The sequence below is a fragment of the Elaeis guineensis genome, chromosome 3 (genome assembly GCF_000442705.2).
Source record: "Elaeis guineensis isolate ETL-2024a chromosome 3, EG11, whole genome shotgun sequence".
In the NCBI taxonomy this organism is placed as follows: domain Eukaryota; kingdom Viridiplantae; phylum Streptophyta; class Magnoliopsida; order Arecales; family Arecaceae; genus Elaeis; species Elaeis guineensis.
The window spans coordinates 83,361,058-83,433,146 of record NC_025995.2 but is presented as its reverse complement, the minus strand read 5'-3'; the positions used below and the strand labels follow the sequence as shown (position 1 = coordinate 83,433,146).

At 35.6% G+C, this 72,089-nt stretch overlaps 1 protein-coding gene across 1 annotated transcript; it reads right to left on the bottom strand.

Moving 5' to 3' along the window:
* Window positions 1-30,809: 30,809 nt before the first annotated feature.
* Window positions 30,810-67,958, bottom strand: LOC105041911 (uncharacterized). Its single transcript, XM_010918978.4, is given in 12 exon segments — window positions 30,810-31,165; window positions 35,977-36,198; window positions 39,387-39,480; window positions 39,483-39,611; window positions 48,537-48,894; window positions 53,872-53,982; window positions 54,954-55,305; window positions 57,666-57,849; window positions 57,997-58,621; window positions 61,151-61,486; window positions 61,749-62,172; window positions 67,294-67,958. Coding segments are annotated over 12 exon segments (3,531 nt in total). The 5' UTR covers window positions 67,836-67,958; the 3' UTR covers window positions 30,810-31,011.
* Between the last annotated feature and the right edge of the window lie 4,131 nt (window positions 67,959-72,089).

The window sequence follows — 72,089 nt, the reverse complement described above, 5'->3', positions numbered from 1 at the left end:
GAACCATCTTTTGACATGCAAGTAAGACTCCATAAGATATTCTCTGTCAGTGAGTCAATTTAGTGAACTCATTTCCTTATGAGTATCCACATTCTTGTATTAGTGTCCCACATAAGTGGCATGTAAAATCAGCCACCCTTTCCATCGAGCATACATAGAATGTGCCGGTCTAATAAGAACTTTGATCTCTGACTCAATGTTCCTACAATTAAGAATATTTTTAGATTAAAATTTTATGGCTTTAGGTTTCACAAGCATGAACTCTTCATGGCCCTAAATCTATTATCCTAATCTATGGAATTCATCATAATCTTAAACACAAGAAGATGGAGCTATAATGATGAATCAATGCCTCCTTTATTTCATAAATAAATAATATCATTACATGAGTTGAAAGATTATAAAAAAAATTCCATCGCATCACTCATGCAATTGGTTTATAGGAAACTATTCTTTAGATTTTTTAAAATCACTAACCAAAACCATACACCAATTATTTTTCGAGTTCACAATCAATCCAATTGATTTTTTGAGATCACCAACCAAAATCATGCATTGATTATTTTTCAGGCTCACAATCAATCAGTTGATTTTACGAACTCACCAATTAAAACCTTCAAAATCTAATTTTGGGCTTGGATGGGCCTATACCCTAAGTTTCTTTCTCCAAAGAAACTTAAAAAGAAAATAAGAATACAAGATATAGAAATTCAGCATAAAACAAAAAATTGAAAAAATAAACTCTTTGAAGTTTGAAGAAGTTATTGATGTGTTGCTCAAATGAAGATTGAATTTCTCTTCTTGATGCTTGAGAGGATGTGGAAGATGATAAGGATGATCATGTTGGAAAATGTGTCCCAAAGCCAATTGTTAGACGATTGTGCTCATCTTAAAAATTATATATGAATTTTTATTAATAAAAATTATTTGATATTTTTATTATAAATTGATCATCTTTGAACTCTTGTGTCGTAATGAAGTCTTTAAAACTATATATATTAATCGATAAAAGGGAATTTATTGTTAAGTCCTTAAACTTGTTCACGACCAAATGATACGCTATTACTAGGACGATAGTGATATTAAATATAAGTCATTGTGTGCCATATGAGCTGGTTGTCCTCTTAACCAAGGAGTGTGGAGATACTGTTATGGATTGCAGATGAAATATAGAAGTACATTCGCATCGAATTTGATCATGTGCCGAGCACTCTTCTATCAAGAGTAGCTTGTGAAGGATATGGGTATAAGTATCCCTCTGACCTGAGACCACTATGATGACTTGTAAGAAACCATTATACTTTAGTATCGGACTATCTGAGTTTCTAACTTAATGATGGAAGGATACTAGGTGCAGTCAAGTACTTATCAAGTCAGTATGTGAGTCAAGATGAAATTGACCCCTCTAAATTGGTAGGAGATATGCATCAGTGTATTTCAATTTAGCAAAACCTTGACCAAGATAATCCATGAGATAAATTTGAAAGGTTAAAATATAATGTGGTCAACTTAATTAGGGTTGACAATTAAATCTTAAGTCATCTTGAGTATTTGAATCAAAAAAATAAATTATACGGTAACCATAGGCCAGTAGGTTCTAAAATGTTGCTTTACAACACTTCGATCCATCCGATCGTCGGATCATCATTGCTAGATGGTTACATCGATTGGTATAGAAAGTTTTCCTATACTACCAGGTTAGGTTCAAACCTATAGAGTCACATGCATTAGAAGATTTGATCGGATCTGATGGCTGAAGAGTCCAATTGGATTGTGACTCTGGTGAAGAGTCCTACTTGGATTAGGACTCTATGGAAGAGTCCCACTGGGACTGAAACTCTATTATTTATGAAGAATTAATTAGTAATTAGATTACTAATTGACTCAATTTTATTGAATAAAGAGCTTTGGAATAATTCTAATTGAATTAGATTCAGTTCGACTCAGATTGGAATTGATATGATCAAATCTGATTATAACGAAAATTTGATCCTGATTCAATCAGGATTTGGACTCAGCTAATTCCTAATTGAGTTAGAAATTTGATGAGATATTTAGATTTATAATTAGATTAGATTCATTTCTATTAATAGTTTCAATCCAAATTTGATTTGAATTAGAATTGAATTAGAAATGAAGAGTCTAAGTCAGACTAGGACTCTATCCTTATCTTTTACGCCACATCTGGATCCATACCAATTTCTCCACACCTAATTAGATTTGGATTGTAATTTTTGACATCATAAGAGAAGATCTAATAAGGATGGTTGGCTATAGCTGATGAGTCATAATATTATCTCTTTCCTAATTCAAATATGATCCGAATTAGAGATAAGATGCAGACTAAAAAAAAGATTTTTCATATATGGTATATTTTTAGAGTCATATTATTTTTTTTCTTATTTTTTCTAAAGAATTATTTTGTATGTAAGACTTTAGATTTCTTCTCCATGTCATAATAATTTTTTTAAAATTTTTGGGGATGCCAAATAGGGGTTTTGGTATTGATTCATGGCATCCTTTCTTGAAAAGTCCTAATTTCTAGTCTATAAAAAGGGACCCCTCTCTCGGACATCCCATGATCAATTTTTTTATAGATTTTTTATTTTTAGAGCCTCTTCTTCTCCTCCTATCTTTTCCTTTAGATCTTCTATCACTTTGGAGTATCCAAATTGCATGTAGAAGAAGAAAGAGGTCAGCTGTCGAAGTTATTCACAAACTTACATCTCCGAGCCCCTGATCTGCACCAGTCTTCACATAGATTTTTCTATAGAGGTCAGATGACTTTGTGTGGCTATGAGTGATCTGAGAAACACCCTCTCTAACTGTTGGATCAGAGAAGATCAAGATCAAAATTTGTTTGATAACGATCTCTAACTTATTTTGATTCCAATGGTAGATCTAATAGTTAGATCTAGAATTTCAGCATCGATGAGATCGATGTAATTTTTATTTTCAGATCTAAAGCATATTTTTTAATATCAAATATTTTGATATGGTAGTCTAAGATTAGATCTTATACATATAATTAAGATTAAATTATTTAATCTATTATTTTTGCTGCATAAAATTTTTTAATTATATGTACTGCACTACCATAAATTTTTTTCAAACTGGTATCAGAGTCAAATTATTTTGATATGAATTAATATGACTTTAGATCTGATTTTTTATTATTAGATCTGATTATTTATGATTTAGATTAGATCTAAATTAATTTATTTTTAGATCTGATTATTATTTATTTAGATTAGATATTTTGAATAGCAAAGTACTCGGATTGGATAATCACCAGGTCATTCGGCCATAGGAGCAAGTAGAGTTTCATGATCCTCTCCTCACATTCAATGGGGTGCTCTTCATGGCGTGTAGGGGTGCCACTGTGAGGTCTTATGAAGAAGAAAGTGAAAAAAGAAAACTAACTTTCTTGCAAAACCCTAGATCTTGAAATTCTAGATATTGTATATGTGATGCAAGTTGTGAAGATATTTAGTTACATCTAATCTTATTTAATCAAAATTATTTTGATCTAAAATCATAAAAAAAATAGATTTGATCTAAAATATTTTATGACTTGATGTAAAAAGTTTACATAAAAAATTATTTTTGAAATCTGAACCATGTTGATGCAAAATTTAATTGAGAATTAAGTATCAAGTTGATTGGATCTAGAATTATGATTTAGATCTAATGACATTGCATAAAACATGAGGCATAGGTTAGCTCAAATCAGGTCCTCTTCTTTAATTGGGTTAGACCTAAAGTTAGAATCAAAGAATTGATAGACCATGTAGAGAAATTAATTAAGTATAACCAAATATTGAATTAAATTAATTAGGATTTCTTTAGTACAATAGTTATAGATGGTCAAGTCTATATCTTTGATTAGACCAAATGGACCTTGATTGTGGCTCAGTGGTTGAACCCAAACTAATAGATTGGTCAAATCGAAACTAGTTAATCAATTGGTGTCTAAGGCAAGTTTGACATTTTGACTGATGGTTTTTAATTGAGAGCGGCTTACCTGGCCATTTCAATAGTGTCTAAGGCAAGCTTAGCAGACCCTCCCATCGATTTCACTTACCTAGCCAATTTGGTGAACTAGATTTTGATTAGATCGCTAAGTGATTCGAGTTAGCCCATACCATTAAGGTTGATCAGTGTGACTAATCTAGGAGCTAGTTCAATCAGCATAACCTAACTCGATTCAGTGACTTGGTGAAGTCAGTGGGAGGATTATGATCTACTGATTGATCTTCTCTTCTCTTCTCTCTTCTCTAAATCGATTAAATTCTCTAAATTATTAGGTTCTTAAAATGAGCTGGTTATGGTGATAACTAGATCATAGCCTCCCATTAAGATGAGTGATAATGAATCCATTATTTCTGATTGACATTATAGGCACCATCCGTCTGATGTTCTCTCTGAATGATGGAATTATCATTCATCATATGATGACTCTGATGAACTATCTGATGATGGTTGGGTTGATCGAGCCATCCTCAGACTTGATCACTCATTTGATAGAATCACTGAATAGGTTCATATTAATGGTTTGACCTAACCAAACTTTCAATGGAGGCCCATCACCTACTGAAATAAAATCTGGATTAAATTAAATACTAGAAGTTGTTTGGAGAAATAATTATTTGAGGACCTACCCATAAGTGCATATGGGTTGACCGAGCCATCCTCGGGCCTATATGTAGTCTATGTGGATTCTAGTATCCGCTAAGAAATTAAAGTAATTCTTCGAATTGGAGGTAAAGGCTACCAATTCGTATAAAATAATGGGAGGACCTTTAGACTAAAGTCAAGTCTTTAAGATTAATAAATTCACATACTAATTAAGCTTTGTTCTTTCTTTATGTGTGCAGATATGGCCTCAAACTTGTCACTCCGATCACTATTGGATAGTGAGAAGCTTATCAGATCAAATTTGATAATTGGTATTGAAAATTAAAGATTGTCTTGGAGCACGAGCAGATCCTTTATATGATAACGGATCCGACACCTGAGGAGCCTTCTCCTAACACCCGAGGAGTGGTCTGAGACACTTATTTGAAGTAGTTCAACAATCGCACCACAGTTTGTTGCATCATGCGGGCCTCCATGAACGACGAGTTCAGTCAAAAGTTTGAACAAGCTCAGTCAGAGAAAATGCTTCAAGTGTTGAGGGATCCTTTTGGTACTCTTGATGATGTTGAGTGACAAAAAATTAGTTACACCATTTTCAATACCTGGATGAGAGAGGGTGCATCTGTTATCGATCATGTATTGTACATAATCGAGCAAGTTGAAAAATTGAGCAAACTCGATTTTTCTTTGCGTGAACAGCTAGGAAAAGATGCGATCCTGAACTCTCTTCCCAAGTCCTACCTGCAGTTTCTCAGTCATTTCAGAATGACGAAGCCCGTAGTCAACTACCATAGTCTGTTGGGGTTGCTACAGATATTTGAGAAAAATCACCAGCTCCACAAGGAGATAATGAATCTAGTGGGAGGATCTTCTTCGGGTAGTCGTCATCTCTTTAAGAAAGAAAAAAAGAAGAAGAATAAGAAGGTACCTGGTGCTGGGAGTCAGTCTCAAAAATCTAAGTTCAAAGCTGATCAAAGTCAGGTAGAGTACTTTTTTTGCAAGAATCAGGATCACTGGAAGAGAAATTATCCTCAGTATATCGCTTCCCTTGACCCGAACAGGCCAAAGAAGAAAAAGTAATTAGTTGCTGGATAAGGTACTTATGTGATAACACCTTGTAACTTTTCTCTTATAGATACAATGATCTGGATATTGGATACTGGAAGCCCTATTCATTTTTCCAATTCATTGCAGGATCTTCAGGTCACTAGGAGATTTGGAGAAGGCGAGAGATTCTTGAATGTTGGAGATGGAAGATTAGTTCCAATTTTAGCTTTAAGAATCATCAAGTTTGTATTCGAGTCTCAGTATACTATTCTTAATGAGTGTTATTACTGTCCTAGTTTTTTTTTTAAATATTATTTCTGTAGGTCTTTTGGCCAATTTCAATTATAAAATATCAATAAAGAAAAACTTTTGTGATATCATTTTGAACAGTGTTACAATTTTACGTGGACAGTTGAACAATGATATTTATATTGTATCTAGACCTAATATAATGTATATTTCAAATAAATATCCTAAAATAGATGATGTCACAGATGCCTACCTTTGACATTGTAGGCTAGGTCATATCAATAAGAACAGGATAAGCATGTTGGCTCAAGAAGAAATTCTTGATAAACATGATTATGAATCGTTACCTACCTGTAAGTCTTATTTGCTTAAAAAAATGATCAAGTTAATTTTTACTGAAAAAGATGAACGAACCAGTGATGTGCTGGGTCTGATACATACCAATGTATGTGGACCCATGAGCACATATGCCAGAGGAGGGTGTAGCTACTTCATCACGTTCATAAATGATCAATCTAGGTATGGGTACGTCTACTTGATGAAACATAAGTTTGAATCGTTTGAAATATTCAAATGGTTCCGTAATGAAGTAAAAAAATAAATTTAAAAAAAATATTAAAACTCTTCGATCTGATCGAGGAGGTGAATATCTTTTTAGTAAATTTTTGATATATCTAGGAGAGAATGGGGTTCTCTTCCAATGGACCCCTCCAGAGACACTACAGTATAATGACATCTCAAAAAGGAGGAATCGAACCTTGTTGGATATGGTTCGGTTCATGATGGGGTTTGCAACTTTGCCGATCTCTTTTTGGAGATATGCACTTGAAACAGCTTATCTTGTGCTCAATGATGTTTTGAGCAAGTCAGTTTGTAAGATACCATATGAGATATGGTCAGGACATAGGCCAAATCTCTTTTACTTTAGGGTCCAGGGGTGTCCAGCTTATGTTAAATGATTACAAACTGACAAGCTCAGTCCTAAGTCCAATAAGTGTAATTTCATAGGGTACCTTAAGAAAATAATGGGATATTACTTTTACCTGCCTGCTGAATAAAAAGTATTTATCAGTGATAAGATATACTTTTTGAAAAAAAAATTTCTTAGTGAAGGAATAAATACCACTAAAATCGAGCTTGATGAAGTTCGACAGGTAGAAGAACCGATACAAATGATTGAATCTGAACTGGATTTGATGAGATCAAAACTGGAGCCCAATGAAAAAATATTCTTAAGGCGATCTGATAGAGTACCGCGTCAGTCGGACAGATACTTAGGTTTTTTAATTCGGGATGGAGATCCTGTCGAACTCGATGAGAACAATGAGGATCCGTTCACCTACATAGATGCAATGCAGAGATCCAACTCTGATAAATGATTTGAAGTTATGAGATCTGAAATAGAGTCCATGAAGGTCAGCAATGTATAGACATTAGTTGACCCACCTGAAAGGGTAAAATCTAAGTCCATAGGGTGTAAGTAGGTCTTCAAGAGGAAGAGGGGTGCAGACGGAAAGGTGGAGACCTATAAAGCCTGTTTGATTGTCAAGGGTTATCGTCAGCATTATGGTATTAACTATGATGAGATATTTTCTCCTATGGTAATGCTCAAATCAATTCGAATCATGCTTGTGATAGCAGCATATCGGGACTATAAAGTCTGACAAATGGATGTGAAGACAGCTTTGCTAAATGGAGAGCTGAACAAAGAGGTGTATATAATACAACTTGAAGGGTTCATATCCATAGATGAGTCCAAAGTGTGCAAGCTTCAGAGATCCATTTATAGATTGAACCAAGCATCTTGAAGTTGAAACATACATTTTGATAAGGTGATCAGAACGTATGGCTTCGTTAGGAATGGAGAGAAATCCTGTATATATAAATGGATAAATAGTTTAATAATTATATTTTTGTATTGTATGTGAATGATATTCTCTTAATCGAGAATAATATCTCTGTATTACAGAGAATAAAAGTATGACTGTTATCATAATTCTCCATAAAGGATCTGGGAGAAATAGCCAACATCCTAGGGATGAAGATCTATAGGGATAGATCTAAGAGGCTGCTCAGGCTCTCCCAATCCACATACATAGATACTATACTGAAATGATTCAATATGGAGAATTTCAAGAAAGGCTATCTTTGATAGGTCAAAAAATTTTTCTTTCGAAAGGAGATTGTCCGACAACTCCTCAAAAGAGAGAGCATATGAGTAGAGTTCGTATGCTTCGATAGTGAGTTCTATTATGTACGTCATGACATGTATGAGACCAGACGTGGCATACTCATTAGAGGTAGTGAGTAGATACCAGTCTGATCCAAAAGAAAACCACTGAAAGGTCGTAAAGACATTCTTAAGTATTTAAGAAATACTAAGGACCAGTGGCTTGTGTATAGTGAACTGACTTGAAACTTATGAGATTCACTGACTCTAACTTTCAGTCAGATCATGATAATAGTAAGAGTGTGTCAGATTATATTTTTATCCTAAATAGTAGAGCAATCTGCTAAAAAGTTTCAAGCAGAATACTGTAGCAGACTCTATTTGCGAAGCAGAGTATATCGCGACATCCGATGCTGCGAAGGAAGCAGTATGGTTGGAAAGTTCATCGATGAGCTTGGAGTGGCATCCTCTGTTGATGGCCCTATCTTGTTATACTGTGATAATACTGGAGCCATTGCTCAAGCCAAGAAGTCAAGATCCCATCAGCGCACCAAATATATTCTGCACTATTATCACCTTATCCGAAAGATCATGGATCGAGATGACGTCGACCTTCAGAAGATCGATAGAAGGGAGAATTTAGCCAACCTATTTACTAAAGCTCTCAGAATCAAAGAGTTTGATAACCACAAATCGAAGATGGGCATACGATACTATACCGATTGACTTTAGTTCAAGTGAGAGTTGTTGAAAAATATATCCCAAAGTCAATCGTTAGACGATTGTGCTCATCTTGTAAACTGTATATGAATTTTTATTAATAAATTTTTTTTGATATTTTCATTACAAGTTGACCATCTTTGAACTCCTGTATTGTAATAAAGTCTTTAGGACTATATATATTAATCGATAAAGAAGGATTTGTCATCAAGTCCTTAAAATTATTTGTGACCAAATGATATACTATTACTAAGATGATCGCGATTTCAAGTGTAGATCATTATGTGCTATATAAGTTGACTATCATCTTAATCAAGGAGTGTAGAGATACTGTTATGGCATGCAGATGGAATGTAGGAGTACATTCGCATCGAACGTGACCATGTGTCGAGAACTCTGCTGTCAAGAGTAGCTTGTGAGGACCTGAGACCACCACGGTGACTTGTAAGTAACTCACTGTACTTTAGTATCAGACTATCTGAGTTTCTAACTTAGTGACAGAAGGATACTAGGTGCAGTCAAGTTCTTATCAAGTCGGTGTGTGAGTCAAGATGGAATTGACCCTTCTGAATTGATAGAAGATATGCATCAGTGTATTTCAATTTAGCAAAATCTTGGCCAGAGTAATCCATAAGATGGATTTGAAAGGTTGAAATACAATGTGATCGACTTAATTAGGGTTGACACTGAAACCCTAAGTCACCTTGAGTATTTGGATCAAATGGATGAATTATACAATAACCATACGCCAGTAGGTTCTAAAAGGTTGCTTTGCAACATTTCGACCCATCCGATCGTCGGGTCATTATTGCTAGATGGTTACATCGATTGGTATAGAAAGTTATTTCTATGCTACCAGCTTAGGTTTGAACCTATGGGGTCACACGCATTAGAAGATTTGATCAGATCTGATGGCTGAAGAGTCCAATTGGATTGTGACTCTAGTGAAGAGTTCTACTTGGACTAAGACTCTGTGGAAGAGTCCCACTGGAACTGAGAGTCTACCATTTATAAAAAATTAATTAGTAGTTAGATTATTAATTAACTCAATTTGATTGAGTAAAGAGCTTTAGAATAAATCTAATTGAATTAGATTCAGTTCGACTTAGATTGGGATTGATATGATCAAACCCGATTATAAGATAAATTTGATCCTGATTCGATCAGGATTTGAACTCAGCTAATTCTTAATTGAGTTAGAAATTTGATGAGATATTTAAATTTTTAATTAGATTAGGTTCATTTCTATCAGTGGTTTCAATCTAAATTTGATTTGGATTAGAATTGAATTAGAAATGAAGAGTCCAAGTCAGACTAGGACTTTATCCTTATCTTTTGCATCACATCTGGATCCATGCCAATTTCTCCATGCCTAATTGGATTTGGATTATGATTTTTAGCATCATAAGAGAGGATCTAATAAGGAAGGTCAAATATAGCTGATGAGTATTAATATTATCTCTTGCCTAATTCGAATGCGATCCGAATTAGAGATAAGATGCAGACTAGGAAAGAAATTTTTCATATATGATATATTATTGAAGTTATATTATTTTTTTTTATTTTTCTTAAAAAATTATTTGGCATATGAGACTCAAATTTTTTCTCCATGTCTTAATAATTTTTTTAGAGTTTTTGGGGATGCCGAAAAGAGATTTTGGCATTGATTCATGGCATCTTTTCTTGGAAAGTCCTAATTTCTAGTCTATAAAAGGGGGACCCCTCTCTTGGATGTCCCATGATCAATTTTCTTGTAGATTTTTTATTTTCAGAGCCTCTTCTCCACTTCTCTTCCTCCTCCAAATCTTCTATCATTTTGGAGTATCCAAGGTGCTTGTAGAAGAAGGAAGAGGTCAGCTGTCGAAGTTATTCGCAGACTAACATCTCTGAAATCTTGATCTGTGCCAGTCTTCGTGTGAATTTTTTTATAGAGATCAGATGACTTCGTGTGGCTCGAGCATCCTGAGGAACATCCTCTCCAATTGTTGGATCAGAAGAGATCAAGATCAAAATTTGTTTGGTAACAATCTCTAGGTTATTTTGATTCCTATGGTAGATCTAATAGTTAGATCTAGAATTTCAGCATCGATGAGATCGATATGATTTTTATTTTCAAATCTAAAGTATATATTTTTTATACCAAAGATCCTGATGTGATAGTCTAAGATTAGATCTTATACATATGATTAGAATTAAATTATTTAACCTATTATTTTTACTGCATAAATTTTTTTTATTGTATGTACTGCACTACGGCAAATTTTCTTCAGATCGCACTTAAAAGCTCTCTCAAATCTATGCTTAGATCCCTCTCTTTTTCTCTTTTCAAAGATATGTGATGAAGCACTTATCGAAAGAAAAATTTTTCTCTTTAATTCTTCTTTTTTGCGTTCCAATTTGATCCTCTAGCTTTTTATAGGCTTGATATTGGCTGGAGAACAAATTTTGACCGTTATGAGGCTTGGACTAACTGTTAGCATGTAAAACTAGCCATTTGGAGTATACAGAAAACTAGCCTAGGATCAACACCAATTCTTCAGGAATCAACTCCAACTGCCCATGAGTCAACTCGAGATCTACATGAGTTGACTTGACCACAGAGTCTGAAAAATTAGTTTTCTATTTTCTCTTAGAGAGTTAGCTTGTATGGTTCAAGAGTCAACTTAGCCTATACTAGTCTTCTTCTAATGTTCCAGAGTCGACTTCTTTTTTCTGAGATCGACTCTTGATCATCCTATAACTTAAAAACTCTTCTATTTAGCCTATTTTAGTGTAGGGGTCGGCCCCTAACCTCCTAGGGTCGACTCTACTAAGTCTGAACATTGAAAAATCATCTTTAAAGTCCTTGATTTAGCTTCTTCTGAGAAAATTTTTTTCATGAATGATTTCTTCAATTTAAGCACTTTGAAAATTCTACATTCATCTGTGAAATACAGGATTAGAATCATAATTACTCAAAGTTTGGTAATGATCAAAATCAATCATAGGATTAACAATCTTTCTCTTTTTTATGATAAAAAAACTTTGAGTATATGCATAAATAATAAATATAATATATTTTAATTAAATTGCCTACATGAATCATGAAGTAATTGGATAAACATAAATGAACACACACTTTATCAATGCTTCATTGGAATTACATATTTGATATCAAAATACTCATTTCATATGATTTCAAGCAAACACATGAGTATATCAATCAATTTGAGAATATTTCTGTTAGATTTGTACCCTAGAAGTCAATTATTGGTTGATACATTATGTAATTCCAAGGCTTAAACTTGTACTTATAACTTTTTATTATCAATAAAGGATTTTTTCATTTCATTCATATTTATGTGTCTATGATTTTCCTAGAAATTAATAAAAATAATTTTTATATATTCTTAAAGTATTAAAAATTTGAGACATACATTAATTAGTGATTAATTTTTAAATATTTTCGATCAAAGGATCATCACGAAAGACAGTGATCAATCCATTAGAGATCGGTGCAATAGTTCACCTCCCTTATAGGCAAATGAGTCTCGGGTATACAGTATAGGGATACTGAGGTAAGGTGCAGGTGATTGTTAGAGAATAACTTGCACTGAGCATGACTAACATGAAAAATCACATGGATGTTTACTCACTCATCAGTGATATTCTCGATACTGCAATAGTGTGAGTGGTCCTTTGACCTGTGTGTCATTGGCTATTTGCAGCGAGGCTATTGAGTTAGACTGTACGTTCTTTTGGTCTCTAACATTTGGGTTCTTGCTATGTATATTGGCTTCAGTAGGTACAAGTTCACTGTTTGGAGTAGGATGCACCTAGAAGAAATCTATCGACCTTCGTAGAAAAAGAGAAATCCTATGCGATTCATGAGACTGAGTTTAGAAAGTCTTTAGTCAAAGCAAGTGTGAATACTAGAAAAGAGTTTTCATGTAATTCATATATGAGCTCGAATCGAGCCAAACTTGCATATGACTAACAATGAGGTCTGACGAGTCCTCCATGACCTCCATCAAGTTAGGACTCATGATAGAAGGACTGAATCATACGATAACTAGACCTAAGGGTTCATACTTTTATTCTATTGGATTGCCACTATATACTGCTAGGTGTCACTGGTAGATTGTGGGACTCATCGGGCGCCGTCTTAATGATCGATGATCCTTGAAGGATAGAATTAAAAATATTTTAATCCATCAAAAGAGTTTCGATGATATTATGATGGAGATCACAATATATCTCACTACTAGATAGAATGAAACCTATGGGATCACATATTAAGAGATTTAATCTTGAATTTGTCAATTGGACTTATAAAGTTCTAATTGGGTTAGGATTTATTGAAATCCTATTGAGTTTAAGAGAACCATATTAGCACATGATTAAACCTAATTCTTCTCGAAACTTTGATTGGATCAATTCCATAGCCTTGAACCTAACTTAAATCTATTTGAATTTAATTGGGCTCTTAATTGTGAGCCCAAAAGGATTGGATTATCTCGATGAGTTGGCATAAATTATCTTCTCATTATCTCTACATTATCTTCTAATTATCTCTAAGTGGTGTGTAGAATAGTAGGAAAGAATGGGTGGCGCCTATCTCCTTTTTAGGCAGGATCATGGGCGCCAACCCTTGGATAATATGAGAGGAGCCCACCCCTTCTTATGATTGATGTGGAGGAGAGAGAGAGAGGGGCCACGTCCCCTCTCTTGAACTAGGAAACCCTAATGGGGCACCAAGTGTTGGCACCCTACATACTTGCCTTAAAATGTAAAGGGTGCCCAGTCAGATTGCCTTATCTGCTTGGGGCACCCCATTTACTTACCAAAGGAAGCTAATTATCTTCCAATTAAGTTAGATTTTATTAAAAAAAATTAGATTAAAAAGATAGAAATCCTTATGAGATAAGGATGTGCCTTTTTAAGTTAATTGGTTTCTCTTTTGGACCAAAGGTAGAGTCTATTTAAAGTGAAGATCTCTTAGGGTTTGTAAGTGATAGAATTTTATGAAACAAGAACTCTCTCTCTCCCTCTCCATGCCACTCTCTCTTTCCTTCTTTCCTTTCCATGTCCAAGGGTTGGGCGTCCCCTTATTCTACACACCAAAGGTGGAGGTGATCTTCTTCAAGAGTGAAGAATGAGGAGAAGAAAAAGGCTGTAGATCAAGGAGTTAATTCTGCAGTCTAGATCAAAATATTGATCAAGATTATAAAGGTTGAGATCCTGCTTAGAGAGAAAAGATCTACTATGAGAAGATCGATTCGAAATTAATTCTGATGGATATCCATAGAGATCGGATACGTATGCGGCTCGAGAACCTATGAATCCGTGATCATCGGTTGCGGTGAATTTCTACCCACGCTAAGATATTGAGATTTGATCTCATACTCATTTTTTATTTTTAGATTATATATATGTCTTTTCTCCTAGGCTTGGGTAGGATTAGAAATGATCTTATGCATGCAGGGTTAAAGGGTTTAACCCGATCATTTTTTTGCTGCAATCAAAAAGAGTTTTAAAATCTACACATGCTGTCTACCCGACTTTTTAACAGTGGTATCAGAGCCACTAATTTTTAAAGACATATATGATCTAATTTTAGATTAAATCTAAAAATTTTAGTGATTTAAAATTGATCTTATGCGGATATAAGGTTGTCCTGGTATAGGATTTACCTCCTATATTGTAAAGATTGTCCTAACACAAGATTGATCAATTTTAAAAACTATTTTTAAAATAATTAAATTAATTTTTTAGATCTAAAAATTAGCATATATGATATATTTAATTTTAAGTTTAGATCTGAAATTAGAATGATTAAAAATTTACATCAAACTGATATAAGGTTGTCCTGATATAGGGTTTACCCCCTATATTGAAAAAGTTATCCTAGTTTGATGTGAATCGATTTTTGAAAAAAATATTTTCAAAATATTTTAATAATTATTTTAGATCTGATTTTATATGTATTTGATATGTATAAATTTAGTTTAGATCTGAAATTTGATGTATATATGATGCATGTTTAATTTAGATCTGAAACTACATATATGTGATATATGACATTAGGTTTAGATCTGAAACAATTTAAGATCATAAGCCACTAATACATACAATAAAATATAATCTAAAAATTATCTTTAGATCTGAAATTGTGTTGTTGCATGTGGGTATGGATTGAATAAATTAGATCTAAGTGATCAAACTACAATTAGGGTCTAATTGATTAGATCAAGCTAGAATCCATTTTCAATTTTGAATAGTTGATTGAACCTAATCAATGGCTGATTAGAATTAGGTCAAAGGGACTTAAAATTGAGTTTAGTTGTAGTTGGTCACATCAATTCATATTTTGATATGAGTTGATTGACTTAAGATCGAATTTAGCTTAGTGGTTCGGGTCTGTTTCAATAAGTTAACCTAATCAATTCTAATCGATCAATTTAGTGTCTAAAGCAAGTATTTAGATTATGGTTATCTAATTAGTTTCATTGTCTGACCTGATCAATTTTGATTGATGTCTAAGAAAAGTAATGGGGGGACCCTCACTCATCTTAACTTACCTGATTATCTTGGGAGATTCAGTTTTATGCTAGATTAATTGTTAACTCGAGTTCACCCATGCCGACTAGAATGGTTAGATATGTTGATGTGCTGACCTAAATTCAATCAGTCAGATGACAAATCTACTGATTTAGAAGAGACCTAAACCTAAATCTCCTCACTAAATATTAAGTCTAGAGTTCTTCCATCATTATAGAGATACGGATTCCTTCCTGGCATTGATCGTTCTCGACTGGTAATAGTGGTTCGATTGCATTGAGAAGGTACAACCACTCTATTGATATTTGATGTCTCGAGATAGAGATGGAGTTGGGCCCAATAACTCTTAGGTGAGGATCCCAATGATGGCTTTGCATCCGTTGATGAACGATGGGTCTAACTTAACTAAGAAATATGCAAATAACTGTTAGATGAGGCCACAGGACTTAGAGACCAAGTCTACTGCATCTTGCTTAGTGAAGCAATGGACAAAGTGTTGTCCACTTATTGGTCTGTACTCACCAATAACTGTTAGATGAGGTGTGTATAGGTTAATGAGACCGCAGTATCCACTTAAAATCGATCACATATAGATTTTTGTTTCTCCATCCGAGGAGTGTGGGAGATTTGAAAAAATAATGAGAGCCTTTGTTTATTTTTAAAGTCTCTAAAATAAATAATTTTATAAGTACAAACATCTAACTAGAAATTATTCTCTTTGTAGATAACTATGTCGAGTTTCAACCCCTTAGTCCGTACCCTAGATACCAATAGATTGATCGATACCAACTATAAAGACTGGCTTCAAAATCTGAGAATCATTCTCAGCTTCGAGAAACTCACCCATGTCCTTAATCAGGATGTGCTTGTGTTACTCACTCGTCTATCCCCTGATCAACGAGCTGTACTTGAGAAGTAGATGGATGAAGATAACAAGGCAAAGTATTACATTTTAGTGTCTATGTCCAATGATCTTCAGCAACAGCATGAAGATATGAGGACTGCCAGAGAGATGCTGACCCACCTGTAAAAGTTGTATAGTGAGCAAAGTCGCACAGCTTGCTTTGAGGTCTCTCGGAGACTTTTCAGAGCAAAGATGCGTGATGGATAGTTCGTCAATGATCATTGTTTAACAATGATCAAGGACATCGAGGAGCTTCAGAAGCTCAGTATGAACATGAATAAGAAATTATAGGTGGATTTGATTCTCTAATCTTTTTCTGATTTGTATGGATAGTTCATCATGAACTACCATATGAATAAAATTGATAGCACTTTGCCTAAGTTATTGAATATGCTGGTAACAGCAGAGGACACCTTGAAGAGTTCAAGAGGTATAGTTTTGACTGTGGAGCTGGCTTCCTCCAAAAGAAAGTCTTCTTTCAAGAAAAAAAAAATTTGCGAAGAAGCAGAAGAATGAGGCCAAGCTCAAGAAGCATGTTCCAAAGAAAGTCGATGACAAGAAAAAATATTTTCATTGCAACGTCGAAGGCCATTGGAGGAGAAACTATCTGACCTATCTGGTGACTGTCAAAAGCAGGAAAAAGGATGGGCCTTCTGAAGGTACATCTGAATTGCTCAATATTAAAACTAATCTAACAGTTTTCTCTTCTTCTAATTGGTCTCTAGATTCTGGATCAAGTACTCATTTGTGCACTTCTATGCAGGGTCTTGAAGAAGTAAAAGGGCTAAGAAAAGGTGAGATCACTCTTCGGATCGATAATAGAGCAAAGATTAATGCTGTGGCCGTCGGAACCTACCCTCTGCGACTATCATTAGAACTTAGTTTAATTTTAAAAGATTGCTATTATGTATCTGTAGCCAGTAAAAATTTGATTTCCATCTCTGTGCTGGCACAGGATAATTATAATTTTCATTTCAATAAAGACATATGTTCAATTTATTTCAGAAATAAAATTATTGCATGTGCTATCTTGATTGACGATCTTTATCATTTACATATAGATGCGAGTGTAAATATTAACGAGCAAATTATGAATGCCATAGGATCTAAGAGACTTAGAGATAAGATTAATCAAAAGTATCTATGGCACCTTAGGCTAGACCATATTGGAGAGGACATACTTAACAAATTAAAAAAAAATGATCTTCTCGAACTATTAACTTTTGAGTCTTATCCAGTTTATGAATTGTGTCTTCAAGAAAAAATGGCCAAACTGCCCTTTATGGAACAAGAAAAAAGGATCACTGAGATATTAGCCCTGGTACATACTGACGTGTATAGTCCATTCAATGTACAAGCAAGTGGTGACTATATCTACTTCATAATCTTTATCAATGATTATTCATGGTATGGATTTGTGTATCTGATGCATCGAAAGTTTAAAGCTTTTAAAAAGTTCATAGAGTTCAGACATGAAGTAGAAAAATAGATCAAAAAATTCATAAAGGTTCTTCGATCAGATCGAGGAGAAGAAAATCTTAGTGAAGAATTTTAGGTCTATCTCAAGGATAATGGCATAGTCTCACAGTGGACACCTCCAGGGATGCCTCAGTTTAATGGGATATCTAAAAGAAGGAATCAGACCTTATTAGATATGATCTGATCCATGATAAACTTCACAGATCTTTCTATCTTTTTCTGAGGACATGCATTATTTTCTACAATTCATCTTTTGAATCAGATTCCTCTAAATTTGTTTCTATCACACCATATGAGTTATGGCATGATAAGAAGCTAACTCTTAGATATCTCAAGATTTGAGATTGTCCAGTCCATGTCAAGCGACAGCAGACGGACAAGTTAGAGGCTAGATCCTTTAGGGCTCGCTTCATAGGATATCCTAAGGAGATCATATGATACTACTTCTATCTTCCTGAGGATCACAATGCAATTGTGAGCCGTCATGCCATCTTCTTAGAAAAAGAGTTTATCCAAGATGGAGGCAGTAGGAGGAAGATTGAGCTCGAAGCAAAAGTCTCTGAGGAGCATCTAATCCAAGAATTTGAACTCAATAATAAGTCAGTAGATGTGATACCTCCTCCACTTTGTAGATCAAGTAGGGTCTCATATCCTCCTAAAAGATTCTTAGGTATTCTTATAGAGAATTTAGAGAAGTATTCCTTATGAAAGATAGGGACATTAGGAATGATCTCAAAACCTATGATGAGGCAATGTTAGATATAGACTCCAAAAAATGAATGGAAGCGATGAACTCAGAAATTAACTCCATACATTCCAACCAGGTTTGGTCCTTAGTAGATCCATCTGAAAGTATTATACCTATTGGGTGTAAATAGATTTACAAAAAAAAAAATTGGATCGAATGATAAGGTAGAGACCTACAAGGCAAGACTAGTCGCGAAAGGTTATAGTCAATGCAAAGGCATTGACTATCATAAAACCTTTTCATCCGTAGTCATGCTGAAATCCATCCGTACTCTGCTTGTGATTGCAGCTTTTCATGATTATAAAATTTGATAGATGGATGTAAAAACTATCTTCCTAAATGGATATCTTAAGAAAAATATCTATATAGAACAGTCTTTGAATTTCACATCCAGTGATAGTGTTTACAAGGTCTGCAAGCTGCAAAGGTCTATATATGGACTCAAGCAAGTATCTCGAAGTTGGAACACTCACTTTAATGATGTGATCAAAATATTTGATTTCATCAAAAATGAAGAGGAGCCGTGTGTGTACAAAAAAGTCAGTGAGAATGCTGTTATATTTTTCATGTTGTATGTAGACGACATCCTCCAATTGGAAATGATATTTTCATGCTGACATCGGTCAAAATATGGTTGTCAAAAGAGTTCATCATGAAAGATCTAGGAGAAGCTTCCTACATTCTTGGTATAAATATCTATAGAGATAAATCTAAGAGGATGATAGGACTCTCACAACGAATATACATAAAGGAGGTGCTGAAGAGTTTCAGCATGAAAAACTCCAAGAGGGATCTTTCGTCCTTTAGATATGGCATTCATCTCTCCAAGAAGATATATCCTGACACATCTGAGGAGATCCAGCGCATAAGCAAGATCTCTTATGCTTCAACAATAGGGAACCTCATGTACGTCATGTTATATGCATGACCTGATATAACCCTTGTCGTAAGTGTCACGAGCCGATATCAGGTGAATCCAGGAGAAGAATACTGGATTGTTGTTAAAATATCCTTAAGTACTTAGAAGGACTAAAGATTTGATGTTGGTCTTTGATGGAGGATTGGAGATAAAAGTAGAGGAATACACCGATTCAGACTTTATGACTGATGTCGATGATAGAAAGTATACATCGAGATGTATCTTCTTATGTAATAGTGGTGTAGTTAGCTGGAAGAGTTTCAAGCAACCGATCATTACAGATTCGACCATGGAAGCTGAGTACATCACTGCCTCTGAAGCTACTAAGGAAGTCTTTTGGTTCAAGAAGTTTATTGCAGAGCTGGGTGTGATGCCATTAGATGTTATTGCACCGCACTGCAACAACAATGGTGCTATCACTTTCGCTAAGGAGCCCAAGTCTCACCAAAAGTTCAAGCACATAGAGCGGCAGTTTCACATCACACGTGAATACCTCGAAAAGAAGTTCGTCGAGGTGCAGAGAGTCGACTTTGTGCTAAATATGACAGATCCATGGACCAAGCCTCTCAGTCAATAGAAGATCGAAGCTCACCTTGAGAAGATGGGTCTTAGGTATATGGCCAATTAGCTTTAGGTCAAGTGAAAGTTTGTTAGATTTGTATCCTAAAAGCTAATTATTGACTGACACATTATGTAATTTCAGGGTTTAAACTTGTACTTGTAACTTTTTATTATCAATAAAAAATATTTTCATTCCAATCATGTTTATATGTCCATGATTTGTCTTAAAAATTAATAAAGATAATTTTTATATATTCTTAAAGTATTAAAAATTTGAGACATACATTAATTAGTGGTTAATTTTTAAATACTCTCGATCAAAGGATCATCACGGAGGACAGTGATCAATCTATTAGAGATCGGTGCATAGTTCACCTCTCTTGTGGATAGATAAGTCTCGGATCTACAGTGTAGAGACATTGTGGTGAGGGTGCAGGTGGTTGTTAGAGAATAACTTGCACTGAACGTGATCAATATGAAAAATCATATGAATGTCTACTCACTCATCAGTGATATTCTCGATCCTGCAGTGGTGTGAGTGATCCTTTAACCTATAATGTCATTGGCTATTCGCAGCGAGGCTACTGAGTTTGACTGCATATTCTTTTGATCCCTAGCCATTTGGGTCCTTACAGTGTATATTGGCTTCAGTAAGTACAGGTTCGCTATTTGAAGTAAGATACACCTAGAAGGAATCTATCGACCTTGGTAGAAAAGGAGAAGTCCTACGTGATTCACGAGATTGAGTTCAGAAAGTCTTTAGCTAAAGCAAATGTGAATACTAAAAATAATTTTCACGTGATTCACATATGAAATCGAGTTGAGCCAATCTTGTATATGATTGACAATGGAGTCTAACGAGTTCTCCATGACTTCCGTCAAGTCGGGACTCACGATAGAAGGACTGAATTATACGATAACTGTATCTAGAGATTCATACTTTCATTCTACTGGGTTGCCACTACATACTGCTAGGTGTCATTGGTTGATTGTAGGACTCATCGGGTGTTGTTTGATGATCGATGATCCTCAAATGGTAGAATTGAAAATGTTCCAATCCATCGAAAAGAGTTTTGATGATATTATGATGGAGATCATAATATATCTCACTACCAGATAGAATGAAATCTATGGGGTCACACATTAAGGGATTTAATCTTGAATTTGCCAATTGGGCTTATGAAGCTCTAATTAGGTTAGGATTTATTGAAATTCTATTGGGTTTAAGAAAATCATGCTAGCACATGGTTAAACCTAATTCTTCTCGAGACTTCGATTGGATCAAATCTATAGCCTTGAACCTAACCTAAATCCATTTAGATTTAATTGGACTCTTAATTGTGAGCCCAAGAGGATTGGATTATGTTAATGAGTTGGCATAAATTATCTCCTCATTATCTTTACATTATCTCCTAATTATCTCTAAGTGGTGTGTGGAATGGTAGGAAAGAATGGGTAGCACCTATCTTCCTTTTTGGCAGGACCATGGGCGCCAACCCTTGGATAATGTGAGAGAAGCCCGTCCCTTCTTATGGATTGGCATGGAGGAGAGAGAGAGAGGGGCCACCCCCCTCTCTTGAACCAAGAAATCCTAATGGGGCACCAAGTATTGGCGCCCCACATACTTGCCATAAAATGCATAGGGCGCCCACTCAGATTGCCTTGTCTGATTGGGATGCCCCATGTACTTACCAAGGAGGCTGATTATCTACCAATTAAGTCTGATTTTATTGAAAAAAATCAGATTAAAAAGGTAGAAAATCTTATGAGATAAGGATGTACCTTTTTAAGTTAATTGATTTCTCTTTTGGGTCAAAGATAGAGTCTATTTAAAGTGAAGGTCTCTTGGGGTTTGTAGGTAATAGAATTTTATGAAACAAGAACTCTCTCTCTCCCTCTCCATGCCACTCTCTCTCTCTCCTTCTCTTTCCATACCCAAGGGTTGGGCGTCTCCCTATTCTACACGCCAAAAGTGGAGGTGATCTTCTTTAAGAGTGAAGAACGAGGAGAAAAAAAAGGCTGTAGATCAAAGAGTTGATCTCGTAGCTTAGATCAAAGTGTTGATCAAAGTTCTAAAAGTTGAGATCTTACTTGAAGAAAAAAGATCTACTACTAGAAGATTGGTTCGAGATTGATCCCGATAGATATCCGTAGAGGTCGGACACGTATGCGGCTCGAGAACCTACGAATTCATGATCATCAGTTGCAGTGAATTTCTACCTGCACTAAGATATTGAGATTTGATCTCATACTCACTTTTATTTTCAGATTATATATGTATATTTTTTTCTCCTAGACTTGGGTAGGATTAAATATGATCTTATGCATGTGGAGTTAAAGGGTTTAACCCAATCATTTTTTCTGCTGTAATCAAAAAGAGTTTTGAAATCTACACATGATGCCTATCCGATTTTCTAATAATTTCAAGCATTTTCAGCATATACTCATGCTAACTCTTCCCCTTCTTGGCAATATCAAAAAGCATAAGGGAAGGATTTAAAAATAATCATCAAAATCAATTCAAATCAAATGTATACACATTCAATTTTTAGAAATAGATTTAAGTTCTTCCTTTTTCAAAATTAGCTTGAATTCAACCGTCAAATTCAGACTTCTCCCTTTTCTTAAAAGTATAGATACAAAAATACTTCTCAATTTTAGATAGAAAAATACTTTGAGCTTTAAATATTCAATAAAGATAGATTTTTTTTTGAACAATATTGTCTTAAAAATCTTCTCTCATTTTTCATACTAAAGCAGATCATTCAAAAATATATTACAAAAATTTGTCTCAAATGATATAATAGCAAGGATATAGCCATGAAAATTCAAATTTGAAATATATCATACTTTTCTTTCACCAAAAGATAAAGCGATTAAAGCGAAAGTAAGCTATTTGATACCAATTTTAAGAGTTATGATACAAATTATAATAATATTCTTGAGAAATTTTGTTGGATACTAATTAAAAGAAGTTTAAGTTTGTTTCTTTGAAAAGCTATCAATTTAAAACTTCTTGATACCAATTCAATTCAAATAGCAAATATCCAAAAAAAATTATATATATATTTTTGATCAATATAGATTAAAAAATACATCTTCTCTTTTTTGAATAAAATTGATGTAGTAATCAGACTCTCAAATTTAATTATAAAAATACTTTGAGCTTCAAGGATTCAAAAAAAATAGAGCTTTTCAGAATAAAAATTTTGAGCAATAAAGTGAAGCATAAGATATATTTGAAAACTCATCTCTTCTTTTTCTTAAAAATATTAATCAAATAAAGTCAAAACTTATATTGCAAATGTATTAGAGCAAAATCAGAGCTGAATGTGGTATCAGAGTGAAATAAACTTGAGACAAAATATTTTTTTCTTTTTGATATCAATTATGAAAGTTTTTTAATGGAAAAGATGAATCAATTAAATTCAAATTAAAATGATAAATCACTTTGAATTAACACCAATAGATTATTGAAAATAAATCATAAAGAGATATTTTATTTTTTAATAAAAATATTTTTTCTTCTTTCTTTGATCCAAATCATTTCTTTCTCATAAACTTTTTAAATCTTTTTGTGATCATGGCCATTTATTATCATCTTTAGATTCTTTTGAAGGATCACTTTCCAATTTTTCTATGGTCAAAGATTTTAAAGTAATTGTCTTCCACTTTTTCACTTCTTCCTCAGCATTCTGATTCATGCTCAACTCATAAATCATGAGTAAGCCTATAAGTATTTCTAAAGCTAACTTATTGAGACCTTTGGCTTCTTAAATACAGTCACTTTGGCCTCCCAATTATTTGGCAATGATTTGAGAATTTTACAAATAAGTTCACCGTTAGTATAATCTTTGTCAAAAATTTTAATTCATTAATTACATCTATGAATCTAGTAAATATATCAATGATATTTTGACTAGATTTCATCTTGAAGAGTTTCATATTGATGTACAAGCATATTTATTTTAGATTCTTTAACTTGATTTATACTCTGACGGATAACTTTAAGTCGATCTCATATTTTTTTAATAAATAAGCAAGTAGAAATACAATTGAATTCATTAACATCTAAAGCATGATATAAAATATTCATAGTTAACTTTAGTATTTAATTATGCTAATCTTTTATCTAATTCATTCTAATCCTTTTTAAATTTCGGTGAAGACATGCCATCAATTAAAATTATGAGTGTATGAGAACTATTTACTATAATATTCCATATATCATAGTCTTATGCTTGAATGAATATTTTTATTTGTGCTTTCTAGTATATGTAATCTGTACCATTAAATAATGTAGGTCTATTGGTTGATTAGCCTTCAACCAATAATATACTAATTAGGGTTACCATGAATCTTTAACTCTTAATGGTTAGATTAATTGGATTGAATACCAACTCTGATATCACTTATTTTCCAGAGATAGCAATCCAATAGGAGGATAAATTGGATTTTTTTTAAATAAATTAAGATACTTGTGCCCAATAATGATTTTAGAAGTATTTATAGAATATTTAGTAAATAATAAAAAGATTATAGACATAAAAAAAATAAGCAAAGCAATATAATCATAAATATAAAAAGATTTATAGTGGTTTGATGCTAAACTCAGTACCTACGTCCACTCTCCAAGTAAATCTACTTGAAAATTTCAACTATAATCTCTTTAAGATTATAGTCTTATTATTTTCTTGAGTTCACTATCTAATTCAGTTAATTTTGTCTAGATCATCAACCATAATTTTACAATCAATTATTTTATCTAGGGCTCACAATCAATCTTGATTGATTTTTGTAGAAATACTAATAAAAATCTTGCACCATCTAACTTTAAGCTTAAACCAATCTCAAGTTTCTACACCCAAGAAACTTGACATAATAAAATAAGTAAAGATATACATAGAATAGAGTTTAAAAATAATAAAACTCTTTTAAACTCTGAAAAAGTTGAGATAGATGATCCTTCAATGTTTGGACTTCTTCCTTGAATACTTGAAAGGATTGAAGAAGCTTTCAATGCTTTTGTACAAGAGTAGTTAGCTGAGATTAATGCTCTTTTCCTCTTTTTCAATTTGATTAAATATGGAAAGGTCTAAATCTAATATGCTCTTGAATTCCCTCCACTTTCTCTTTGAGTTTCACTCACTAGCTTGAAGAATATAACTCAATAAAACTTCTTAACTTCAAAACTTAGTTCACTCCTAGAATTTTTTACATTTATAGCCTCAAAAATATCTATAATTAATTCTCTAACCATTGAAAGCTTGAAAATAGCTGTTAGAACTATTTTAGGTATATTTTAAAAATTCTAAAAAATTAATCATTATTCTATCAAAATTTTGTGACTTGGCTCATCCAAGCACTTTGTTAGCTAGTCTTCAATATTGAGTCGGCTAAATAAAAACTTTGAGATGGCTTAGCAGCAGATGCCAAACTTTATCATTCTATCTATTCTATATGTTTGAGACTAGATATCGGCTCATATCTCTTCTTATTCGGCTAACTTGATTACTTGATTGGTGAACTGATTCTCTGGATAGGCTAAGAAGACTTGCTGATTTATATTGCTATCTATGTTTTTCTATCTCTGAGGTTGAGCCGGCTATCTTTCTTGTTAAGTCAGCTAAGCTCCAATCTAGATCAGCTAACTTGATCACAAGATTGGCTTAGAAAAATACTTTGAATCTTACTTTTCTATCTTCATCTTGAGTCTAAAACTTGATCGGCCATCCAAAAGCTTGAGTTGGCTAAGATCTTATCCTAATCGAATAAGATGAAGGCTTGGTCAGCTATGGGAGTTTTCTAAATTTTCTTAATTTCTATCTTTCTCTCAGATTAAGATTGGATCGGCTAAGCTCCTCATTTGGTCGACTCAATGACGTACCAAGCATGTCATAAAGTATTTTAGATAGCTTTTCTTGATCAATCTTGTTTTATACTAGACTTGCCTTCTTAAAATTAATTTATTTATATATAGGCTTATTAAGAGGTACTTCTAAATTAGATTTTTCTTTGAAAACTTAATTTTTTTGCTTCCAAGAAAAGGTCTTTAATTTAGGAACATGAATGTTTTTGAGAGAATTTGTTTTGAGTAGACCAACTGAATATATTGTGAAATTCTATAATCACTCTCAAAATATCATTAGTAAACATAATTTATACTCAAACACATTTGACATCATCAAAATTAATTTTAGGACTAACGACCTTCTTATTAAAAGCTGATGCTAGAGGGACTCTTTACTTCAGACCATCTTAATATTTCTTATTATATCTATTTTTTTTCTTTATATTATCAAAAAAAAAAAAGAAGCTACATATTTCTCAAGAAAAGTGCCAGAGGTTAGGAGATCAATCATTGCAGGATACCATGATTGAGGAATAATCCTTCTTTCTTAAAATTTCTAATTTGATAATAATAGTTTTAAATAGATAGTAGAATGCTAAATTTAGATTGTGGTATGATAGGATACATCGATAAGGATTATATCGGATATGCAGTGCCTTTAAAACTTCCATACCTCAAGAACCTCGATCGGACCAAACATATATTGTTTACTCTAGACATTGGGGATAGATAAAATAAAAGGATCATTATTATAATTTATGATGATCCTTTGTAGCTTTTAGATCTCCCAGGAGCTTAAAATAAATTAATAAAAGTAAATTTGATATTTTCAATCATTTTTAGAAATATCCTAGAATATTACTATGGCATTATTATAATATATATCTATGATTTGGGGTTATTAGGTCTTGATGGTTCTCTTGAAGTAGTCAAATCTATTTAATTTTTTATGTTTGTCAATTAAGTAACATTCTACATTCTATAGTATTCTTTTTAATTTTTAAAACAAAAATTTCTTATACCAAATAAAGTACAAAATACAAAACCTACAAAGTTATTTGCATGGAAAAATCTGTTTCATTATATGAACTCAATTCTTGAATTACAGATAATCCCAATTCATGACTAGTACATATTAAAAAAATATTCAATTTTAAATTAGCTGTAATATTCCTATATATTGTTATCTCGATCCTTTTATCTTTATGGATCAAAATGAAAAATTTTATTTGCTTAAAATACTTTTGTAGATCAAGTACATTGTAAACTTACTTGAAATATCTTTATAGATTATGCACATGTTGGAATTATTGAGTCTTTGGATAAATTATATTTTTAAAATACCTAGAAATATTCAAAAAATAGCATCTAAATATGTTATAAATATTTTGAACAGGATGTATGTGTGTGCGTGTGCACGCTTCTGACTAAGTCAAACTATATTTTCCATCCCACTAACGAAGAGTAAACATCCGCACCTATGAAAGAACCTGAGTTACTGCAAAGTTGGAACGAATTTGAGATTTGATATTATGATCAAATATTTGAATATAAGCATAATTTTGAATATAAATTTTGGATTACAAACTTTTATTTTGGTAAAAAAATATCATTTTACTATATCAGTTAGTTTATTTAATTTTTTTTCGTACTTGCTTGATCCAACTAGAGTGATTGCTATTTATTGATTGGATTGTCAAGCTCATTGTTCTTACTTTTCTATTTTTAAATTCAAGACTTAAAAGATTAGGATGATATTATATTTTAGAAGTGCGAGTAGAGGCAAGGTCAAAATTGTAATATAGACTAGACCTAGCTTGGTTAGCTTGTTTGTTGAGTTTACTTGGGAACTATATATCAATACGTTAGGGATTTGAAATTTTTCTGGAGCTGTAAAAATAGGAAATTATCTTTTTTATAGCTTTTGGTGATGTGTGTGAATATGTCAAATATTTTATTTTTGAAGTTTAGCTATCTTGACAATTATCATAGCTTGTGCATGAATTAAATTGCTGTCAAATTTGTATCAAATTCATTAGCAGATTGAAAACCTCGCTTACTTATAGGGCCAATCTCTATAAGTGTGAGAAGGTTGCCATATCCTGGACTCATGATTTTGCATCATAGCATGATAACTAAAGTGATATCAGAGTATCCGTCAGATCTTTAAGTTTTAATTTAGGTCTTAGAATATGATGTGGGATGAGTGTACGTAAGCAGGTAGTCAGTAGATACACATTTCCAGGCTACCTATTTTACGATAAGTGGTTAAATATTCTTGCACCCCAGCAAAATTCAGAACTTTTTAATGAGCTTATTCTGATATAAGTTGAAATGGTATCATGACATGTTAAGAAGGTTGCCATGATAACTCCTATGCTAGGGAGGCCTTGAACCAGTAAATTGGTAACACTTGCAAACAAAATGGTGTTAAGAATATTTACTGAGAATGTCTACTCTAAAAAGCAACAGTAGTCGATATGAAAATATACTAGATATTATCCATCCAGATTTATTTTTATATTCGAACTTATTCGGACATGGATAAAAATTGAAGTATCCGACTAACATCCACATCCGTATCTATATCTATCAAAGAAAAATAGATATAGATATGGATAAACAACCACCAATTCGTATCTGAATATTCGATTTTACTTCTAGCTATATTTAATTTTACATAATACTAATCAACTTTTAAAAGAAATATATAACTATATTAATATGCTATTAACATAATTTACTATCTCTTTTGTAATATATGTGATTCTATGGTCATAAAGTTTTAATTATCCAACTTATATCAATATTTTATATTCATATTTTCAGTACTTGATTTATATATGTATCCATTTAAAATGAATATAAATATAAATTTTTCATCCAACTATATCTATAGTTGTATCTGTATTCGTCAAATAAAATAAATATAGATATGGATATACTGATATCTGATCTATATCTAATCTGGTTTCAATCCTAAACATAAGATGTTTTAGTTTACGGAGACTTTGGTTGAAGTGTTGTAGCAGCAACTAGCAATAATAACTAGAGCAGCAGAAGTCATTTGAACAATGATGGTTAGAGTAATAGCAATTCTAATAGCAATTGTAGTAGCAATTTCTACGGTAGCAACAAGCATGATAGAAACAACTACAGTAGTAGGAACAGCGATAATAGGGAACTGGTGTCTAGGCATGATAGCATGATGGTTATCTCAAAGTTTAAGAAAGTAGCCCTACCAGTTCTTAAAGGAACTACTGAGCCCTTGGAGGCTGAGAATTAATTAGATAAGGTGGAAAAGGTGTTTGCAGTCATGAAATGCCTAGAGAAAAATAAGCTGGCACATGCCTCTTATATGTTACGCGAGAAGCATCCAACCGGTTGTGGATGGTGAACCTTAAGCATGCCAATGATTCAGTCTTTCATCTAGGAGGAGTTTTGCAAACTTTTACGAAGTACTTCCTCTAAGTCACAGTTTATATCATTTCGATAGATTTGAGTTTTTTAATTTAAATCTATTTGAAGTAAATAGAAATCAGAGAAAGAGGCAGCGACCAACATATATTTTTAAAAGTCCAGTTGAAAAATAACAATTTGGCAAGATGTAGATAATTTAGGGGCTGTTTGGCATTGCTATATGATTCCCAGCATGTGTTTTCAAAAACTTATGAGAAAAGATAAACATGTGCAATAAAACTTTTTGATTTTTTAAAATTATTTATAAAATCTTTAGAGCTTTTGAAAATAAAGATTTATTATTTTTAAAAATGAGTGAAAATAATGGAACTGCAAAAGTTCCACGCAAATACTATCTTCAACATCAATCATATATGGTATTTGATTAATTTATAGAAAAATAAATTATAAAAACAATAATGATGCCACTACAATTTGTAGTACAATTCATTTGGATAGGTTGCTCCATGCTGAGCATGATTGCTAAAATATTGATGTCTTTTTACTTGTTTGATTCCTGTCTTACACGTGATCAAGCTATTGTCACTTCTCAAAGACATTTTCTTGTTAACCACTAATTGGTAACACCTACTTTTTATCTTACCGGATTAATACCATTGGATCTTTCTCCGTCTCCCATATGATGTGCAGTATCATCGGTCTGTACAACTGCACCAACCTGAAACTATATCACACTCGTTGAGCAAGGCCAGTGTAGAAGCCACGTGGCTCCTTAATAGATGACCATGAAATCAATGCCAGTAGCGCACCTCCCAAGAAAAAGGGTAAAGTAAGTGTGCAGGACGAGCGCAAACAAGTCACGATGTTTAGGCACCGTTAAAACTTACATAATTTAGACTGATAACACCAATCATATTTTTAACAAGATTCACTCTATTTTATATAACCTACATTAAATCAGAATAATTTTTAAAATAATACGATATAAATATTTTTTTTTATGTTTAATATATAATATAATTTTAAGCTAGCTGAACTCAGCTGGCCCATGAATGGTTTGATGGTCTGGAAGAAATCATGAAGATTTACACTCCCACCAAGAAACTACTGGAACGGAGCACGCCTAAAATTGCTCGTCCAGCTTCACGTTGGCTCGATTAGTAAAATCAGCGGTACTCAATTTTGCTTCGCTCATGCTTGTTTAGCCAGATTAAACCTAAAATTTATATAAATAAATAATAAATATTGTATCATTCAAGATACTATAAATACATCATGTAATATGTATCATACATCGTAATTGATTAACACAAAATATATTGTTATACTTATTTATAAGTTTGGAAATGTACAATAAATTGCATTTCAGTTAATAAATGGATCCAGCATATACACGAACCATAAATGGATCAGAAACTCTCAATAAATCCCTTCTACAAGCTGTTCGTGAGCAGCTAGAGTTTGGCTTCACTTGCACTTAATTATGGACCTGGTAAAACAATCTGTTGGGTTTCTAATTATGGGTGATTCAAAGTTCGAGGACCAGCAAATAACCACCTGAAGTTCATGCAAAGACAGCCGCTCGTGAGCACTTTCAGAATATTCGTTGCAGAATCTTTACATGAATGGGACTATCACACCTTGATGGGAAACTCCAGTCCTCTTTCGGCCTTGTTTCCTTGCACAGTTTTAGGCTGAAATCGATGACAGGAGTCAGATTTTATGTTACATTGTGATATTACAGATATGAAACGGCAGGAAACTGTCATATCCCTATCTCATCCTCCAAGAGGATCTCATAGATATCAGTCCTCAGGTGCAATTCTTTGTCACGCATGACTTCCTGGAGATCAGACAGCTCCTTTGCAGTCAAAACAGAGCCTAATTTTTGGAATCCATCAAGCCATAACCTTTTTGACCTGAAATAGCATCAGCGAAGACAGAAAATATGCTTATATCAGAAGTTAAACATTTGGAACTCTAGTACTGTACCCTTACTAAATATAATTCAATAACAGCTTCAGTAAAGCAGCACAGGGCATAAGTTCAGCACCATCACTCGTAACTATCAGAACAAAGGGTTCTGGACAGCAAAGCATAAAAAATTCGATTTCTGGAAGAACAAAAATTATTGCACAATAGAAGAAAATAAAGGTATATCTAAATGTATAGCCCACTCAAGGTAGTGAAGAATGTTAGGCAATCATCTTTATTGATACAAAAAAAGGCCTATGATTCGCTAAAAGAAAAAAAATGTGGCTATATATAGGGATTTCCAATGACATTTAGATCCCTTCTGAAGGACCAAAAAGCACTACTTGGAAGGCCAAAAGTTCTTTTCGATGATTTTGAGTTGTTCAGTAAAAATTTCAAAACTTCTTCCTAGCTCATCCAAAAGCTGAAAAAGATCTATTAGGCACAAGCTCCATTTTGCAACTTTTGAGCAAAAACCTCTACTTTAGATGTAACAAGAAGCTTTTTTTTTTTTTGGACAAAATCTCTCAGGTTTCAATTTCTTAAAAATAAGCATTAGTGATATTTAACATGCAAGACTCGAAGATCCAGCATGGAACAACATATAATGGCTTTTCTCTAAACCACACATTATGCATACCTAGTACCCATGACTGCTGTAACAACAAACTGACACCCTTCAATATGCTCTATAATTCATAAATCCTCATAGTTAGCAATAATGGGTACCATATTCACTAAATTATCCTTTTCCTGTTAGAAGTGAACTGAAAATGCAAAATTCTCATTGTTGCGGTAGAGGGAAACCCTCTGGTGTCAAATTTTCCTTGCACCACAAGGGTAGGGACTAGGTTTCAATGCTAAGCCAGTCAGAAAAATCTTTAAAACAGGGAGCCTAGCAACTGCAGGGAGCATAAGATGACAAACCATCGGGGACAGTAGCACCTAACATATTGCCTGAATTGCCAAATGGTGGCGAGTGGAATTTTTGCAGATAGATATAAGGCACTATAGCCTGTAGCACAGCTGGAATGGATGTAACCACAGCTCAGAAGCTTACATGGGGGCTGAAACGAAGGAAGCCTGTTCAGGTGTGAACGCAATTGAATAATCAAACACATATCTTCTGGTAGGCCTTTATTTGCAAATAGATTATGCATCATAGACCTATGGTTGGGTAGGATTGCTCACACATGATTCCTTTCTTTTCAGAATAAAGTGCTCTTGTATAATTTGAATCATGTTCAAACAAACTTATATCTAGGACATAAAGCAATATAAAAATGTGTCACGCCTAATTTTACAGCCCTCTTCCATTTCCTGAAAGATGTATTGCATGTCCCGCATTGAATGTGATAGATTTCATGCATGTACTAATGGCATTCAGCTCCTAGACTCTGCGTTGAATACGTGATACCATCTGAATCAAATACATGTCAGGGTCAGACACTCGGTTACCTATCAAATTTTTTAACATCAGCTTCTGAAAATTGGTAGATTGTTGGACTTTTCCAAAATGATGAGTTTGACCACATATAATGGTATTTAAAAGTGATTTTTTTTTCTTTTAAGAGATTGATCAAGAATGTGGGTATTAAATAACTTTACAAAAATATCTGTCTTTCCAAATATCCTTAAATTCAAGGATTTAAAAACTGATGGGGCAGCAGCACTCCCACTATCCCAAGTGTCAGGATAGGACAAGTCAAGAAATTAAATGCGGGGCATCCCATTTATCTAATATACATGCATAAATACATGCACGCCTACATTCATATTCCAACAATGAAGTTGACCCCAATATAATGGTGTTAAAAGTGAGTTTTTTTCTACGAGAGACTGATTAAGAATGTGGGATTTAACAAACTTCACAAAATGTTTTTCTTTTCAAAATATCCTTAAGCTCAAGGTTTTAAATATTGGTGGGGCAGTGGGATGTCCCACCATATTGAGTGTCGATACAAGGCACCATCCTAAGTGTTAGGACAGGACAATTCAGGAAATGAACCAGAACGAGAAGGGACATCCACCATCCCAAGTTTCAGCGTGGAGAGCATCCCATCCTGCCATACATACAAACATACGTATATTTTTTCACATACTCTCTTGTATCTTCCTTTTTCTCCTCCTGAGTTGGATGCTTGGGACATGTGTCCAGTTCCAGTTATCATGTCAATTTCCATAAGACACCGTGGGAAAAGAAGTTGTAGGACCATTTCTAATTAATGCAACACAGCAATGCAAGTTGGTAAAATTAAAGATAGAGTTCAAGACACTAATATAGTGTCAAATGTATGGCTTAGCATTCCAGGCACATGTGAAGTGCTTTACGGCTCAATCGACAAAAAGATGCCGCATCTATGTAGAAGCCTCATATGGCTTGTGATGACAGATAGATAAGCCAAAGCCCAACCATTTCATAAATGAGGATGCAATTCCTAAAATCTAGACAACGTTGAACCCACGGTTAGATTTTCTTCCTAAAACCAATCAAGAGCAAGCCCGGCCTATTTGGCTAATGCACTAACCGAGGACCATAAAATGAAGAATGCTAATTTAAATGATTACATGCAAGCATACAAACTATCAAGCATAGGAAATAGAATAAATTACACATATGTAAACTGAAAAACAAGATGCCTTCACTGAAATAATAGTTACAAGTTTAGTAAGCTATTAAAATTTTGACTTATACAAAATTTATGTGCTACTTTTTAAAACCAATATAGGACGCAACATCATTATCAACTATAGAAGTAACAAAAAGATGATAAATATGAGGTCATGCTGGGAAAAAAATGCAAAATAAGATGATGAGAGAGAGCAACAAGTTGTGCAAAATGCTTTAACTTATTTTGTACCGTAAGAGGAAGCACTGTGGAAAATTAAAAAATAAAATATACTCTATCTCAACCATTATATTAGCAATCAAATCAATAAAAATAGCAGAATATTATAACTAAAATCTACTACTAGAACATCAGCAATAAGTTGGAATAGCCACTTAAACATTTGAGCAGATGATACATAGCTAAACAGACCAAGCATCTAGCTTGTTACAATAAAAGCTAATGCTTAAAAAACCAGACAGCGTATTTATTTATGCAATACCTAACTGGTAGAGCTTAAAAAACTAGACATCACAAATTCATTTATGGAGCAACTTGAGCACTTACGCAGATGTTTTTAATGACCTTGTGGAGAGCCATCTTTATTACTTAGCCTTTTTAAAACTTGGCAATTTGAAACTCAACCATCTGACTGACCATGATTGGCTTCTACCGGTGGCTCTTTTCCTTGGTAATGGGTACATGCAAATCTTTAACAACATTTGCTCAACAGGACTGCATCACCAGTCTAGATCACCTACCATATAATGAAATTCTCACTTATTGACATCATCTTTCAGCAGCTTTCCTCACCATCAACACTGCAAATATAAGTTGTCTTGGGCAGATGCTGCACCTATTGTTCATCAATAATAGAGTTGTTTTAACTTTATTCCATCTTACCATGCTTATGGGCGTAACTAATCATCAGCTCTGCACTCTCATCACATGACTTGCTACAATGATGCATCAAATAGTTTGTGAACCCCCTCAACTACCAACATGTACATGAGCATCCATTTTAATATATCGTGTTGGCTCCACGTTAGGATAACCACTTATAATTCATAATTTTATTACACTGATTTTAGCTTTCCTCTTCTCCGACATCAGTCATATGTTGCATAATTGGCTTATCATTTCTATGGCAAACCTATAAAGGATAATTCATCTTGAGCAGGTGTGGCAGTAAATGAATGCATGATAGGCTGCTATAATGTTCCAAATATTGTAGAACAAATACTAATATATGTTGTCCATGTGCTGTTATCCATGCTAATAAGCTGATTATTGATGGTCAAGGTGTCCTTTGCAGACTAGTTCGATGATTTCTGGTAAACTAATTGTTTTTCAATTGCTAATTTTTACACCTATATATATTACATTGATTTTAGATACCAAGTTACATGATTTATGTGATAAAAGTGCATGTTACTGACTTCAGCTTGCCTTGAAAACCAAGACTATGGAAGTTGACTTGATAATCCCACTAATTTCTTGCAAGAAACATAGCACTAAGACATGCACACATGAGAGGGGGGAAAGAAACATCCAAAATCAGACAGGGGAAGCAAAAAAAAAAGGTATGACCATACTGAGGGCATTCCAGATGTGTCGATGAATACGGCTCGGTTTCCTTTGTTGGTAAAATCCTCATTACAGTACCACAGTCAGTATTCGCCAATACCTCATTATTCCGAACCTTGCTAGCACAGTTTGTATTATGTTGTGAGAACTCGTGCTTCAGTATTCAAACATCTCTGAAAACCTTAATGAAAAGGCCTCCTAAATCTATGGGGCAAGCTATATAAATTAATGTACATCTATATAAATTAATGTACATCCATTGATCCAACAAGAGTTGAAATTCATGAAAGTTATATAGACAATAAAAGAAATTCAATATATCTATTTTCTTTTGAATGTTCCATGCTTTATAGAAACTAATAATTTCTCCAACCCACCAGCCTGCAACAGACGCAGGGGGATGAGGGGGACACACTTCTCACAATTATATGAGACAAAGGAATATATCTTATCCAACATCAAAAAGGATTTCGATATTATGGTGCAAAACATCAATATAACTAAGAAACCTATCAAGGCATGCACTGCATTAGATTATGTTTCAGTTAATAGGCTCATACCATGGGCAGGCATGAATGGCTCTAAAGAAAATCCGTCTTGCTGCAGAAGGATTATGTGCAATATCTGCCTCATATGAAAGGTAGCAGCGCCATAATAATACTGATTTCTGCAATTTATCATTCGCCAATGCTCTCTCAAATAGTCCATGAATCCTATGCTGAGAACCAGCTTTGCCCAATTCAAATGAGAATGCAAAGAGCCACAAAATTACAGATGGGTTCCTAGGAAAGCAGCACAGAGAAGGTTCTCAATATTGCAAAATAAAGCATCTGTAAAAGTGCTATTATGGAATAAAAACAAAAAAAGTGCTACAGTTTTGGGAGCAAGGAAAAATAATCACTAAAAAAAAGCAAACATATTGTGCATTTTGGCCACCAAGGAAGCTATGTAAGATCCACCAACGCACAATTTTACCTAGACACTGCTTTGTTCCAATTTTGTAGTGCTGACACTTTTGGACAATCAAACCAACAGAACACCAAAAGATACTTCTTGGCCACCACGAAAATTAGTTGTATTTATGTTTGATCCAGAGCACAAAAAGTGGGTGTTATAGTGCAAGAATTGTCACATATTCTCAATCATTTTAAGTATGGAAAGCCATATTGGACACACTGTGTACTGAACCGGTAACCAACATAGGGGCTTACCAAGTACTGATACACTAAATCAACCCCTATACCGAGCATACGGACATTGTAACAAGATAGTACTAGCTCAAGGTCTGATACTGAGATTGCAGATCTTGTTTTAAGTGCCAAACAGTTGGAAGTATTTCAACTTTCGAGTGCTTATAGAAAATATGTCAAGTGTCACAATTCTCCCAAATTTCTTCAAAAAACTGTGTAGGAAACAAGGATTTTCACTACCGAGTGCCAATGGCTTTTCTTAATGGAGTACAAATGTGCATAGACATGATTATCTTAAAGAAGCAATGATTTGTCTCATTCACATAACAAGGTCTGCAAAACCAGTACAAAGTAGTGTATTGCTAGGAATCATGTTGGTATGATAACAATACCACATTGTACTGACACAAGGTATGCTAGTAAGGTGTCGGTTCCTCAAATCTAGGGACAGAAGGTGAGACGGAAGGAGGGAGGTAGGGCATACGAGCATGGTGGCATACATGCTGGATTAGCTAGGGGGGAAATTGATATTGAGGGAGATCAAACGAAGAAGAGAGAGAGAGAGAGAGAGAGAGAGAGAGAGATCAAGGCTAGAGGAGGTGATGGCCAAGCAACCAGATGACTGGTGGGCAGCATGCTCATGGATCACTCACCAAAGAGAGAAGCGAGGAGAGAAGGAACAAGAGAGGCAGAATAAGGATCAAGATGGTTTTTAGATCAAGAGAGAGTGAGGCAGGGTCAAGGTTATATGGGCACGAACTAGGCAGAAGCGGTCAGAACTGCCACAAATTCAACAGAACTAGGCGTTGCTCAATTCAGACCAATTCTGACTACTTCCAGCTGCACCCCACACCGGAAGGCGAAACCAATACTGTCCCACACAGGTTCAGTATGATATGCCACAAACCACATATCTTGCACATAATGCTATGGTACAAAATGCAATACACTCCCTTATCCACCCACCACTTGCTTAACTAGACAATATCCCCATGTTGATATGGATCACTCCGGCATTGGGTACAAGGTCTAGATGATCCACTACAGTCAAGAACATAAGCTTTCATAATATATGCAATTATGTGAATAATGCATAAGCATACATGTGTAGAAATAGAGTATACATTGGCTGCTTTTGAGAGGATTTGAGGAGAATTTTAGTATATTTTAACCATACAATAATGATAGACACTAAAAGCAGATTGTTCCATGGACAAAAACAATAGACTTTTTGGCTTTATTGTTCATATATTTTGTCCATCTTCATTCCGCCCAAACCACCTCCAACTTAAACCAACATCCAAACTAGACCACTAGCAGCCTCGTCTTTCTCATCCACCCAGCCACCTTGAATCACCTCTAATTCTCCAACTGTATCCCTTCTCCTCCTCACACCACCTCCCACCTCTTTCCTTGATCCCCGCCCCTCCACCCCCCTCCCCGCAACCAAAAACAAAAAAAAAAAAAAAAGCTCTGCCCATTTCTTTATTCCAAACATCAGCCCTCCAATATCCACCCCAACCCATCTTTCCACTGCTACCGCAATTCAGCATTAACTTTACCTGGTAGCCTCCATAAATTCCCAGGATTCTTTGGTGTTTGCTCTTACTTCAAGGGACCTAAGAAATGGATCAACATTTTGCGCTCTTAGCATTTATAACAAGTTTAACTACTTGTAATAGTCATCTTACATTTCAATGTAGATCCTAAGTATCCTCAGATGTTCTCATTCTAGACTATTTTTACTTTTACTATTTGCCCACCTTAAAATCCTCAAAATCTTAACCTTTCACCCTTGCATTTCATCAGCCTTGTTAAAATCAAAATATTACCAACAATTTAATGGGTTGAGACATAAAGCAGCTAGTATGATTTTCAACATCATTAAAAGTGTAGTTTTACAAAATCTGTTTCAGTATCAATTTCTTTTCTTTTATAGATAGGTAGGACCTAGCTTTTGTTCTCATGAAGTTTGCTTACTACCAAGCTTTTTCAAGGAACTACTAAATTAAAAAAAAAAAATGAACGAGAACAAAACAAAGAGCCAGCAAGCGCAGATACATCAGAGCAAGATGGGAGGGGGCAAACAAGATGGAGGGAGGGGGAGAGAGTAAAAATCTAACATCAACACCAATGGCTGCCACAACAGACAATAGATATCCATAAAGGAAACCCCTATAGTACCATGAAACAGAAATCTACCTACATGTCAAAGAAAGCAAACATAATTGTATATACATATATAGACAGACAGCCAGACAGAGATACATGCATTACATGAATTCTGTGAGATCACTAATTGACTGTAAATATGTGAATGAGATGGAATAACCGATTGATGCTACAAGAAATAAATGGTAAGATAAATGAGGCCTATGATCTAATACCTGTTAATGTCAGTGCCCTGAAAAATCTAATATTGCTAAATAAAGATGCATTTAAGAAGTCTTCAGCAGATAGTTTAAGAAAATTCTGTGAACAGGCTGCAACAATACCAATATATCTTTGAAATAGCAGCATAAGCTCAATGTCCATGCATAGTCAATTTATCGTAGTTGCCATCAACTTATCAGACATAAAATGCTAGCAAGAAAAGAGTTTTATGGTCCAGGAAAATACAAAAGAGAGGATATTATAATTCAATCATAGATGATAAAACATATTTGTTCCATAAGAACATCCTCAGTACCATCAAGTTGCTCAAAGTGCATGTTAATTTAAATCTTACAAAGGGAAAAATAAGTAATCTGGACATTTTGACAGAAAAAAGATGTAATTACCTCTGACCACATTCATCAAACACAATACGAACTTTGTTTGGCACAGTATAAAGATAGCTTGCTTCTATCATGGCAATATAAGGTTTTGGGTTTAAGGATATATTTGAAACCCTTGGGCTATAGCCTCCCACACTCTTGAGAACCTCAATTGCTTAAGATGTCTCTGGAGCACACCAATGTGATGGACCCACAAGGATTCAAGTTGCAAGCTCCGGCTTCTTCTTTCTGCAAACATCCACCTTCAGTTAACAGCAAAGCAGGAACAGTGTAATACCACGAGAGAAGGAACAAAGAACTAGAGCAGTCAATTATATATGATATTATGATGGATGATTAACATGCCCAATGGCATAAAAAAGTGCAACATTATCAGCAAATGTATGTAGTATTTGCATGCATATCTATAGAAATGCAGCATAAGAAATATTTCATAGAGAATTCTCTAAATTGTTGTTTACTCTCCATGGTCTCTGGCTTTGCAAATGAATGAAGTTGCAAAACTGAAGGGACTTCCAAAAGACTGCAGTTAAACAATTGAGGCAACTTTGGAAGAAAAGTTTGAGCTCAGAACGTTCATAGAAAGATGATTGGAACTACTTGATATACAGAAAAGTTCAAAGTAAGAGAAAGAAGAGGCAGTGCAGGGACTCAGAAAGCAGAACTATGGCAGAATTGTTATTAATCCTGCAGCAAAACCAAAATAATAGAAAAGAGTAGGGCACCAAACAAAAAAAAAAGGGTATCTTTTATTAAAATAGTTATTTTATTATAGTTCTCCTCACATTAGTAGTACTATTTCCATGTTACCGCAGAAAACAAGTTACCTGACTTTCTGCATTAATGTAATAATAGATCATTGCAACTAAATTGAGGTATTATGATTCACCTATTTCTAGAAATGACCTTCCAGCTAGGGTGCCATATCTGCTGTAAAATCTTAGTTCTGCACACCAACTATTAAACATTTCTAGTCCACCTTCTAAGTAACTTTTATCACTACTGCTATTAACTTAAAATCAATATTATATTAAAAAATAAATAGGCCAATGTTTAGGTTTTTTTAAGATCTTGAATCACAAAAATTTGTATGTAAAAACTATTGAACAAATTTCTATCATCACATGATATTATTTTATAGATATGCTCTTTTGCACTTTCATATTTGAAATTTTTTTTGAAAGCCATGCTTTCTCCTTCCCAATCCAATTTGGCTTACATAATCACCCTGGTCTTTAAACTGAAGATAAAAGGGAACATGCTGCCTCATGGCAAAATAGGTAAACAAGAACCATAACTTAGATAAGTCAAAGAAGAAGTGGATCAAATCAAGGTTAGCCAAACCATCCAAACCAGGCAGTTTGGGCCATAGAGAATCGGACCGGTCAAGAATCAAGACAGTTCAAGTGGTTGAAAGTTTGAAACCGTGCGATCCCTTAAATAAACCTCAAGCCCCCTCCTCGCTCCCACCCCCACCCCTTCAAAGCCTTCAAGCCTTTGAATGATCTCACTCCCTCTCCCTTGGCCCCCACCCCCTAGCTCTACCGTGTTTGAATGACTCCATGGTACCCGACAGAGGCTCCACTGGTGATGCCTCTCTTCTCTCTCCACCAAAGACTAGGCAGTACCCTACGTAGGGTGAGGCTCCACTAGTGATGCCTCTATTCACTCTCCACCAAAGACTAGGCAGTACCCTACACCTCTGCCCCCCACACAACTCCCCCCCCCCCCCACCCCCAATGGTTCTACCATAATCAGAGCTTCGAAGCTCCAAGAATGCCTCTCTCTATTTCTCCCTCCTCTCTCTCCATCCCTCTTTCTCCCTCTTCTCTCCCACCCTTGGTTCTCCTAGGGTTAGGGTTTTCTCTCCCCCTCCCTCTCCCTATTTTAGTATGCCCCAGCACAGCAAGGTACAGGCTTATACCATACCAAACTAGTCGCAGGCCGAAAGAAGCCTAGATATCAGTCCGACAAACATTGGATCAGATGCAGAAGAGATTTTCTAAAAACTTGATAGAGATTTCGATAGCAAATTCGAAGAAGCTTATTAAGAAAAGATGGACTCTTATTGGGTTAAAGAATAGAAAGGTTTGGTAAAAACTTAAACAACTCAATGAAATAGGGAGTCTCAAGCTATGATTATTCACTAAAAAGAAAAGAACATAAAGGAATCTGCTGATTTTTAAATGACATCTTGAAAATTTTGTTAGTATATTGATGATTACAACCTTTAGAACTTGTTCATTTAGCTATAGTTGAAACCAATCTAATGTCGGATAACCAGTTTCAGTTTGATTTCAGATGATTATAATCAAAGTAACCTGAAATTCCCCATCTTCTCTTTCGGCCTATTCCAATTTCTACAACAAATAATCTAGCTATTATTATCGGAAAGTAAGTTACTGTAGGAAATGCTACAATACTTTTATCCAAAATAAACTACAGGAATTTGAAAGAGGATGAATCCTGTTGTGCTATCCCCTTTTTAATCAACCTATTAGATAATGCATAACTTTTGGAACAAACATATACCTTCTTTGACAATGTTCTAAACTATGTTATAACAGCCTAAAATGACTCACTGTTTTTGATGTAAAAAAAAAAAAAAAAGGGTATTGCTTGAAAAGTATGTACTTTCATTTTATGGCACCTGTTTTTGTAAGAATTGCCCACATTAACACCCTACTGGCGGCATTTACTAAAAAAACCCTTAACCCTAATTTGGAGGTTAGAGAATATAAAATGTTGATTGTGGTCCGAAGTCTCTTGGCTCGGATGGCCTAGGGTCTCCGCCTTTTGTAAGGTATTATCCATTTGGGAGCTACTTAGCATACACTCCCCTGCACAGTTTTGTCCCTTGGGCTAGAGCCCAAAAGGCGCCTCAAGAGGAAGAGAAGGGCCCAATCATATTAGTCAGAGTTACTCGACTCACAACCGATGTGAGACTAAACCCCTCACAAGGGTAGCCCCTCAGTCAAAAGAACTCTATTTATTGGGGGTCCCACGATGGGCACCACTACTGGTTATGGTCCAAGGTCTCTTGGCTCGGATGGCCTAGAGTCTCCACCAGGATTCCAAAACCGGTATCAAGCCCCGTACCGGTTTCGATGCGTACGATACGATACCACGTACCGTACCTTATGTTGGTGCGCTATGGCGTACCAGTTCGGTACCAATACGCCAACCATTTTTTTTATTTTCTGTTGAATTTGATTTAAAAAAATTATTATTTTTTAAATTACTTTATATCCAAATTAATGTTTATTTAATCATATAACAATTCTACTATCCAAAAAAAAAAAAAGAAAGAAATCTAAAAGACAAACAATGCAATAAATAAATCTAAAGTGCAAATTACAAAGAACAATATGCTAATCTCAGGATCTTTGCTGATCTAATATCTCGTCGAATGTCTATGTCGCTCGTAGATATCCGGATCATCCGCATACTTCGAAGGAACATCAATTCATCCCTCTAACCAAGTAGCACTGTAATCCTGAATATTCATTTCATAAAGTATCCTCTCTGGATTGTAAGACATATCAGATCTCTCGCTCATCTGACTCTTAGAAGTATCCTCGGGATGATGGTATGGCTATGAAGAGCCTATCCAAATATGTCAGTAGTAAAATCTGATCTATAAAGTGCTCCGAGCTGCATAGGATAGTAGCCACTGGAAGCCGATGTCTCGGATACACTATATCCATATGGATCATAAGCTGTCTGTGGGTGAGGATCTATGGTACGAGGATGATCCAAATACATCCATTGATCCTACTCCACGTGCAAGGTCATCTGCAGCTGTATCATGTGCTGGACGACCTCTGGAAGGCCGTCACCTATATGAGATCGTCTCCTCACGAGGTCTATCAGGTCGTCCATCATGGTCTCTATATTGCATGGCATAAGTAAACTGAGACTCACCGATGAATCGAGTACCACCCTGCGACTGTATCTCATGAATAGTGATCTCATATCCTCCAATCTCTCCCTGATCATTAGATCTGTTAGGAGTAATTTAGAATGGACCGATGATGTATGAATATTCAAACCCATTATAACCCATCAGGTTCATATCAGCGCCTCTTAAGCGGCCTAATTGTTGTGTTTTGCCCGACCTCTGATCGGCAAATATCTGTCCCGACCCCTGATCGAGGCTATTCTGTCCGATTTCTCGTCGACATGTTCTTAATCCGAATTCTGAACGAAAAAGATTTGGTCCGATCCTTGGTCGAAAAACTATCAGTCCCAACTCCTAATCGGCACGCCACTCTCTGATCTCTCCTCATAAGCAGATTGATCAAGCTCAGATTCAAAAGACAGGCGCCAACTAGCCATAACTGTAATACTATCCGCCTATAGCTGTCAATACTACCGGACTATGGCTGTCAATACTATCTGGGTATAACCGCCTGATCCTGAGAATCTTTCAGCATAACCGCTTGATCCTGAGAATCACAACCAAATAACCGCACCAAATTCAGCCAGTCTATCTACCAAAAACGGTTATACAGCCGTCTCCTTTATAAGTACTCAAACTCCGAGAACCCAGATAAGTAACCCATCTCAGAGAGCTTAAACTCTGCTTCTCTGTTTGCGTGTTCTAACTTGAGCATCGGAGGATCCTTATCGGAGCATAATCCTCCGACTCGGACTTTTTTGCAAGTTGCTCCAACGTTATGCTTTCCAGGTTTCCGACATCAACCAGAAACGAGCCACAACAAGATCCATGACTGCTACTATCACTCTCACTGCCGCTGGTCTCTAAATCTGAGTCAGCTGACTCCTGCACTCTCGAAGGTGCTGCAACTACCGTTTCTTTTTTTACCTTTTCGGTCTCCCTCAGTGCCCCTCTATGACCGACCTTGTCTCAGTATTTCTCACTCAAACATCTGACTGGATGACTCGGACATAGAGTCACATGATGAATGACTCTTCTATGATCCCTCAGATTGTGGCTGATCAACTGAAACTCTGTGGAATATTTTTATCTACCCATTGCCTTGGATCCATCCTAATCTCTCTAACTACCACATTAGCTGGTCGTGGAGAGGATCCCGACTCATCAAGTTTCGATTCTTGTTGCTGGCCTACAAGCCATCCAATCATCAGATCCTCATCATTAATGGCATAATCATCTATCGTCGGATCCATATATTTTAGCTGTACTTCATTCCGGATACTTTTTAGCCTCAATCTCAAATTATAGTGCATATAAACAAGATCGTTGAGACGCTTCTGTGTCAGAAGGTTTCTCTGTTTGCTATAGATAAGGACGAAAGTTAACCAATTGCACTCACACCCACAGAGGAGACTGTTTGGAAAAGAATGTGGATAGCCATACTTTTTAAATTTGATACGGACTGTCCAAAATGGATCCACCATTCAGTTGTCAGAAAATTAAACAAAATTATATATCAGATTTTATGATATTAGTAGGCATGTAATATCAATAAAATCTTCACTGTTGATATGTAATTTATCTGGATTCATTTTTTTTTGCTTACGACAGCCGATGAGACTCTAAAACTGTCTGTCTCCTCTCTAAATTGTTTCGTCTGTGAAAAATATATTCATTTCAGTAACAAATATATTATTAAGTTAAATGATCGCACCTTAATTGACCTAACATATCTCTTGCAGACAGATGCAATTTCGAGATCGGAGATGGTCTTATATATAACATTACGGAGAGCAGTGAGAAGCTCATTATCCATATCTATCCCAGATATGCTGTACTGAAACTTCGGATTGAAATAGTAAGCTGAAAATAAATACCACAAATGATTAACTTATACTAATACAAGAAAAAAAAAATTCAGATGATTCTTGAATTCATACTTACCGACTGATGCAAATCCCTATCCATCTGATAGTCCCAACAGCACTCAATGATGTTGATATATTTCTGGATATGTTTGGGATCTATCTCACTGATCTGTTGCTTTACCCTCTCCATCATATGATACAGAAAGCCCATCAGGGATATCTCTCGCTGTCCACGATACGAAGCACCTCATATAATGGCTTGATAACCTTCACTATCTTACCAGCCCATTGTCAAAATGATCGACTGGTCACCAAGTTCTCTATATAACTTTCCTCAGTGCCAGCCCTCGCATATCTGCTCTCCTACCACTCAGCACTAACAAACATCTGATGCAAGACTGCTTTCTTCTACAGAAGGCTATCAAGTGCTATATAATTTGTAACAAACCATGTGACACCCAATCTCAAGATCTCCCTTGCAGTATATTTTTACATCAATGACAGCACCCATATATGATTATAGATAAATTTAGTAATAGACTGGACTGTATCTACTACCTGCTGCGCTCTACAAAGCTTCTCAATATCCATCAACATGAAGTCAATATAATGTGCAGTACATGGTGTCCAGCAAATATGCGATCGCTGCTCTATCAGCAACTCGCCAGCGGTCTTATATTGTGGCCTATTATCTGTGATGACCTACACGATATTCTACTCTTTAACTGAATCAATCACCTCCTTCATCAGTCCAAGGATGTATGCGCGTCATGCATCCTATCTGAAGCATCAATTGATTTGTGAAAAAATATTTTTCCATCATAATATGTCAAAAAATTTATGATACTCCGTCTAGTAGGACCGGTCCAACCATCATACATCACCATCAATCCATATATGGGCCATTTACTCTTGTAAGAAGAGATCCATCTCTCCAACTCTTTCTTTATTACTGTCAAAATTCTCTAGATGCTGGAGGATCTACATCGGAGCCGACAGCCTGTATGACTGAAATGGCAGACCGATAGTAAGTATTGCCCGCTGTATTTACTGAAATGTAGCTAAAATGAAATCATGATCCAATAGCTTGCCGCATATCCTTCTTATCCTTTTTCAGCAGTGTCAACCCTCTGCTGTTTTGAATCTTTACTAGAAAAAGATGTGAATCCAAATCAAATCATGAATGATGACTCCTACTGAATATCTCTGTCGGACCTCCTACTGTAAAAGCCCCCAACATCGATGAAATACCCCTCCTGCCTCTACTGACTGGCTTTCTGACAGAGGTGGTCCTTCTAAACTCAGACTCTCCTCTACCGGTTGCAGAGTCAAACTCCGATTTATAAATAGCGGTTTAAATCGCTCTCTATATCTGACCATCTCCTTCAGCCTGTACTGATCATCCAAACTTGTCTGAATGCAGTCTCAATCTCTGCCTCCTCGTCATATAAACAGAGGCCTCCTCTAACTCACTGGAATGATAGAAAGGTGGCTCTCCAGCTCGACGGTTCATCTCTGCCCTCTCCTTCGCTGCTTTCTGATCAACGAAGTACTTCTTCATAAGCTGTCGAATCTCGTGTGGGTATTTCCAACATATGACCACATCCCGATAACCATCAATCAAATGCTGCTTCAACCTAGTCACCCCTCCTCTCTTGAACTCTATACCGCACCATTTGCATCTCCAATGGTGCCGAGCTGAGAGCATCTCACCATGCTCCCAGCTAATATCACACTCTGAATTCTTCTTCTTACTCATTTCTACAAGTTCAACAAAATACGACAGTTCAATAATTTTTTGATTTTATTTTTTTTCGATTTAATTTTTTAATAATTATTTTAAAATATATATATTTAAAAAATAATTAATAAAAATTAATGATTTTAGTGTCATCATGTAGATCGTCTAATGATCTACAATATATAATAAAATCATACCAAAATCATAAATTTTGATATAATTTTTTCTTATTTTTTTACTTTTTAGCGGTTATTAACCAAAGAAAGATGAAAAATAAAATATTTAGTGACAGAACGAAAGATTACCTTACTTTCGGTCAAAATTTGTTGCCTTGTCAAAGGAGTTGTGAAATTTTTTTAAATTTTTTTCATTGTTTTGGGCTTCGTTCGCACCCATCGTCAAAGTCTGAGAAGCTAAGAGTTTACTCTCAGGCTTCTCGACTCTCAGGTTGAGGCTACCAAATTATTGGTAGCCCAACCCCACAAAGGAGACAAAAACCACCCCCTAATTCCTCCCCCCCCCCACATGCTGATGTCGGCCCCCCCACCCCCTACTTCCCCCCCTCCCACATACTGATGTCAGTACGGCTCGATTCACATGCGAACCGAGCCGAACCAAGTGAAACCACTCGATTTTGAGCAGTTCGACAACGAACCATATCGAATCAAACCGATTCGATGCGGTTTGCTTGATTTATCGAAAAAGGGGGGTGAACCGCATCGATTCCCCTCCGATTCGGTCCGGTACATCCTGTACCAGTCCGAACCCCTAGTCTCCACCCTTCATGAGGTATTATCCATTTTGGGAACTGCTTCACATATATTCTCGGTACGCTCCCCCTGCTCGATTTTGTCCTTTGGGCTAAAGCCCAAAAGGTGCCTCAAGAGAGGGAGTAGAACCCAACCATATAAACCAGAGTTACTCTTGACTCACAACTGATACGGGACTAAACCCCCCGCAACATAAAGGTTGTTGATGCTTGACAGCAATACTAATTGTACTGTTAATGTCAGACACCCAAAAAAGTATATTCACATCCAGTCAAAAATTTGAGGCTTCAAGACCTTGAAAATACAACTCCCTTTATCTAGCAACACTTTAAGAAAAGTGAGACATGCAAATACGATTATATGATTGCAGTTCCTGCACTTTTGATTTCAAAGTACATTTCAACCAAACTTTCAGCCAAAACACTTTCAGCATTTCCTTTTGTTTAGGATAGCTTCAGCCTTTGAGACCAAAACAAGCCAAGATCAAATTAAATGGCATTTCAAATTTGAAAAAATAAAAATAATCAAAAATATGACAAGCATGTTAAGTTTTAAAACAAGTAAAACAAATTAGTCTATGCTGTCTTTTCTTTTGTGCAATTATTTAACAAAATGCAACCAATAATTACAAAGCATGGAACAGATATGGATAACCCAAATATCACAAGCATGTTAAGCTTTAAAACAAGTAAAACAAATTTTTCCTATGCTGTCCTTCTTTTGTGCACAGTGCAAACATTTAACAAAATGCAAGCGATAATTACAAAGCATGGAACAGATATGGATACCCCATAAAAACCAAAAGTAAGATGATTACTTTAGAGAACTAGAAGAGGGACAAATTTTGTAAATTAAAGAACAAACGGAAAGGACCTGGAAGTGCCATTGCAAAGGCTTGCTCTATAACTTCAATACCAGCAGACCAACCAGTAGTCAAGGCCTCAAATAAAGAAGCTGAACAAATGTAAGCAACAGAATGTTCCTTTATATCACCACGAGCCCATGCAGATAGCAAGCTTTTAATCTGTTCTTTGAACCCCTGGCGTGCCCTTAAGAGTTGCAGGCCTGATGTTTGACACTTAAAAGGCGTGTATTTCATGTTACCACCTAAGCAGGATAAAATGTGAACAGCACGTTGCAAGGATAACTCAGAATTGCTGCATGAAGTAGATGCTGCAACTTCCATTTCAGCATACCAAAAGTATAAAAGTGGAACATTTTCCCGAAGGTCCTGCTCCAAAGGTTCCAAGAACAAAACATATATAAATCTCAATTGACATGACAGAAATGTACATAAAGGACATTACATAAATATATATATATATATATATATATATAACAAGCATACACTTCCAGCTAAGCGAACAGCATTAGTGTTAAGACAAGATCGAAAGCAGCCAACCATACTTGAAAAGATATTTAAAAAAATCAAGTAAAAAAAGATATATAAGGATGCCACCTGAAGAAACTAGAAGAAACATTGATCATCTACCAGAATGAGAGAGATATATAGTGCACAATATCCCAATAATAAATCCTAAAGGAAAAATCAAGCAGATACAACAGAAACAACAAAATACCAGAGTAGATCAAGAGGATTATCGGGGAGCAGCATTCAAAGCAAAAGGAAAAAGAAAAGGACAAATAATTACAACATCGTGCACTTTAAAGGTAAGCAGCAATGATAGTTACTTCCAGGAATATACCAAAGATTTGACAACTCGAAGAATACTAGTGCACAGAAATTGCTCTTAATCAGCCAGGTCAACAAGATAAGGACTCAATAACATCCAACCAGTAGCAATGACAGACAAAATCAATAAATGAAAACAAAGAAGAGCACTCTTAACAAAATAACACTACACATATGAGCACAGTATTTGACAGATTCACTATCCATTAAGTTGGATTTTAAAATGTGCCCCATTAAAACAAAAGAAAACAAAAACAGGCATTTCTAAGAAACTACTAATGTTGCAAATTATTTTGAGGCCATTAGTCACAAAAAATTAAGTAGAACTTCAAGATCAGATTCATCACTAATGTTGCATGGATTCACAATTCTATTTCAAAATTTCTGAATGAAGCAGAGGCATGTCAAAGATGCGCCATGTTGCAAGCATGAACCATGTTTTTAGGATATTAGACCAAATAATGCAACACTGACAGAGTATTAAGAATCATTCTTAATTGATCCAACATGAAACCTCCCTGCAGTTGATAGAATATTAACCATGTTCTTAGGGTATTAGACCAAACAATACGACACTTACAGAATATTAAGAGTCATTCTAAATTGATCCAGCATGAAACCTCCCTCCCATTGACACTAGTACTATCTGAAGCTTAGTCAAACAAATCCATTCACAAGATAAACATTGAAAGATTCAAAGCCTACGAAAGCCAATTCCCTTAACAAATAGGAGGTGAGCTTCCTTAAAGAGTGACTATGTCTATTATCTATGCCAAGTTGCTACAAATCCTTCATGTGATGTTAATTCATGTTAGTATTTTACCAAATGACTCCAGGATGATCATGATTCTCAAGAAAATGAAACTATAGAACATGGATCATCAAACCGAGCAGTTCAGCCCATGCCGAACACAGACACCAGCCCTGTATGGTTCAGCTACTTGGGTCGGTTCAGCCACTTTATTAATTCCAATTCGATGGTTCAGCAAACCCACAACTCCCACCTCACCCCTCCCCCCCCAACCCCCTCCTCCCCCCCCCCACAAATCACGAATCCCGCATTCGAGAGCTGCTCACCGATAAGCTACCAGGCCACTGCTCTCCCCTCCTAGACTTGGCCAGTGAGTCCCTTTCTCAGCGCCCCCACACCCCGGCTAGGGTATAGCCCTCAGCCCCACACCTCTACGACTCCATGGTCATGCTCTCTCTCTTAGAGATAAAAACGCGAAGGTCAAGGACCAGCCCCATCATCATCATTGCGGCCTCTCTCCCTCATCATCCGTCCTGAATTCGGCCTCTCCAGCCACTATAAGACAAGACAATGGCCTCATCCAAATTTGGCCCTCTCCAACTTTGGTGAGTCCCCTTTCTTTCTCCCTCACCCTCCCCCTCCTCTCACCCCCTCTATCTCGCCCTCCCTCTCCTTCTTCCTCTCCAGCCCTCTCCCCCACATCCCCATGGTTCCAGTACACCACAATTCGATGTGGTACGAAGCGGTACCATAACATACAAGTCACCAACTGGCACGCCTGTCAGTACCGATTCTACCAACTTTATTATAGAATGTTTCACCCAATAATGCACTTATTTTCAATAAAATCAAATGATGAGCATATCTGCTGGTAATAAGTCTCACACTGGTCATGTAGAAACTAGATATCGCTTTTCTCTTAAAAAACTGATCTCATACAAAACTAAAAAAGAGATCTTTTTTTTGAGAAGTCAATTTTCTAAAAAAAAAAGACATGACAGTGCCCAAGAAATAATGTTCCATTACTATTTGAAATAAGATATCGCAGCATATAATAAAGATTTAAAAATAGAAATATCTAAGTATATAGTTTGTTAATAGTAAAATAGCATTAATTGAAATATTTAGGTACGTAGTTTGTTAATAGTGAAACAGAATTAATTAATACACAAATTTTGGACATCCATAGCCATTTAACTAGCATAGGGCAAAGGTTTCAACCAAGGTTTGCTGAACCGGTACTGCCGGCCGTTTCGGCCGACCGACGGTACGGTACGGTTCGGTATGGTTTCTTACCGTACTGAACCGACGATCCGAACCGGAAGAAAAAAGAGAGAAATCGAGAGAAATGGAGAGAGAGAAAGAAGAAAAAAAAAGAGGGAGGGGAAGGAGCCGGCAGGGCTGCCGGACGGCCTCTGACTGGCCGCCGTGGCCGTCGGAGGGCGCCGTCCACGCGCGCGGCGCCGCAGGCATGAAACAGGGACATCGCCCCTGTTTCGCAAATTTTTTTAAAAACATGGTTTTAAGTGAAGTCGGCAAACGATTTGCCGGCTTCACGATTTTTGTTTTTTTTTTTTAAATTTTTAAGTCGGCAACCCAGAAGTCGGGTTGCCGACTTCATAAGTTTAAAACAAAAAAAAAAGAAAAAATCGAAGCAGACGTCGTCTGTTTCAAAAAAGAAAGGGCGGAGCCGCGGAGGGGCTCCGCCCCTCGACCGCCCTCAGGCCGTCGGCGTCGGCTCGCCGGCCACCAGGAGCCTCGCAACAGAGGCACCGTCTGTCCGATTGGTTCTCCGCCCCCCCTCCGAGCGCTCTCTCTCTTTTTTGCTCTCTTGAAAGCCCTATCGGGCGATAGGGGACTTGGAAGCCCTCCAACGGCCGCAGCCGGCCACCGCCGGCCTCTAACGGCTCCCACCTCCCTCCCTTCCCTCCCCTCTCTCTCTCTCTCTCTCACTTTCCGTTCTTTATTCTTCGGTACCGCCGGTGTACCGATTTTACCGGCCGAATCATGTCGATTCCCCGCCAGTCCGGTACAAGATGGGGTGTACCGGCCGGTTCGGCACGGTATGGCAAACCTTGGTTTCAACTTTCAAGTGCCGGCATGTGCCAATCCATGCCAACAAAAGGTGCAACATCTATGACTTTTGTTCCTAAATATTTATTAATGACACAAGATATCTTAAGTCTATTTTTGATTTCACCGTACCCTGACATGTGCGACAACATGACATGGGAGAACAAGGCACATGCCAAATCAGCACATCCACCAGGACCAATGATTGAGACCTTGGATGGGACAAACTTAAGGTATAGGTCACACATAAGTAAAGTTTTAAATCCCGTGGGATGGGGTTATCCCAGTTTCTCTATGGAACAGGACACGCCGCCGTCCCACTCCATCCCGATATCTGGGAGAGAAGATGTCCCAAAACGTCCCAATCAGAATGCTGGGACACTAGCGGGATGGTCCGATCCCAACACATGGGATGGTATCCCATCCCGACATCCTGCAGGACGTCCCGCTGAGACCTGAATCCTTACACATAAGCATAACTCAAGATGTTATCTTGAAAGGAAATATATGCGTAAACTAATCATAATGAAGGCAAGGATAGTAAGCTTGATGTGTGATGATAATAAAGCATATACTCAGAAATGAGGTGGTTATAGAAAACTTAGGATAATGGTAAAGAACATTCTTTTATCTTTCAAACATACCAGAATGTGCTTGTAAATAAGATATGACCCACTTAGAAGAGTTGGATTTGAGTCGAGAAACAATAGATGAGCCTAGGTAAGGAAAAGTAACTTGGATAAGAACATTGAGATTTGAGAACAATGATGAAGAAAACTTGAGGGCATGAACCTTGAGTAGGAAAAGCAGGTTTGGTTAAAGTTCATTTGTTATGTTGTTTAAAAAAAGAGAAGAAAAATCAAAAAAAAAAAAAAAATTCTAGTAGAGCATACATCTTCTCTCAAAAGGTTTGCCATACCGATCGGTACCATACCGGATGTACTATACTGAACCAATACATGATGGTACCATACCATACTGTGTACCAACACTATGATAGGATGGACCCCAAGATGGCAAACCTTACTCTAAAGCATGTATAAGGATCTTTGATTTGTTTAGTATTAGCAATTTGCAGATATACCTTTGTGATGTTAGTTTTGCACAATAAATTACTGGAAACTAAACAATATGCATGTTATATAGTGATTAGGATATGCATCTATGATGGCTTTTGATGCTAGATTTTTCCATGAATTAGTTAAAACTACTTTCTTTTTCTCAAAATAACATCTAAAGACTAGTATAATTAAGTTAATGTTTGTCTCTAAAAATTACATCAGCATACCTACATGCAAATTGCATATCTATCACTGAACTAATTATGCATTAGTGCACATCTGTCTGAAATGTCAGCATACTATCATGGAGTACCATGTAAAAACCTAGCTGGCAAGAGCACAATATGGAATCTTTATATCTTGCTTTGTTTGCACATGGTCAAGCAAAATCACATATAACAAAAAACTGAGTAACACTATAACATGGAAACAATTTGGACAATGTATTCATAACCATCTAAAGAATTAAATATATTTCTAGACATCAGCTAAAATGAGACCTGCAGTGCAACTCAAAGCACATTGTAAATATAAATTTAGGGGGAAAAAGAAAATCTAGCAGTAGGATAGATTCCAAATGCCAAGCGCCCCCTCCCCATCTGGTGGATGAAAATGGGGTTAAAATCATACCATTGGAAGTCCATCAATAGATGATAATGCCATATCAAATATCTTCCTTGCAAGATCAATATTCCCATAAGTGGCCTCACTTCGTGCATATACACCACAAAGTAACAGGTCCTGCACATAAGCAAATATATAGAATAAGGGGGAAAAGGTATAGCAACTCAGCGATAATTGATTGACTAGCCAGTTGCAATATGATTTGAAGATAGATTATGAACTCAATTCAAGACCTAACACACAACAAAAGGACATTTATAAGGTTGATATGCCCAAGTAATAGGTTACAAACCTAGCAAGATAGACAAAAAACTAAACAAGGTTTTAAATACCGATACCAAACTCCATCCCATTTTATCAAAGGCATGATACGGTACTGGTATGGTACCCGCACTGATGGTATGAACAAAAACTAATGGCATTAAGATGATAAAAAACCATCAATACCAATAGTACAGTTAGTAAAGTACCATCAATGCACACTAGTACAGCCATTACATGCCGGTATGAATGCTTTCAGCATCTCAACACCAGTACCAGTGCCAGTTTTGCATTAGAATTGTAGGTTACCTACGGTATAGTCCTGTTCTAGCAGTTTTTGGATCATGAACTAAATTGTCTTCTGGCACAAGGTTATGTAGCTCAATGATAAGAACTGAGCAAATATGTGGCATCTGAAAAGGCATGCTATACGTCAATCCACTAAATGATGCATAGAGAGTAAAAATATTAAGTGTCATGATGATTTAATGTACAAATGTTAAAGTTTCCAAAGACAAACTCCCGAGAATACCCGATAATATAAAAGACAAAAATGCTACACTATCCACATGCCAGTAAATTTAAAACAAAAATAGAGTGGAGTAAGCAAGCCCTCACATGAAAATAATAAAAGAAAGTAAAATTCTGGCACCAGACATTTTTAAATAAAAAAGGGCATAAGGATGACAAATGAGATTCTTGAAATGGGCAAATGCATTGACAATACAAAAAGTACATGCTACAATAGTATATTGATGAGATTCTTGATATGGGCAAATGCATTGACAATACAAAAATTACATGCTACAATACTATATTAAAAGTACCTGTCGATCTCTTTTTAATAGGCTTTTGGCTAAAGTACGTGATGGATTGACAGAAAAAGTTGAAGAACTTTCTTTAGACATAAACAATTCTTCAGCGCTGAGAACAGCTTCTTCCAACAGATGATTGCGTGGAAAAACATTAAGAAAAAGCAAAATTGTGTTTCGAAGGAACTTCATCATATTGGTTCGTCTAGATAAATCACTTGTGCTATGCAAAAGATGCTCCAATTTAGCATGAGCTTCAGTCTTATTCACTAGCCCAAATACAACTCTGAGATCTTCCAAAATAGAATCTGGTACAGTCTCTAAGCTAAGAATCTTTTCAGTCCAACTGGGTCTGTTTGTACATGCCCTGATAAAAAAGGCCACATAACCCCAATTAGAACCCTCAAAATTAATTATGCTGTTAATACTTCAAAATAACGTAAGCATTTATGGATAAAACATGTTAGGTAATTTGTACATCAAATCATTAAAGTTTGCAAATCTTGTCTAAATTTGTAAAAACCATAATAATATAGGCTGCTTATACATAAAACAATTTACAGACATGGAACAAAACTGGTGCAAAACCAAGTCAATTTGAGGTTTGGTTCCGCCAAGTCAAACTGGTCCAAACTGTGGAATTAGGTGGTTCCACTCTGTTTGGACCAGTTCAAGTTATTGGCCCTCCCTTTAGGTTTAAATAAAATTAAAATAATTTAAAAGAAAAAAAGAGGAGAAGGAGGAGGCACCCAAACGCCTTTCTCCTCCCTTTTCTGCTAAGAACATGAATAGAAGTGTGGGAAGTGAAAAAAATCAGGAAACAAAGGATTTTTAGTCGTTTAGAGCCCAAATCCAAGCCAACATCATGTATAATCCCCTTCCTTCCGCCTCTTCATTCTTTTTCTATGCCTAAAATAAACTGAAAATGGCAAAATAAGAGAAAATCATGAAAAAATTTTGTATTAAAGGTGATTTAAGCATTGAAAGAGAAACCATGATTTTTCATTGATCATGTAATTGTGTAGATTAAGAATATATTTCTGATTTAAAAAATAGTATTAAAAAATAAAGTTTGAAAATTGAAAAATAGGTATCATGTTTGGGGGTCTTACTTGCAGTCTCTTCCGGCCCATAAATTTTTTAAATTTGGGCATGGTTATGGTTGTCTGAACTTAAGCCCAAATCCAAGTACATTTCACAAGGGGTGACTAAGGCATACCTATGAGCAGAAAAAAATTATGTGTACTATCTCTATTAGGGTTCTGCATTAATCCAAGTTAAAGTTAATTTTATATATTTTATAACTGAATACTATTTTTTTAAATTAAAATAAATTAAAAATATATAAAGTTTAAAAAATAGAAAGTAATATTCCGAAAAATAGATAATTTAGAAGTATTTTTGCAAGTAATTCAGACATTTTTGCACTACAATATAAATTAAAAATTTTTAAGTGTTCAATAACTTAAAATTTTATAAATTCAACCAAAAAAACATGAAAACAAATAGCAATTTACCTGACTAATTGGGATATATTTTCTAGGACAACATGCATAGCTTTTACATTATTTTGTAAATTACCACATGTTAAGTAAAATTAAATTATAAAAGTCAGTAATATATGTAAAAATAGATAATATCTTTTATTTTAAAAGCATAGATTCATTTTATGTAGTTTGTGGTAATGGAGTTGGTCTATGTCATGTGGCCATCAAGCAACCATACTGATATAAAATAAAATAACATTAAAACAACCTTAAAATCAAATTATCAAGATCTCTAAACCTTAAAATAACCATAATGAAAAAGTGAAAAAACAAAAAAAAAATAGAAAATAGTGAACCGGCACCATACCATTACACTTCTACACACTAAGAGTCAGTATGATCTAATACCATACCATACAAATCTGGCACCAAATCAGTACGGTACTTGGTACCAAGAGTGTAAACCATTTGATAACCAAACCGTCTCATGTATAAAATCTTAGTTTCATCTTCCGACTCCTCTTTTAACCCCATAGACAAAAACAGAATGGAACCAAAATTAAAAGCTGGCCTCCACTGAAATTTGAAAAAAAAAAAATGAATAAAACATCTGGATGTGTGCACATCAGCCAGGATTAAACTGAAAAAAAAAAATTCCAACCAGCAATCACCATACATAATTTTTCAAGCTTGTTTGCATGAAAAAACCTAGACTCATGAAGTCCAAGCCAATCCTTATGGAATCACACTACATTAGCTTATTTAGATACTAAAAACTTTGACAGTATAAAATATTAATTTATGGTCTCCCAAGGTAAATAAGTTCTGCTACACAGCTTCGGTCATATAAGCATGTTTCAGACATTATACTACAGCTGTAACAAAAGCAAGCTAGTTTTGAAATTTACAACAACTGAAGACCAAAGTGGTCACGCACAAAGAAAAATTCTTATGCTTCTTTGTGGAATTAAAGTTGGACTGCAAATCACCCGACTCCAGTTTTTCATTAGATAGTGATGAGTCGGTACAACTAAATAACCAGCAACAAAATCCATTTGATGTTCCAAAACTGAGAGTTCCATTCCTGGTAAGCTTCAAGAAACAATAAATATAAAATGAAGTTCACATCAAAGCAACAATGTCATACCTGGTTCTGGGTGGTGCTATATATAATAATGACTAGAAAATTAATCATAAATAAAATTAAAATCATATAGCTATTCATATATGGATAACTAACCATTGAGAAATCTTGCCACCATAGAAATCAATGAACTGGCACACCAATGAGAAACGAGCCTCCTCTGAAGACAAAGAAAATATGTATTCGCTTACATCTTCAAACAAGATGACCCTTGAAAGTTGTTCATGGCCATCTTTGTCTGGATTATCATCCGGAGGAGATCTTGATTTTCCATCATCACCTTCAGAAATGTAAATCAATGATCAGAGGATGAAATGGTCAGATAAGTAATTAGGTCAAGCAGAATATATCAATAAAGGTCAGGCTAAACCAACCATGAAAAGGAAAGGTTCACCCATCCATGAAGAAAAGAGATAGACCCAAGTACCAGAATGTTCGCGGACAGGCATCCATTGCTCATGGTCCCTTGATAGCTCCTCCTCAGACCATCTATTCCAAGTCTTTGCATCTTTAACCTCACTATTCGGCTCAGCATCTACATTGATTCCAAGCTTCTTTAGTAATGTTTCTATATCATCTTCCAGTGGAGTGTCTTCAGTATCAGGGTTCTCTTCGATCTTTTCATCACCCAGAGAACTCTCCATTGAATTTTCCAGCTCTTTGCTTGTTCCAGTCTTTTTTGATGAAGGGTCAAACCAGCCAGTCCAGCCACCTTCTTCAGTTTCTTGAGGGATTTGTTCTGTAAAAATGTTCTTCCTGTTTAATTCTTCTTTTTCCAGCCACAGGGACCAGCCAAGTGCTCCATCCTCTCCAATTCTGGCACCATCACTATTCCAGAAGTGTTCAAAGAGTCTTTGTTTACTTTGTGAGCTAAGAAGTAGGGATGGGCAAAACAGACTGTACTCTATTTCAGCTTGAAACAATCCAGTTGCTAATTCTTGGTAGCCAGTTTGCCACCCAAACCTGCAAAGGCTTGCAAATATATCAACCAGACCAAGTTCTAGTTGAACCAAGGATGAATCCACTGATTGCAGACTATTAGTTTGACTACCCTGCAGAAGAAAATGTACAGAAGCCAAAAATGATGTGCGACTCACAAAGTTCAAAAATGAGAAACATAAAAAGTAGAAACAAATTACTCTCATAATCTTGTTTTCTTCCATGTAATCAAGATAAAAGTAAAGCAATGAAGAAAGCTAGACATCATCTTCCTCTCAACATCAAATAACACAAGCAAATCTTGCTGCAAGGATGCTAGAAGTACTATCACATATCAAAGTTGAAAGAGAACAAAAAAAAAAACATCTTAAGGAAAAAAAATAAAACCCTCTATTTGATAAAAAAAGATCTACTAACAAACATAATGAGCTTCATCATATCACGTGATGCATGCCACTGCATTATGAAGAGCATGCCATGAACAGCAGGCATTATACCATTAATTTTTGCCACAAATCTGCGCATCTTCATCTGTCTTTCCAATTTAAATAGGAACCATATATGCTTATTTATATATGCATGAGATACATTACTTAAAATCCATAAATTAATATATGCATAATTAAGTGCGCATTGCATTTGCAGATAGTTAATTGCACATTCATTCACATATACAAGATCATCTTAATAAGCTTGAAATAACACATGTTCAAGTAGATAATAAGTTACTTGAGTATATTTAAGCATGCTTGTATTAGATCCTCAGCACGCATATGACTGATGTAAATTAACGACAGCAAAACAAAATTTAAGATGACACACCAAATCTGCAGACTGATCTAAGGGTGGGTGCCTTCTAATGGATAATTGACAAAGAAGAGCAGTTTAAGTATCAAGTCTATTGATGATTAAATAAGGGATTGCAAGAATGTAATGGGAGAGAAAAAGACTTTAAAGTGGTAGCCCAGATAAAATATTTTTATTTCTAGGGATCTCACTCTCAAGATTTATTGACACACCATTTTATTACATATGCGCTCTCTCCTCTTATTCTCTCACGTGCACTCTTTCCTCTTGAGCACTTCTCAAAGAAAACTGATTTAAGCAGTGTAAGTAATGAAAAATGGAAATCTATTTATTAATTCACTTGATATTCCACAACTGAGGTCAACAGGCAATCGGCTAAATCAATTGCATATATGGGGTACCAAAACCATACAGCAAATGCACAAGGTTCAATAAACAGACATTCTAGTATTATTTCATTAATAATGACACATTCAAGAGTTTATACTATCTATTTATTATACCTACACACCCTATGACTCTCTCGAGATAGTTCTTAAGATAGAGAGAAACAAAAGGAATGTATAACTTATAATTTTATAACTGTTATCCCTTTTTATTGCATACACCCCCCTCATAACAAAGATTGTTTATTCCACAGCAGAGGAATGTGGCCATCAGCTTTCACTGTCATAAGGTAAAGTATATCCGAATGATAGCACTAGCAACAGTGGGCACCTCTTGAGGGTTAAATGGCATAGCATAGTCAAAATGACTTTAACTGCCCCCCCCCCCCCAACAACCTTTCTCTCATATACATATATAGCTAGATTTCGCTAGAGTCTAATGGATCTCCACTCAAACTCAGTCAGGTCTACATTGGACAATAGAGATCCCATATTGATGATCCGAGCTATTGGATGGGATCTACAACCTCTAAATTGCTTACATATCAAAAATCATGTGATTTGCATATGTTTTTGGATCACTTGATGCATAAACTAGGGGTCTCAAAATCACATGATTTTTTATACAAACAATTTAGAGATAATAGTTCACATCCAATAATTTGGATCATTCATATGAGATCCCTATCATCCAATATAGACTTGACTGGATTAGAGTGGAGATTCACTCAAGTGTAGTCCAATCCAGCTATATATATAAATAGCTGCCAATGACAACATGGCTAAGCAAACCTTATTACTGAACCCCGAGTACCACCAACAAAAAACATCAGAGTGCAGGCATAACTCCTTGACTCTATTAAGCATTATAATAGTATCATATACAACTTTCCCTTTAGAGTTCTATTAGAGAAGCAATCTTCTTCACGACATGTTCTCCCCAAAGTCAAGAAAAGATAAATTTTTGCAAGAAAAACTTGGGAAAGCTGGCAATGGGCCAAACTCAGATATTCTGCTTGATATATCAAAATTAAAGATTTTTGACAATTTGCTTGAACTTTAAAATAAATAAACTAACCCTTAAGGCATGAGGGCCAATTAACAGATGAACTGGAAACAACATATGATACCAGGTCACTGTCCGTGCATCAATGTAAACACACAGATATAGATTAATTGGTCAAATAACGAAGTGTGAAGTATTAAATAGGAAGCCTTGCAGACCTGCCAAGCTTTTCATGGCATGCAACAGTATAGATGTAGTTCATCATGCTTGTTGAACTTTGTTCATTGACAGCTACGAAAAGTTAGAAGTTCTATAAACTCATAATCCATAAACTAAAATATGATCAGCAGTAAGCTTTCAAATATGAAGATATGAACAAAATAACATAAACTGAAATCTAGCAGACTTGTTTTAAAGAAATGATTAAATGCAAAATATAGAACCTGCCTACAGAGCTTGCTGCAAGCTGAAGATATAGCCTGGATGGCATGAGCAAAGATTTTCCTGACTTCAGAAACCTTGAACCGGGAGAACTCTCCTTGGCAGAGAAGTAAAAACTCCTTCCACAGCTTACAACTATCAGAATGCTGCATCAGTATTTTCTCCCACTTTCCTATAAGAGCATCAGTACTATCTCTTCCCTGGTAAGACTTCAGAAGGCAAAGCAACAGTTCCTCATTATCTGGATTAAGCTCCACAGCCTTCTCTAATATACCGATCTTCTTCTCAAGAGTCTGCAAGCGAGCTGCTTTTTGAGGTTGAGTACTTGCGATTTTATCCTAGGTTTCAGGATGAAAATTAATTCTAGATCAGCCAATTACAGCTTGAAGAAAAAGCCAACACAAAGTAGCAAATAGAGTGAGAAATGTTTGAAATGTAGTTCAATCAGGTCACAACAGATTTCAAGAAGCTAAGCACATTCATAATAACACTAAGTAATATGAACTGCCAAAGAAGATGGAATAGATAGGTTTATAACATTTCTCTTTCTTCAGCCCTACATTTTTGACTCACATATGGACCAATATGTCAGTTACATACCTGAAATTCAGCAAAGGCTAACCAAACTTTTTCATCATGAGGAAATTCCCTGGACATTTTGTTCAACTCTCTCGTTCTTTGGATTAATTCATCTTCCCAAGACTCCTCAACCTCTCCCTTTGTTATTGAAACATTTTTAACAATTTCAGGAGAAGAATGCAGCTCTGCTAGAGGGATAAATTCTCCAGGAATCATTGAAGGTGTCTTCTCAACAATCTTCACATGCTTGAAACCCTTGTTTCGTTCCAAGGCAATATATTTCACTGAATAATATCGGCCTCCTGCTCTCACTTTACTGTCCAGTATATCAAGATCTCCATCTACATCCACACATGAGTTTGAAGGTTTCCAACAATAAAACAATTGCTCATTAATCCCAGAAAATTCTGTCCTATTCTGGAGCTTGTATCGTGCAACATCCATTCTGCAATTTTCGTTTTGCAATCAGGGAAGTCAAATTAACAATTAAAATGTTTGATCTCCTTGAACTTTTCTTGAACAAATTATACAAACTCAGGAATTTCACATTTTTCACTCAAAAAATAATGGTGGCATAGAAAAACTTAACCACAGAAGAACGATGCCATGAGTATACAAGGCAACACTGATGTTGAATGAACAAGAACAGCAAACTATGTGAATCAATGAATAAAGCAACACTCAGATGTATGAGTATGACAATTAGATGACTTTGACTCCCACCTCCAAATAAAGCATAATGCCAGTATAACGACAAACTAAATCCAACGATGTTAACAAGCATATGTAAAAGCAAATTTCAGTTTTCTATAAAGCCATTTAAAGTTGCAATCACAGTCATACATTCTGTTCTATAAGGAAGAGGAAGTGGTCTACAAAGAAATAAGAAAGAAGGTTGAGAAACCATTTAAAATGTTGATGATGACTCTACCTTGAGCAGAACATATGTTGAGTCCACTGCGAAAACAGGGAAAAAATGATCGCCTTCATTTTTTACATCTATACCCATACAAGTACATTATAGCAAATAGTACAGAGACCAAGCAACTTTTAAATGTAATACAATCAACAATAGGTCACGCTTGATACATTTTATAGATTGCAGAAGCCAAAGGTAAGGTGTTTAATGTCTCAAAGTGGCACAAATAAGCCTCGTTGTGCAAAATACAAGTTTTATGCATTGTCCTTTAAAAGAAACAATGTATTTTATACAATTCTCTTAAGGATCCGAGATTGCATTAACTTGCACATCTTTCACATCAAATATATCAAAAAGTACATCAGTTTGGTTTATTTGAATAAGTATATGACAAGCTCTAATTGTAGCAAAGTCATGGAAAAATAAATAAATGACATGCATGCATGCATGTATATGTATGTATATATGTATATGTATATATGTGTATATGTGTATATGTGTATGTGTGTGTGTGTGTGTGTGTGTGTGTGTGTCCATCTATATATATATACACGCCCCTGCTGGTTGTGGACAGAATGCCCAATATGCATGCCTTTAAACTATAAAAGGCATATGGTATGAAGGAACCTGGAATAAGAACAAGAACAATTTTCACTCTGAATATATAACTAATCAAGGATTCTTTAAGGCTTCCTGACTCAAATAGGAGTTATGGACTTAAAAATCCTCTGCAACTATAAAATTAATATAAATTTTCTTATTGAATATGATTCACTAATAGGATCGATAAGAATTCCTTTACAATGTATTAGCAGCTTCCTATAATTAATAAATCAGAAAAGGAAATTATAGGTAACATATTATTCAAATAATGGCAACAGCCAAACATTGTGAGCTATTAATCTAGACTTAACTTATGATACATTTGATGCTATAAAAGTTTCCCTATCTTCTAAAGCAAACCCCACTTCCATTTTGGAGACAGAGCAGAAGTCAAGGTTTGATCTTTAGTACACATTTGATATAAAACAGAGTAGCTGATGGGATCTAATCAATGGAAATTCTAGAATGTTTAACTGAAACAAGATACCACACCAGACATGATCTTGAGAAAACTTAATGATCTAGACCAATAACATGGACTCAGGTACATGTGTCTGGTGCAGATATGTTTGAGCATCAGATTCTTCCCACGTCTAAGAATTTCTTCTCATAGACTTGTATCCAAGTGTAAAACAAACAAAAATGTTCTAATTTTCTGGATAGGCTAAAATTAAGACTTTAAGGTAATGCAAACCAAGGACTCAAGTGATGTCCCATGGGACACCAGGGCAAGATGCCATTCCGAGTGTCGGGCAGAACCATCCTGCCATTGTGCTGGTATCCCGGTCAACATGTTTTAGGACATCCCCTATTCCCAGTGTCCGGACCGATAGGGACAGCAGCACGTCTCCTTCCATAGGAAAATCAGGACAACCCTATCCCACAAGACTTAAAACCTTGAAACAAACAAATCTTAGCATGTTAAATTGTTGAGTGATTGAGTACCCAATGCCAAGAGCTAATGAATTCTGGAAGAATATTACTAATAACACAGTATATCAAAGATATGACTCAGATATTAATGACCTTTAAATTAATGATTCTACCATTGCAATCCTTCCAGAATTGATGATGAGACATCTACTCAAGTGAGAGAGTTGATCGTGAGAAAAGTTTTCCTTCATTTGGACATCAACAAATTTCTTCGTGTATTTTTAATTAAAAATTCTGTTGTGTAATATGGATAGAATTATTATTTACTTTTAGTGGTAACATTATAATTTTGAGCACTGCCATGAGATAAGAGGCATTGGCAATTGATGCCTTCATTGACATCAAACAGATGCATTGTTTAAAAAAGAATGGTAAAGATCAAATAAATATGATTTGCAACATTAAGAACCACCACAGAAATCTGATGCATCGCTAAAATCTGAAGCATGTGGAGGCAACATTTTAGCGTATTAACTGCAATCATCTTTACCAAGAAAAGTGACATTGATTTAAGAGATTCAAAGAACAAATCTATAGGAGTTTGTTCTATTGAAATGTCTATCATCAAATAAACTGGAGAACAATCAGGACATTTTTTACCTCTGATATGTAATCGCTCTTCAATATGTCACATAGAATTCCAAGTTACATGTTCTTATTCATCTTGGAAATATTTCGAATTGCTGCAAACATAGACTTCTAAGTTTTGCATTCTCATTCATCTAAGGAAATATGTCAAAGTGCTGCAAGCATTGTTGTAACTCTTCCAATGCACCATTTAGTACCAGCACAATCATGTGATCAGCATAACCCTTAAAATTCAAAATTTATCTATGATGGAATCACAGCTTTCACTATTCAGATAAGACTTCATTCCGGAATGAAAAAAGAGTAAGCAACATAGTTATGCAAAAACAAAAATATGATGGGAAAGATGAAGAACTAAAAGCTCAATGAGATACTAAGAGACGGTTGGCAACCCTAAGACCCTGAAGGAATACTTATGAGAAGTCCAGCTCAAAATATGAGGGTCCACTGTGCAAACATAATTGTTGAAGTTTTTTGGTTAAATTATGGTGATGTTATGGTCATTGGAGTACATGTATTTAAAGTATTGTCCCTTATAATTGGCCTTAATAGTATATCAGTCCTAATTTCATAATCTCATGATGCAGTTCTTAAAGTCATTGGATGCATTATAGACATTTGATACTCTGGTCATCTAATGTGACAAAGTTTCTTTAGCACATCTGGATTACATGTGATAACAAGCAAATATTGGATTGATTTCTCTTTTCAAGTAGTACAGAAAATAATTTAAAGCAAAGTATCATATCTAAGTTTCTAACTAATATCAAAGCATCCATAAGGTCAGTCCAAGCTTTATTTTTGTTCTTTTTTAATACTTTGCCATCTTTTATATTTTAGGAAGACATTGGCATAGGCCACTCGGGCCCTTGCCACCTATTCCCTTACCATTTCCATGAATTGTGAATGGCTTTCACGTTAGATTTCGTTTTTTAAGTGTTGAGAACTATCCATTCACTTCAAGAGATACAAGGTGCAAACAGAAATTTTGAAGTTGATCTAAAGGTGTTCAAGTATGATCAAGCATGCAAAGAAGGCCTACAGATGAAATTATATATGATCCCTCATTGCCTCAACCTTGACAAGTTAGTTGTTCATGTACTTTCTAGACCAGATTTGGGTCAATTAATTCTATTATTGCATAAATTGTTAATTTCGGAAACCATGTGTCAAATATTTTATTAATTTTATTGAGCAAAATTGAATTCATTTTTTTAATTTGGACTAAATAACAATATTGATAGAAATTACTTAGTCAACACAAAGAACTAGTTACCATGATCAAACAAGTATAGAAGACATCCTAAGCAAAAATTTTGAAAAGTATATCTTCCATGATATTCTGTACCGGCCCGAACCAGCCGATACACCCCATACTGTACTGTGCCGTACCGATGGAAACTGATCCAGTTCATACCGGATTTTCAGAAAATGACATGAACTGGATCAAACCGGTCGGTTCGGTACGGTATCGGCCTGAACCGCCCTATAACGGACGGTTTGGTCCGGTTCGGTACGATTCAGGCCGTTTTAGTCCATTTCAGCTCGATTTTCTTTTTTTTTTGTTGTTGTTGTTTGGTGGGATTTTTTTGATTTTTTATATCCGGTACAGTACCATATCGTACTGTACCGGTGGCAATCGGCATGGATTCCAATACCGAGTCCGCGCGAACTTTGATATCTTCCATCTATTATGATTGATTGCAAATCCAAAGAATAACACTAATCTCATACTTCTCTTCCTAAATATTCTCTTTAAAAGAAAATTCAAACTCCATCAGAAAAAACTTCATCTAGCTCAAACACTAGTGAGAAACCAACCTTAATTATCCTATGCTCTTCCCAACGTACCTCAGCAACAATAGCTCACTCAAGCAATCATTACTTCCTATTCTTTGATCATTACCTCGTGCTTAAAACCATGACAAATGGCACCAGTATTATCATTCTCACTTATCTAGTCACCTCTTTCTACATGTCCAAATTTCTCATGACAGTATTTTTTTCAAATATATACAGAAACACTATCAAAATACCGTGGAATAACGGATGAATCCAACAAGAAGTGGACTGAGCCTTTTCACTGATTAGTTCTAAGGCCAAAAGCTTTCTTTAACAAACATTTCATTAGAAATTACTACCAGAACTGATATTACCTATAGGCCTGTTAGGCATTGTTGTCTTTTTTCTGTCTCTTCACAAATCAGGGAAACATCACAATGAATAATGTTGAAGATAGCATTTGCACGAAACTTCTGCTATCCCTTGCCTTTATTTTCACTCTTTTTTGAAAGCAATAATGCTTTGCTTCCTAAAGCTCTAAAGATTTTACAAAAAAAAAAAAAAAATTCTCATACATACCGTTTCATTTTTCCTCTTGGAATTTTGAAAAAAAAAAACAGAAACCGAGAGCAGTACCAAACGAGAGTTAAACAAAAGGAGTGTTTTAAAATCGATTTTCCACCAAACCATTTCAATCCTAAATGAAGGCAAAATCGAAGCTTTATATAAAGGAAAACATACCTATAGAGACTCCCAAAGGCCAAATTATCCCTATCCCCACGAAGATCGAAGTAGTAATCCTTGGCGGGCTTGGTGTCAGACCCAACCCAGGCTCGAACCCCCGACTTCCTCGAAGCGCCGTCATCCCACCCCTCCCCCTCCCTCCTCCTCCTCTTCTTCTTCCTCCTCCCTTCTTTGCGCTTCGACCGCCGATGCTCTTCCGACGAGGACGCCGAGGGCGAGGACGCCACCAGATCGTACGTCGGCAGCCGCTCCGAAGGGGCCGCCTCGGCGGCGGCCTCGTCCTCGGAGTCGGAGTCCTGCCGGAAGGAGGCGACGGCGGCGGCTCCGCCGGACCCCGTCAGGGAGGAGACGTCGAAGGTGAAGCTGGGGTTGGAGAGCCACTGCGGGGCAGTGGAGGAGCTTGGGGGAGGCAAAGAAGGGTTTGAGGAGAGGGGGAAGACCGGGAACAAGGAAGGGGTTGGGGAATTTGGTCGGGCTTCTTCTCCTCGGCCTCCTTCGTCTGTTCTTCCTTCCCTGTTCTTCTCGGCGTCGGGCTCCATGTCGGGTTTCGTTGCTTCGCTTGAGATGGCGATGGGATGAGGCGAGCCGCCCAGCCCCTTTTAGAAGGAGCTGTCGAGAAAGTAGAAATCACCGCTGAAGCCGCGGCTTGCTGTGCGCGACTCGGCAGCCGACCGCAGAAGCGAACCCGCAAACAGAGAGTTTTATCATATTACGAGAAAGTCGCATATGGCACGTGAATAGTGAACGTGAGAGAGGTATGCATTGCAAATCTTAAAAATATGGATTGTAAGAATTCATTTATTATCTTCTTTTATTTCTATATTGTATTTTAAATTTTTGTTTTTTTTTAAAGATTAAAAGTTTTTTTCTTATTTTGACTTGGATATCTCCAAAGGTTTAAGAAAATATAAAATTATTTATGTCATAGAAAGAAGTATATGTAGAAATTAAAAAAATAATATTTAAAGTTGGATATTTTTTTTCTTACATATTTAATGCATCATGCAGATCCGTAATCTACTTTATGAAAAATAAAAAAAAAAATTTCTCAATAAGAAAGCACAAGTCTAAGAGATAAAATATAAAATATAATACTTCTCATCTATCGCGATCTATCTATCATATAAAAAGATATTTCATGAGTTTACCTACTTTCTAAGGTTTGAAGAATGTGATAAGTTTTGCTACTTAAATTACTAACACAAAGAAAGTATGATTTTTTAGCAACTATAAATATGTTGTGCTCATGCATTACTATATTAATCTTAATCTTTTAATTTTAAAGTCCATCTATGCTACACTATTAGTAAAAGTTATTTCAATGAGTGAGAAAGAGCGACTTAGTGAGAGAGAAGTTAAGATTTTGCCCAACCCCTCCACAGGGAGGTTGTTGATGCTGGTAAGATCTCCCATGGACCTTGATCCGATGGCCTCTTTTAGAGTCTCATCCAATCGACCATCCAATACTTAGAGAAAGGATAAAGGAGTGGCTGAGCCACCCTCTCAGCTAGCCACAGATCATCCATCTGACTCAGGAAGGATCTAGTTTCAGGTCGTTCAAGGAAACCATCGCTTTCATTGAGAGATGGTGAGAGTTGTTGAGAAAGATATTCATGCACTTAAGGAGAAATTTATTGAGATTATGGTATTCATTGAGGTTGACTTGTAAAAAACTATAAAGAGATGCAAATCAGCAACAATTGGCGAGTTCTTTGAGCAAGGATTTCCAATTAAGTTTATATAACAAGAATTGAAGCTTTTGGTGAGCTATTGAAGGCGACTTCCAGATACTATCATTCTCTAAGGGCTTCTTTCTGTTTTATTTTCCTTCTGAAGATGTCCAGGTTAGGGTTATGGAAAGAGGACCTTGGTCTCTTGCAAGCCAACTTCTTGCTTTCAAAGCATGGCATCCTTTCAAACCAAGCAAGAACTCTAGTCCAAATGTTCATGTTTGGCTAAAAATGCTCAATCTTCCTCTGGATATTTGGGATAAAAATCTTATCATGAAAATAACTTCAAAAGTAGATAAATCAAAGATTTTAGATAACTGGACTGTTATGATAGCCAGATTGAGATTTGCCCATATTTGTGTGAATTTAGATCTTACTAAACCTCTCTGCCCAAAAAACTAGAGCCAAATTAAAGATGAAACAATGTGACAAGAATTTATTTACAAAGATTTACCTGATCTTTGTTATGGTTGTCATTTAGTCTTAATGACAAGATGTTATATGGACCTTGGATCAGAGCCTCTCAAGTGCAGGTGCCTTCAGATACTGCCAAATAGGGACGATGTTCTTCGATACTTCCAGAAGCATCAAAGCCCTCAAGCACTACTTGGCAATTTGTTCATAAAAGGTCTCCACAGAAGTGTCCACCTCAAGAAGATACATCTTCTGACACCTCATTTGCAACCCTTAAAGGATCTTGATTTGCCCCTTTAGTCAATCTAGAAACTTTGGATCCTTCAGACACTATGCTAATGGATATCCATTTCCTTCACTTGGAGATTAGCATACAAAAGGCAAAGCGGAATCTTCTCCAATTAAATCACCAAACTCTAATTGATCTTTTGGTTCTGAATCATCTCCTCAAACTAAGATCATAGTTTGTGAGAAGTAGCCAAATGGATCATCTCCCAACAAATTATCTTTGGCTTTGATTCTATACCCCAAGGGTCCTAGCAAGAAAGATATTTGGCAATCAGTGATCAACCCTAACCCTCATACTAGTTGGAGAGATCTACTAATGATGCCCCTATGCTTCATACTATGATCCTAGAGGTTAGATCCATTATTACTATCAAATCAACAGCTGCAACCAAAATCATATCATCTACCCCTATTTTATCTTCAAATCATCTGCATGAATCCTCTAGTATGGTGTATATTTCATCTTCCTTATCAACTTTACACCCAACATCAGATCGTAATATTTAATCTCATGATTCTATTTTTGACAAATTGCAATAAGTTTTGGAGTCTCATGGTCAACTTAAAGGGTCAATAGAAGAGTCGAAGCTACCTAGTGACAAAGGATAGCTTTCTTCTACCTCTCAATCTCAATGAAACTTATATGGAATTGCAAGGGTGCTGCTAAAGCATCCTTCGTAAGGTATTCTAACCTTTACTATTTTACTGCAACGTGGTTGGATGAAGGCTTCTTGTCTCGAATAGAATGTGTTATGACCCTAGATGGGATCGTTATACAATTCCTTGACAAGGTCTTTCTGGAGAAATCATAGTAATTAGAGAAAATATTTAAGGCAAATCAATTTTATCCACACTAATAGATAAGTTTATTTTAGTATTATTTCATCTCCTTCTTGCCCTCCTTGGATATTAGGAGTGGTCTATGCTAACACTAATAGAATTTGTCATAGGATGATTTGAAATTTGTTACCTAAGTGCTTAGCTTGGGCCATCCTATACTACTGGATGATTTCAATTTTCTTCTCTCTACCCAAGATAATAAGAGGTAAAACTTTTTGAGCTGATAGAGATGTAAAAGAATTTTGAGCTTTTGTTTCCTCTTCGAGCTTAATTGATCTTGGTCATCAGGGCCCTAGATTTATATAGTGTAATAATCAACAAGATTTAATATGGGTTTGGGAATGCCTTGACAGAGCTTTTTCTTCAAACAATTGGTTTGATCTCTATCTTGATACTCATGTTCAACACTTATTGCATTTTACTTCTGACTACTGTCCTATTTTGCTGACTATTATCATTGACCCTTATAGTATTATAACTTGTGAAAATTCTATAATGGGACTTAGACTGTCATTCGGAAGGCCTCGAAGGGTGCTTATCATCTTCCACCTAATCTGAGGGTATCCATACTCCTCTCTCAAGCCAAACACAAACTTCAACATTACAATCATTATCATATAGGCAACATTTTCTCATAAAGTCAGCTCTTTATATTAGCAAATTCTATCTCTTCAAACTATGAAAGTACAAACCGATACTCTCTTACATAGTGATTATATGCAACTAATGCGACTCTTAAGTGAGTATCACAAATTGCTGATTATTCAAGAAAACTTTTGAAGATAGAAGTCTAGAATTGTCTGGCTCTGGGAAGGGGATGCTAACATGAAATTCTTCCATCAAGCTACTATTATTAGGCATTGATGGAATAGAATTTTTGCTTTGAAATCCTGTCAAGGTCAATGGCTAGATGGAGAAGCAGCTGTCCACATGGAACTGCTCACTTATTTTCAAAGCAATGGGAGTTTTGTCATCAATTTTAGGATATCTAGTTGCCCCTACTTTCCCTACTTCAACTACTATCACTTATGAACAAAATTAAACTCTTGTTACCCCTATCACTGAGGAGGAAATCAGTTAGGCCTACTTACTTTGAATACTGACAAAGCTCTAGAATCTAATAGTTTTTCAATCTCCTTTTGGGATTACTAGTATGTAATTCATAAAGAGATAGTTCAGGGTGTTCTCTATTTCCTTTAATCTTTAAAAATGACTTGACTTGGAAGCAATTCTTGGTTGCTTTAATCCCTAAAGTATCTGACCCTATTCATGCTTCTGATTTTAGGCCAATTAGCCTCTACAATACAATTTACAAGTTGGTTGCTAATATACTCCTTCGTTGCCTCAAGCTTGTAATGCCATATCTTATTTACAAGTTGGTAGCTAGAGTATCATAAAAAATATTCTTTTCTTCAGGAGCTTATGCACTCTCTTCATCTTGCACCCTTATCGCATACCCTTTTAATGGTCAAAGTTAATATGGAAAAGGTTTTTTATGGGATCCAGTGGCCTTATTTGGAA